General features: G+C 32.8%; 2 protein-coding genes across 3 annotated transcripts; both read left to right on the top strand.

Moving 5' to 3' along the window:
* Positions 1 to 699: 699 nt before the first annotated feature.
* Positions 700 to 1,640, top strand: LOC120083210 (protein LIGHT-DEPENDENT SHORT HYPOCOTYLS 6-like). Its single transcript, XM_039038863.2, has one exon. It carries the CDS (start codon positions 760 to 762, stop codon positions 1,291 to 1,293), a length of 534 nt encoding a protein of 177 aa, XP_038894791.1. The 5' UTR covers positions 700 to 759; the 3' UTR covers positions 1,294 to 1,640.
* Positions 1,641 to 29,303: 27,663 nt separating this feature from the next.
* Positions 29,304 to 52,732, top strand: EMB2279 (pentatricopeptide (PPR) repeat-containing protein). 2 transcript variants are annotated; one of them, XM_039038476.2, is made up of 9 exons: positions 29,304 to 31,012; positions 31,791 to 31,982; positions 39,499 to 39,580; positions 39,706 to 39,897; positions 40,827 to 40,940; positions 50,321 to 50,411; positions 50,481 to 50,638; positions 51,194 to 51,625; positions 52,212 to 52,732. In XM_039038476.2, the coding sequence occupies exons 1-9, from the start codon at positions 29,919 to 29,921 to the stop codon at positions 52,611 to 52,613; spliced, it is 2,757 nt and encodes a 918-aa protein (XP_038894404.2). In that variant the 5' UTR covers positions 29,304 to 29,918; the 3' UTR covers positions 52,614 to 52,732. The 2 variants fall into 2 exon arrangements, with proteins under 2 accessions (XP_038894404.2, XP_038894405.2); XM_039038477.2 differs by having other exon boundaries at positions 29,310 to 31,012; positions 39,537 to 39,580; positions 39,773 to 39,897.
* Positions 52,733 to 72,089: the final 19,357 nt, after the last annotated feature.

Here is a 72,089-nt window from a genome sequence, read left to right as displayed (position 1 = left end):
TATTATTTAAGTCTCTAATTTTCAAAGAAGGTGTGTTTTGATCTCCGAAATATTAAATGGTAACTTTTTAGTCCTTGTGCTTTTAAGAATATGTTTAAAAGGTTTTGAAGTAGTTTTTTTTACTACCTTAGATACCTATATGATATTTTAAATTATAAAAATTATCTCCTCCCTAAAATTATTTTCTAATTTAAAATATAATAAAAAAATTACTTTAGAGATATTTTAAATCTATATTTAAATATTTAAACATATTCTTACTGAAAATGTATATTTTGAAAATTTAAAGACAAAAAACTTACACTAAAAAAATAAGATAAAAAAATATTTTAATCAAATATACTTATTCATCAAAAACATGAAGAAAAAAAAATATATTGTTATTTTTCTTAGAAATAATATTATCTTTTTTTTTATTAATAGAAATATTAGATGGAAAAATTGGATGTGAGATGAATATTTTAATCCAAGGTTAGAAATTAGAATACGTAAAAGCAAGGCTAGTTATCCAAAAAGCCATAAGCAGAACAATATCATATGACGTGAAAGATACTTGAAATGGTCCTCAATGCCATGACGTGGCTGTCAATGCTGTGGCCCCCACTTTTTGTCTCCTCAAAAAATGGCCCCCACAATCTTTTTTACCATTTTGCCCTTCGTCTTCCTTCCCTTTATATTCTCTTCCATTTCTCTCCCTCTTTCCTCATTCTCTGTTTTCCCAATTTTCCTCTCTTCCAAAAAACCCCCCTGTTTCTTGCCATGTCAGCCGCCGTCGCAGCCGCCGCCGCTGCCGCCCTCAGCCGTCGGAGCTCCTCCACCACCACCACCACTTCCACCCGTTCCCCTTCCGAATCTTTCTACGCTCAATACTACCCGTCCGTGTCCGTGTCGGTCCGACCACCGCCATTGGCCAGCCGGTACGAGTGCTTGAAACGCCGTGACTGGAATAGATTCCGGCAGTACCTGAGAAACCGCTGCCCGACATTGAGCCTCGCCTGCTGCAGCGGAGCGAATGTCGTCGAGTTCCTCTGTTATCTCGACGAATTAGGGCAGACTAAAGTTCACACCGCCACCTGTCCTAATTTCGGCCACCTCTACCCGGTGGATCCTTACTGCAATTGCCCAACTCAACAGCCGTGGACTACTCTCGTCGCTCTCATCGGCCGCCTCCGTGTCGCCTTCGAGGAAAACGGCGGAAATCCGGTGACCAACCCATTTAACACCGTCGACGTCAAAATTTACCTCAACGATGTTAAGGATTCTCAAGATAGATCCCGAGGAATTGATCGGTAAGAAAAAAAATGGATGAAAATTGAATTTCTTCTGTTACATTCGACGCCGAGCTCGGTGGCTATGGCGGATTCCAACTTCAAATTGACTATGAAAAAACATTGAAGACCGGAGTTTTTGGATATTTGGCTTAAAGGATTATATTGACACTCCCAAGAAGAATTTGACTGATAAAATGTTTTTTTTTTTTTTGTACAAATTAAAGAATCTTTAGCTATGGATATGGACGGTTGGGATTGAGAATATTAGAGGAAGAGAGATTGGGTTTGTTGATTTTTCTTATTTGTTTGTATTAATTAATTAATGAATTGAAGTGGAAATTAAAATTTATGAGATGAGTTTTGTTCTAATTTGTGTAAAAACCAAAGGTGGTTTTTTTTTTTTTATTTTTTTTTTTATTTTTCATTTCAAATCGAGTATGGTTGAATTTATATTTAGAATGGGTTAGAAACCGTCTGTAGTGAGCTTTATTCAAGTGTGTTATAAATTACTTGATCAATGATAAATTTTATTTGAATATATTAAAAATCACCTAATTTGTTGTTTGAAGATTTTATCTTTCTATTCTTACTTAAAGAAAAAAAGTTTTTTTTTTAAAAAAAAAAAGTGATTACTTTTTTTTTAGGTCACGATGTGAATTCAAGTTGGGGATAAAGAATTCTTTTGAGAAAATGGTAAAATAAGTTGGTGGATTCCAGAATACTTTCTATCCAATATAGATTTGTCACTTTTTTTTTTTTTTTCTTTTTTTCATTTTATATTAAAAAGAAATTGATAACTTATCTCGTCACATTTTATCGATATTGAAAAAATTAAAGTTCCATCAAAACTAAAATAGCACGCATAATTACTGCAACGCTATACTATGTATAAAGTGGACTATAGAAGGGAATTTTTACACTTCCATTTTGTCCTTGCATCTTCTAACCATGTTTTCATTTTGTCTTTCATTACAATCATAGTATTAAATTTCCATCTACATGTCGATATTTCTACATTTTCATCGACTTGACGTCGACACGAGGAGTGAATCAATATTTTTATTATATCACAAACAAAAAAACGAAATATAAAAATAAACATCAAAATATCACTAATATAAATATGATAGACGTAATAGACATTTTATCTTGTTCGAAAACCATAAAATGTTTTTTTGTTAATTTAAATTTATTTTATTTTTATAAGTTTCTCAAAAATATTCATTGAAATCGATATTCTATCAATATTTTCATTGAAATTTTCATAAAATCAAGACATTGATATTTTCGTCAATATCGATATTTTAAACCTCGATCGCAACTATTTGAGTTGAAGTAATTATATAACAATTTAGTATATCTTCTTACGTATGCGTATAGTTTAGAGCATAAACATGAAATATCTCACGATCTAGCTATCGATATATGTTTAAACAAATATTTGTTTTATTATACCTCTTCATCTGAAAGTGGTTACACGACTACTCATCATGATCTAACTGCAAATATATGTTTGATCAGATATCTCGTATTTATTAAAATAAGCCCTACTCATAAAATAATGACCAATCCATTATTAATAATGAAATGAAAGGGTTTATGGTTAATATGTATTGGTTCGAAAAATATTAAACCACAAATGAGACCGTGGTAAGAAAATAATTTGAATTATAATATTTTAATATTATAAATTAAGAGAGATTATTAAAATTGTATAGATGACGCACGTTACACAAGTTAATAGGGATTAAGAGAATTTAATTTTGACTTTAGTTTTGCAAAATTTCTTATAAAATAATATCATAAGAATCTAATAGTGGATTGATTAATTTAGAATAATACAAATTACACAAGAATCTAAAGCTTTTGTCTTTGATTAAGCAAAACTTTGGACAAAGGAATAGATCAATTTGTTAATGATTCATTAATTAAGAAAAAAAATATTAAAATCCTATTTTCATTTTTTAGGTTCTAAATATATCCTTTGTTTTTACACTTAAAACGTTTGATTCCCATTCATAAAAATTTTACATGACATCATAAGACGTGTAATCCAAGTTATGCCAAACAAATTTATATTTAATTAATAATTAATTCAAATTAAGAACAAGTAAACTTTTACAAATTAAAACAAGATTATATATGCATACATACACATATCCAATACAATTAACTTTCTTTTTTTTTAAAGAAAATATCATTTTGGTCCTGTATTTTTAAGTTTGTTCAATTTTAGTTAGTGTACTTTTAAAAAAAAACTAAAATTTAGTCTTTATTGTTGATTTTTTCCCAAATTATTTGTTATTTATTAGTATTTTCACTCTAAATTTTGAAAATATATTCAAATACCATATTTCAGATGTACTTTGAATGCATTTCAAGTGTTTAATTTAAAAAAATAAATCATTTTAGAAAAAAAATGAAGTGTTTGACAACCAGTCAAAATAGCTTTTGAAGAGTATTTTCAATAATTTTTGTCAAAAATGTTTAAATAAAAATGATTTTTTTGAAAAATATATTTTTTCTCAAATCAATCCAAACGTATCCATTGTATAAAAATTATTATTATTATTTAAGATAAAAAAAATAATTTTAATAGACTAAATTTAAGATATATTGAAATTACAAGGTTTGAAATCGCACATTCGAAACTTTATGAACTAAAATTGGACAGATTTCAAAATACGAGATGATATTTCAATTTTTTTTTTTCAAGAATATCTTCTTTTCTCCACCTTCTCTCTCCTTTTTTTTTTTTTTTTCTCTCTCTCCTCTTGACTTGTTAATTTGCTTAGAGTATCTTTCCCCCACATGTCCAAGCAAAAGCAAGAGAGTACCCTATAGTACACATAACAATTTGACAAGAAATTTCAAAGTTGTATCCAAAAGAGGAATGGAAATTATAGAAGTACTCATTGTTGTTATTGTTTAAAAATAATCTAATAAATAATAATTCAACCCATTTTTTAGTTTAAATATTAATTATAGGCTTCAAGTTTTTTAAAGTTAATTTTGTAGCCACATAAAGTTGTAGGCCACATCATAGATATTTAACACCTCATTCACTTTCACATTTCCCCCATTTTTCTCCCCAAATAAATGGTGGGAAAAAAAAAGCTGACTTTTATTGACCTTTTAAAAAAGAATGACCTAACTTTGCTTTGTCACATTTAAATAATCAATTTTATATAAAGAGATAAGCACTTGAGGAAATAAGTAGTCTTGCATCATCTTTTTGTCTTCTTGTCCTTTTTCTTTCCTCTTTTGTAATGATGATTATGATCTTGGACTTTAATTAAATTCTTGTTTTATTATACTTGTTTGATAACTCATTAATAAAGATTTATTTTTTAGAAATTCTTATAAATGGAAAAATTCAAAAAAATATTAACAATGAGTTTCAATACTACTTTGTATTTTTTTGAACTTTGGACTATAAAGCCTAAATAATTTTTAATATTTTTTTATATTTAAAAAGATCCCTTTATTTTATAACCATTTTAATCTTAAATTTTTTATGTAAAAATTTAGTTTTTATGGTGAAAATTTAGCATTAATATTTAATGAAATTTTTTGCATAAATAAATCTATAAACTAACTAGAGACTAAATATTTTTATAAAATACAAACTCTACATCATAAAATAATTAAAATTGACATCTAATTTTGATAAAAATAAAAATAAACAAATAAATACACGTCAGAGACTAAATTATTACAAAATTGAAAGTACAGAGACTATATTGTTATAAAATTAAAAGTATATGGATTAAAGTATTACAAACCAAAGTTTAAAGACTAAATGGGGACCAAAAGTATTTTTTAACCAAGATTTTCTTTTATAATAAGAATATGAAGATTTGAACTACAGACCTTTTAACCATTTATTTATATATAGGTTGAGTTGTACATGTTTTTGACTATATGAAACTTAATTACACGATTTTTTTTTTTTTTTTTTGCCTTTTAGTTTAATGGTGATTTAACAACATGACGTTAGAGTAAAGATATTATGTCCAAACTCTTACAATATCATATATTTCTTCAATAATATTTCGACGATAAAATATTTTGTTTTAAGCCCATAAATAAGAGTTTCTTGAGCTTTCATGTAAATTTTTAAGCCCATGACTAAAATGAGAGTTCTCGTTCGGTAGAACAAATGTGAAATGGAGATTTAAACACTTGATCAGAAAAGATAAATAGATGTTTTGATAACATTATTGTGTTACAAAGTAAATAAATTGTAGATGAAGAGGTGACAGACATGGCCTACTTAGAGACAAATGATTCATGAGGCTTCAACTTCAATAAGTTGGAAATTAGAAATTGAGTGATGGCCTTTTCAGAACCTCAAGATCCCACACAAAAAGATATAAAATACATATATTGAAATTAAAAGTTGTTGGTTGGGTTGCATTTAAAATGGGCCAACACATCAGGTTATCTTATCACTTATTTAATATTATCACAATTCCCTTCACTTTACTATTTCCAGAGTATTGATAATTATTTTTATTTGTAAAAATGAACCTTATTTTATCTACGTTTCTTATAAAAAAAAAAAAACATATTTCTTAAGTGTAATAGTTGAATTCTTAACCAAATTTTAAATACAAAACTATTTTTTGAAAGCTATTTTTTTCTCAAAATTTGGCTTGGTTTTTTAAACCATGAAAAGTAAATAATAAAGGAAGAAATTTGGAGGTGCAAGTAGTGTTCATAGGCTTAATTTTAAAAAACAAAAACAAAAAACAAAATGATTACCAAACGGGACCTAAATTATAAATTTAGTCCTATTGTGTAAGTATATACTTAAATAGATTACTAAAATTTTAAAAATGTTTTAATAACCTTCCAACTTAAAGACTAAAGGTGTAATTTAACCATTGAATTATAAGTGAAACTACCCGTGGTTAATTTGATAGATTTAGGTTATAATACAAATTAGTTCTTGAATTTTCAAGTTTATGACTAGTAAGTTTATGAACTTTAGAAAGTATATTTATTAACCTTTCATTATGTATTAAGTGGATTTGTGAACTTTAAATTTTTATATCTAATAGGTCTTTAACCTATTTGATGATTTTTTTTTAAATTTTAATTTTACACAAAATAAGAAACTTATGGTGTATTTGGGCTCAACTTCAAGTAGGTGCAACGGGTCTGATTATCGTAGTTGGGGCTCGATATAATAGTCCACTCTATGTTTGAGGCTCCAATTATAATAGTTGGTGTTTCCCAACTATGAAAACTTACAATTAACTACATTATTTCTAATCTTTTTTTGTTATAATGTTTACTATTTTCAACTCAGTTCTCTCTTTTCATATTTGTTACAATGCTTACTATTTTCTACTATACTAAAATAATCCCATCCCAAATAATTCATACTAAAATTGTATGCACCCCAAACACATATTATAATAACCAACTCAGCACCCATATAGCCCGTAGAGTTTTATTAGACAAAATTCAATTTCATGTCTAATAGATCTATTGATTTTTATAAAGAATGTCAAATAGGACAAAGGCTATTGAAAAAAAAAAAAAAAAAACTTAGGGTGTGTTTGGAACAAGTACTATCTCGAGACTATAATAACCACATTTTACTACATTAAATATTATTTTGTAGTCTCAAATTAGTTACAGTTAACACTAATTCAAAATTCTCATTTATTACAGTATTTACCATTTGCTACAATTATTTTATATTCATTATTTTTTTTATTCTTTGCTATTGTGTTTACTATTTCACTCTCAAACTAAAATAATTCACCTCAAACATATACTATTATAACTCAAACTAAAATAATCTACACCTCAAACACAAACTGTTATAACTCAAATATAATAATCTATGATTATAATAACCAACTATTTGTCCCAAATACTCCTTAAAGTTCAAAGACATATTTGATATTTTGAAAGTACAAAATTGATAGTTTATGAATTTATTATACCAAACCTTAAAAGTGTACTAACTGAGCTTATAAATTAACCTAGTTTTTTAAGGGTAAAAAAGAATATATAGTGCGAAGATAGAAGATGCCTTTTTAACATGTATAGTGTTGATTTTCTAAAAGGGCACTTTAGAATCATATTGAAATTTCAAACCTAAAAATATAGAAAAGACAAAAATATCATGAATATTATAATAATAAATAGATGCTCACTGTTTAGTATCCCAAAAGTCATGTGTCACCCTTCATATTGTCAATGTGCCTTGTAGTTATTCATGCTTGGTGTCCATGTAAGTCCACATTTTACTTGTCACTTTACCTATAAATAGTGGCATTTGGTGGAACTTAAGATCATACACCCATTAATAAGAAATCCACTTCAAATTTCACTAAATTTTGTATTGTCCAATTTTATAATTTTAGTTATTTTATGATTTTATTTTTTATTTTAAATTATATATATATTTTTATTATTATATTATATTTTCTCCATATCTGTGTTCCCGTTGTGCTCCACAATTTCACAACACGTTATCAACACGAGCTCATGTCGTTTTTCCCGCTAAAGGTAGGTCCTAAAGGTATGTCGGTTTTTCCCTCTTCATTATAATTAATAAATTTAATGTTATTTTGCATATTCAATATCTATTAAATTTCTAACATAAGTATAATATTTTATGATGGCGTTGCCATGACAAATATCACAAAATTAGAATTTGCCGCCCTTGATATTAATGTCAATAATTATTTGTCACGGGTACTTGATGCTGAAATCCACCTGGATGCTATGAATCTTGGGAAGACTATTAAAGAAGGAAATACGATATCCAGTCAGGACAAAGAAAAAGCTATGGTTTTCCTTCGTCATCATATCCACGAGGGATTGAAAATGAAGTATCTTACAATAAAAGATCCCTGTATCTTGTAGAAAAATTTGAAAGAGATGTATGATCATAAAAAAAAATAGTTATTCTTCCTAAAGCTCGTTATGAGTGGATGCATTTGAGGCTAAAAGATTTCAAATCAGTGAGTGATTATAACTCCGCATTATTTAAAATCAGTTTGAAATTATTATTATGCGGAGAGAAAATTACTGATCTTGATAGTTAGAGAAGACTTTTCAACATTTCATGTCTTGAATATTCTCATGCAGTAGCAATATCGATAGAAAAGTTTTAAACAGTATTCTAAATTAATTTCATGGCTTCTCATGGCCGAACAAAATAATGAGTTATTGATGAAAAATTATGAATCTCGACCAACCAGAATGACTTCATTCCCTGAAGTGAATGCTGTGAATTTTAATAATAATCGTGATTGAGGTCGTGGTCACGGTCGAGGTGTGACTACGACAGAGGAAGAAATAATTATTATTTTTGTAGTGGTCATTCTAATCATTTAAATTTCAAAAGAACCACACAAAATGAAGATCACAAAGGAAAAGCTTCACAAGATAAAAGTTCAAAGAGTGTTGAAAATAAATGCTTCTGATGCGGAATGACTGGGAATTAGTCACATACCTGTCGTACGTTAAAACACTTAGTTGACCTCTATCAAGCCTCCCTAAAGAAAAAAGAGAAAAATGTGGAAGCGAATTTTGCATACCAGGATAATGACATATTTGACCCATCCCACATGACAAATTTGGATGTGGCGGACTTCTTTGAATCTCCTGAAGAGAAGATTGGCATAGTTGGTGGAACATCAAGTGTTTCTTTTGACTTTAAGAATATCTAGACTTAATGTTCTTGTTTTTCTTTTATCTATCTTCATATTTTTTTTTTTAGTAATTTTGTATATTTTAAGTGTTGCTTTTCTTATATAATTATTTTCATTTAATGAAGAAACATGGATCATTTTTATATGTTGGGCGACTCAAAAATAAGTAACAAGATCTATGTCTGGCAGACAGTACAACTACATATACAATACTTATAAATAAAAAGTACTTTTCCAAATTGACAATGTTGAAAGCAATAGTAAATACAATATCAAGTTTTGCAAACTTGATCGAAGGTCTTGGAAAAACAAATATTATTTTGCCTAGAGGAACAAAATTCACAATTGACAATGCATTGTTCTCTAGTTAATCAAAGAAAAATCTTCTAAGTTTTAAGATATACGTTGCAATGGTTATCATATTGAGACTGATAGTAAGAATAATGTGGAATATATATATATATATATATATATATATATATATATATTGTTGGGATTGGTGTCCTAATTCTCCCGGAGTCTCGTTGTTTTATAAAGATACACATTGTTTAATGAATAAAATAAGTGTTATTTAATTCTGGCATTTACTCATATCCAATAAACAAAGCTCCTTGGTTATCTTATGTGAACTTAAGCATGTATATGTGATATACAAGTGAATAATGCCTTAAGTGATAACCTAAATAGGTCTGTAGTATAAGTATTAAGGTGAGATACCTGATCCTGGTGACACTACGGATATGACCCGTTTTGTAGAGGTTTACAAGTGTTGTAAACTACTACAGATGGTAGATCCTGACCATTCATGTAGAGATGTGCGAGTGGGGATGTCCTATACAAAGAGTTTGTATAAGACCTGGACCACGAGATGACTAGACTCTGTATATAACGCCGTTGATACTAGAGACTTGCATCTCACTTCAACGACCATAAGTGACACGACCTCAATCCTGAGTGTTTTGGGAACTCCTCTCTTTGAGGGCGGTCCTTTGATTAGTATGGGTGAGAATGACCAGATTGTCAACTCAACATGCCTACCTTTTTGGGGACTTGTCTGATCTGAGAGCTGGGAACTCAATTCACAAAATGGAATTCACTCCTTTCCCGAAGTAGGGATAAATAGAGAGATTGCTCCCTTAAGGGCTGGTTCCGATGCTTGAACATAGTGGCCACAACTTCTCTTTAGAAGAGAAGACTCAGTCATAGTAGAACTATGACTTATGTTCATTAGAGGGATCAGTGGTACTTAAGGAGACAGATGTAACTACAAGGGCATAACGGTTATTGGCTCAGTTTTACTGTGAAGGGTTGTCGCACTGCTGATTGGTTAAGATGGACACATAATATATCTGTAGTAAGGAGAGTTCAGCTGTCGGTCTTTAGTGGAGTGCCTGGCAGTTAACGGATGGTGGATCCCATATCTAAAGAGTTTAATAAGTTATTCAGGTACCGTTGGAGTTTCGAGCTACAGGTTCATAAGGTCCCCTTGGTAGCTCAATGGATTCAATTGAAGATCAGTTCTTGGTGTTGATTTGAAATGTTCAAATTGCCAAGAGGTATTTTGATTATATATGATATAATCGGTATAATGTATGAGATACATCTAGTGGAGGATTGATGTAAATGAGATTTACATTAAGTACCATGGAATAGAAAAAGAACTATGGTTTATATGTTTTCATAAGATGAAATATTAAAACTACAGGTTATAAATATAGTATGATAAGTTGGTTATCATTTATATTTATAATAATATTAATTATTGGATAATTAATTCTTTTTCTTTAATAATCAATTGAGTGGGTGGTTATTGGTGATTTATGGTAACCGTGAAATAAAAGGAAAATGGTTTTCCTAATTTTAGTAAGTTTTTTCATAAAAGTTTTGGAGATTTCTCTCTCGGCAAAATGGATCTCATGGAGTTGTCAAGTAAATACAGATTTACTAAACGAAAGCTTGGGCGAGCTAAACGATCGTGCAATGGCGAGCGAAACGATCGTACACTAGTTAGTAAACAATCACATAGCTTTTGCTAGACGATTGCTTTCCCAAAGTAAACGATCGTGTAGTGTTTATAGGCGACAGACACTGAGCTAAATGATCGCATAGCTTTTGCTAGATGATCACATAGCTTTAGCTAAATGATTGGGCATCGACCTATACGATAGGTCTCCGCCACCTCCCACTTGCCCAGTCATGTACACGATCGGTGTTTCCTCTTTCGTCTGCCTCATACCAAGTCCAAACAAAGCCCACCCTCTGGATTCTCACACCGAGAATACCAAGGTAGCCTTGTTGGTGATGTCTTACTCAACTCGACACCGTCGAGCTTTTGTAGAGGTCGTTCGTGTTGCTGAGGAGGTCATGACCGAGGCGATCGATGAGTTCAAGCGCGAAGTGTTCGTGTTGTGTTCATTTCTATGTTGCGGTCGTGTAGATCGAGCATTCGAGGTTGCTGTTGTTCGAGCGGTCATGCGCAAAGGAGCGTGAAGACGCATCTTCAAATGTTCGTAGAGTTTTCTCTTTGTTCATTTGAGTTTTCATGCTGTAATTTCTATATTAATTGTATAACCGCATGTTTTGTAGATGACTGTAATATGTGATGTTCATTCATGATTGTGATTTGAAATGTTCTTATTTCCGCTGCTCATGGAAATCTCGGATTCGATTTCCTTCAATTGGTATCAGAGCCAGGTTCTCTGATATTCCAAATTACAACTCTGAATTGAAATCATTTTATAGTCGTGGTGGGTTTCTGCATTTGTAGCTAACCGTTTTCTGCATTTGTGGTTGCGTTGATGAAAGTTTAGGGTTTGATTGTCTTTTTGTTAAAGCTTTCGGTATTACAAAGTGTTAATTGTAAAGGCCCTTGTGTTTTTGGGCGAAATTAACTTTGCAATCGAGTCTATAATTCAAAAAGTTTGAGTTCGTCGAGTCGTTCGTGATGAAGCTTCAGTGCATGGAGATGCGGTTCTCAACGAAGAAGAAGACCAAGCGTTGGTTGGATCGTGTAGCCTCAGGTAAATGATCATATAGTATTTGCTAAACGATCGTTTAGCTAATGCTAAGCGATGAGGTAAATCGTTTACCATATTACGTAGCGTTGGTTGCCCGATCGCATAGGCGCTGGAGGTAGACGATCGTAGTGGGAGCATGTGATGCTCGTCGTTTAGTAGGAGGCACGCGCTAGACGATTGTGTAGTTAGCAAGCTTCATCGCTTAGTTACTACCTATGCGATCGCGCGTATGTAATACGGAGGCACTAGCTAAGCGATCACTTAGACGATGGTGCTTCGTGACATCGTAGTTGTTTAGACGATCGCGGAAGGTGGTCGTTGTGCGCAGCGCATTAAGCGATCGTGTACTTCAGGCTTTATCGCTTAGTAAAGGTACACGATCGTGTAGTAACAGCTAAACGATTGTTTAGATTTTTCTAGACGATCGTATAGTAAATGCTAAACGATCGTTTAGCTCTGGGAGTGCTGGTAAACGATAGAGCAAAGTATTTGTTTTATCGTGTAACGATCGCGGGGTGCTTAGAACACGATGGTTGGAGAAGCGATGCTTTGCTCGAGTGGTTCAAGACTCGGTTCGCCCATTTGAAACGGAGACTTCTTGTCTTTGTAATAGTTGGCTTTATTTTTGTGATTTGAAGGAAATTTTACCCGGTTCCTCAATATTGGTTGTTTATACATGTGATGTATGGTACTTATATGCCAAAGTGTTTGTTATATAGTTAAAACTCACCTTAGGTTGTGCAATTATTCATGCATCATGTATTATAAATGTTATAATATTGCATGAAGAAATTACTTGAAAGCATAAGCATGCATCATGAAATATAAGAGTTATATTTTGCATGCAGTGAGCATTATCATGCATCATCCTTTTATTATAAATGTTATAGTCTAAGGGTGAATGGAAGCATGTTTTGCTTGTTTCATTACAGTTTTGTATAAGTGTTATATAAAAGAAGTAGAATGAATGGGCAATGTATTGAACATGACACTTAGGCTGTTTATAATCGTTATGAATGCCTTGCATGTGTTAGCTTCGCATTGTGGTTGGTTTTCGTTTATAAGTGTTATAAAGAAAATTAGACCTAAAATTAATAATTCAAAGTTATATGCAGACTTAGGGTGAACTCAAGTTTTTAAAAGGGTTTTAAAATTGGATTGAGATAGACCTAAGTTCACATGGTTCTAAAGAGTTTAGTAACCTAGATTAATCTTTTAAAATTGGTTTAATATGATTAAATTGGTTGAATAAAAGACTAAATTTATTGTAAACCTATCTATAAGGGACCTTTTGTCTAAGGCGGGTTCTGGCTAGGCTGTGGTTCTTAAGTTGACGAAAACGTAACATCCCTACCTGGGAACCTACCTGGAAAGGTGAATTAGATAGATTTTCAACAAGCATGCAATGTTTTGGTCAAAGATTCCATTAAAAAGTTTAATGGATGATGATCAAAAGTTGTTTAACTATCCAAGGTAAATGTTACTCTTGAGAAAACCTAAAAATCACTTAGTTAAAATCCTTAGCCGTGTTTTTTCTAAGAAAGCTAAACCCTAGGTTATAAAATACTCAATGAGATGAAGAGATGTATCTAATACGTCTATGATTCCACTCACGTTTCTCCCTGTGTGTTCACACCATGAGATTCATGCTTGGCCTCGTGGTGCACTGGGAGCATCCCCCTTCGGATGGTGTTTGCATGAGTCAATATCAAGATGAACGGAGAGAGTGTTTATAGTAAGTGGGTGAAGGGTGTGTGTCAACACGTCTTATGGTCTCTATCATTGGTTCACACCATGAGATCATTCTATACTCCCTCGTGGTGTCCTGGGAGCGTACCTCTTCGGATGAGTTTTGTGCAGTTGGTCAAGATCAAGGTGAACTCCAGAAATGGATAAGGTCGCTTTAGGTTTTGCCCCAATTGGATTTTTTCCCTTTGAATTGGCTTTTTGGGGCGAACCTCTAGGGCCTAAAATGACGAGTCACACTTACGAGAGATTGTTAAGTAAGTTAATGATCTCTTGGCCAAATCAATGATGGCTAGTCGTTATAGGAGCAAGAGTTGTTCTGGTATTAATGACTGGTTGAGAACTTCTCAATTCAGAGGAGGGATAACTGACCTCCCTTCTGTGGCTTTTATCCTAAACCTTTGAAGCATAATTGTGAAACTAGATATCACACGGGGTTCATGTTAGTTTTGCTAAAACCTTATTGGATGTTGTTTTGTTTTACAACGGGTATTTGCTTAAAACCTAATGTAGGTCAATGTGTTTTTCTTTTCAGCAACTCGTTAGTATTTCTGTTTAAAGCTTTTAAAATGACTGATTACTTACAGTGGAAAGAATCGTGTGAAACGAGTTTCATGGCAAACGACCTCGATACCACTACTCTCCAAAAGAGAAGACAAGACAATAAATATGATTTATTGGTCTTAAGGACGTGTCTAGTAGAGAATGATGATTTTGCCTGGATCCTCGATTCAGGTGCTACCAATCATGTTAGTTCCTCTTACCAAGGATTTAGTTCTTGGCAATTGTTGCCACAGGGAGAGATGACTCTTCGAGTCGGTATTGGTGAGGTTGTTTCAACTGTTTTTGTAGGCAGACTAAAGTTATTTGTTGACAAGAAACGTTATCTGCTACTAAATAATGTTTTTATAGTTCCTCATATTAAGAAGAACTTAATCTCTATTTCTTGTCTCATTGAACAAGGCTACACCGTCTTCTTTTCTGAGAATAAAGTATTTCTTTTCAAGAATGGCATGGAAATAGTCATGGTTCAATGGAAAATAACTTATATGTACTAAGGTCGTTAGTCATAAAAGCCTTGTTTAACACTGAAATGTTCAGTACGACAATAACAGCTAAAAGACCAAAGGTTTCTCCAAAGGAAAATGCCCATCTTTGGCATCTTAGGTTAGGTCACATCAACCTCAATAGGATTGAGAAGTTGGTGAAAAGTGGACTTCTAAAGAGTTTAGAAGAAAACTCCTAGCCGGTATGTGAATCATACCTCGAAGTAAAAATGACCAAACGACCTTTTACTGGAAAAGGTTATAGAGCCAAGGAAACCTTGGAGCTTGTACATTCAGACTTCTGTGGTCTGATGAATGTTAGAGCTCGGGATGGGTATGAATATTTCATCTCTTTTATAGATGATTATTCATGGTTTGGGTATCTCTTCCTAATGCAACGTAAGTCTGAAGTCCTTAACAAGTTCAAGGAGTATAAGGCTGAAATTGAAAACTTGTTAGGTAAGAAGATAAAAACACTACGATCTAATCGTGGTGGAGAGTATATGGACCTTCAATTCCATAACTATATGATAAAACATGGGATCGTGTCCCAATTCTCGATCCCTGGTACACCTCAGCAGAATGGTGTATCAGAAAGGAGAAACAGAACCTTGTTAGACATGGTTCGGTCTATGATGATTTATGCTCATCTTCTAGACTCGTTTTGGGGTTATGCAGTGCAGACTACATGTTATATCCTGAACAACATTCCCTCGAAAAGTGTTTCTGAAACACCTTTTAAGTTATAGAGAGGCCGTAAAGGTAGTTTATGCCACTTCAGGATTTGGGGTTGTCCAACACATGTGCTAGCGACTAACCCAAAGAAGTTAGAACCGCATTCGAAGGTTTGCCTCTTTGTAGGCTACCCCAAGGAAATGAGAGGAGGATACTTCTATGATCCGAGTAAGAACAAAGTGTTTGTTTCCACAAATGCTATCTTATTGGAAGAAGATCACATGAGGTATCATAAGCCACGAAGTAAGCTCGTTTTACGTGAGATCTCTAGTGAGACTAAGACTGTTGAGGGTTCAACAAGAGTTGTGAATAGGCCGACAGATCAACAAGAGTTGTTGAGGTCGAGACGTCTAGTCGACCAGCTCAAATGTTGTAAACTACTACAGATGGTAGATCCTGACCATTCATGTGGAGACGTGCGAGCGGGGGTCTCCTATACAAAGAGTTTGTATAAGACCTAGACCAAAAGATGAATAAACTCTGTTTATAATGTCGTTGATACTAGAGACTTGCATTTCACCTAAACAACCGTAGGTGACACGACCTCAATGTTTTGGGAACTCCTGCCTTTGAGGGTGGTCTTTTGATTAGTATGGGTGAGAGTGGCCAGATTGCCAACACAACATGTCTACCTTTTTGGGGACTTGTCTGATCTGGGAGCTGGGAACTCAATCCACAAGATGAAATTCACTTCTTTCCTGAAGCAGGGATAAGTAGAGAGATTGCTCATTTAAGGGCTGATTCTAGGGCTTGAACATAGTGGCCACAACTTCTCTTTGGAAGAGAAGACTCAGTTATAGTAGGATTATGGCTTATGTTCATTAGAGGGATCAGTGGTACTTAAGAAGACAGATGTAACTACAAGGGCATAACAGTTATTGGCCCAGCTGTACTTTGAAGGGTTGTTACACTGTTGATTGGTTAAGATGGACATAAAATATATCTGTAGTAAGGAGAGTTCAGCTGTCAGTCTTTAGTGGAGTGTCTGGCAGTTAACGGATGGTGGATCCCGTGGCTAAAGTGTTTAGTAAGTTATTTAGGTACCATGGAAGCTTCGAGCTACAGGTCCATAAAGTCCCCTTGGTAGCTCAATGAATTCAGTTGAGGATCAGTTCTTGGTGTTGATTTGAAATGTTCAAATTGACAAGAGGTATTTTGATTATATATTATATAATCGGTATAATGTATGAGATACATCTAGTGGAGGATTGATGTAAATAAGATTTACATTAAGTACCATGGAATAGACAAAGAACTATAGTTTATATGTTTCATGAGATGAAATATTAAAACTATAAGTTATAAATATAGTATGATAAGTTGGTTATCATTTATATTTATAATAATATTAATTATTGGATAATTAATTCTTTTTCTTTAATAGCCAATTGAGTGAGTGGTTATTGGTGATTCATGGTAACCGTGGGATAAAAGGAAAATGGTTTTCCTAATTTTAGTAAGTTTTTTCATAAAAGTTTTTCATAAAAACTTTTGGAGATTTCTCTTTCGGCAAAAAGTATCTGACGAAGTTGTTAAGTAAATACAGATTTACTAAACGAAAGCTTGGGCGAGCTAAACGATCGTGCAATGGCGAGCTAAACGATCATACATTATTTAGTAAACGATCGCATAGCTTTTGCTAGATGATCGCTTGCCCAAAGTAAACGATCGTGTAATGTTTGTAGGCGACAGACACTGAGCTAAACGATCGCATAGCTTTTGCTAGACGATCGCATAGTTTTAGCTAAACGATTGGGCATCGACCTATACGATAGGTCTCCGCCATCTCCCACTTGCCCATTCGTGTACACGATCGGTGTATTCTCCTTCATCTGCCTCATACCAAGTCCAAACAGGGCATACCCTCTGGATTCTCACACTGAGAATACCAAGGTAGACTTGTTGGTGGTGTCTTACTCAACTCGACATCGTCGAGGTTCTGTGGAGGTCGTTCGTGTTGCTGAGGAGGTCGTGGCTGAGGCGATCACTAAGTTCGAACGCGAAGTGTTCATGCTGTGTTCATTTCTGTGTTGTAGTTGTGTAAATCGAGCGTTCAAGGTGGTTGTTGTTTGAGCGGTCGTGCGCAAAGAAGCGTGGAAACGCATCTTCAAATGTTTGTAGAGTTTGTCTTTGTTCATTTGAGTTTTCATGCTGTAATTTATGTACTAATTGTATAACCGCTTATTTTGTAGACGACTGTAATATGTGATGTTCATTCATGATTGTGATTTGGAATGTTCTTATTTCCGCTGCTCATGGAAATCTCGGATCCGATTTCCTTCAATATATATCATATCCATTGTCTCAAATGAAAAACGTATATTGGAAAAGTTGCCTACTTTATCTTTTGGATTGTATTATACTCATATACGAGTAATTGAAACATATGCAACAATGAACCTGGAGTTCATGAATCCAAACATATTTACAATTTGGCATGACTAATTGGGTCATCCATGATCTATAATGATGAGGAGAATTATTGAGAATTCAAATGGACACCCATTGAAGAACCGAAAGATTCTTCAATCTAATGAATTATCATGTGATGTCTGCTCTCAAGGAAAATTGATAATTAAACCATCACCAGCTAAAGTGGGGACTGAATCACCTGCATTTTTAGAACGAATTCATGGTGATATATATGGACCTATTAACCCACCAAGTGAACCATTTAGATATTTTATAGTATTAATAGATGCATCTAGTAGATGGTCACACATGTGCTTATTATCAAGTAAAAATCTTGCATTTGCAAGATTACTTGCTCAAATAATTAAGTTAAGAGCACACTTTCCTGATTATATAATTAAGACCATCCGTCTTGATAATGCTGGTGAATTTACATCCTAAGCTTTTGATAATTATTGTATGTCAATTGGGATAAGTGTTGAACATCCTGTAGTTCATGTTCAAACACAAAATGGTTTAGCATAATCATTTATAAAACATTTGCAATTAATTGCAAGACCATTACTTATGAGAGCTAAGCTTCCTACATCTGTATAGGGGCATGTTGTTTTGCATGTAGCATCACTTGTACGCATTAGGCCAGTAACTTATTATAAGTACTCGTCGTTACAATTTGCTTATGATCATAAGCCAAATATTTCCCATCTAAGAATTTTTGGATGTGTAATATATGTTCCAATTGCTCCACCACAACGCACTAAGATGGATTCTCAAAGGAGTTTAGGAATATATGTTGGATATGATTCCCCATCAATTATTTAATATCTTGAACCCCTAACGGGTGATGTATTTACTGCACGATTTATTGATTTTCATTTTAGTGAGACAAATTTTCTAACATTAGGGGGAGGAATTAAGAAGTTGGAAAAACAAATTACATGGAATGCATCGTTATTGTCTCATTTAGATCCCCGTACAGATCAATGTGAACTTGAAATTAAAAAATAATTCATTTATAAAATATAGCAAATCAATTACCAGATGCATTTATAGATGCAAAGAAAGTAACTAGGTCACATATACCTGCTGCAAATGTTCCATAAAAAATTGATATCCCAACACAACAATTTTTCACTAATGAGTCTGGAAGCTAGGAACCCCCTTGTCAAAGCACCACACTACGCTATGTGTAGCGTAGCATCATTTTGACACGCGTGTGGTACGCTAGAAGTGTGGTAGACCAGTGGGTTCCATAGATAAAAATCCTCGAAAATGAAAAATAATTAATAGTAAAAAAGACTTGGTTGAGGATGTAAATACCTATGAAGAAGTCCTTTACATGACTAGTAAGGAAGGTGAAATACCTAAAGATAATAATGAGATTTCAATAAACTATGTCATGACAAGAAAAAGATGGAATCGAACTAATATAATTATTGACAACGTTTTTCCGTATAATGTTGCTATTGATATTATATCTGAAAATGAGGATCCTGAACCAAAATCTGTTGAAGAATGTTGACATAGAAAAGATTGACTTTAGTGGAAATAAGCAATCCGGGTAGAATTAAACTCACATTTAAAACGTCAGGTTTTTGGACCAGTAGTCCGAACATCATAAGGTGCTAAACTTGTGGGATAAAAATAGGTATTTATGAGGAAAAGAAATGAAAATAATGAGGTCACAAGATATAAAGCAAGACTAGTTGCACAAAGTTTTTCATAAAGACCTGATATTTATTTTAAGGAGATGTATTCTCCGATGGTGGATGCAATTATACTAAGATATTTAATTGTCTTGACTATGTATGAAAGTTTGGATATGCATCTTATGAATGTAGTCACAATATTTTTATATGGGTCTCTTGATAATGATATTTATATGAAAATCCCATAAGGATTTAAAGTACCTGAAACATATACATCAGATTTCCGAGAATGGTATTCAATAAAGTTACAGAGATCACTATATGGATTGAAACAATCAGGACAGATGTGGTACAGTTGCCTAAGTGGATATTTATTGAAAGACGGATATCAAAATAATCCAATATGTTCGTGTATTTTTATAAAGAAATCACAATCAGGATTTGTTATTATAATTGTATATGTTGATGACTTGAATATAATTGGAACTCCGGAAGAGTTTTCAAAGGCAATAGAATATCTTAAGAAAGAATTTGATGAAAGATCTCATAATTTTTTTTTTTTTTTGCCTTGGTTTGAAAATTGAGCATTTAACATATGAAATATTTATTCATCAGTTAACTTATATAGAAATTTTTTTTAAAAGGTTTTATATGGAAAAAACGCATCCATTAAATATTTCAATGGAAGTCCGTTCATTGGATAAGAAGAAAGATATATTTCGACCTCGATAAGATAATGAAGACCTTCTTGGTCCTAAAGTACCATGTCTTAGTGAAATTGATGCACTAATGTATCTCGCTAATAATACAATACCATATATTGCATTTTCAGTAAATTAATTAGCAAGATATAGTTCTTTTCCAGCAAAAAGACATTGGAATGGAATTAAGCATATACTCTGTTATCTTCGAGGAACAATCAACATGGATTTGTTTTATTTAAATAAATCAAATTTTGATATAGTTAGTTATGTAGATTCTGGATATTTATCCGAACCACACAAAGCTATATCTCAAACAGGTTATCTGTTCACATGTGGAGGAGTTGCTATATCATGGCGATCGGTAAAATAGACCATAACGGCCACTTCCTCAAATCATGCTGAAATTTTTGCAATTCATGAGGCTAGTCAAGAATTTGTATGGCTAAGATCAATGACTCAGCACATTCATGAAACATGTGGCTTGTCTTCTAATAAAAACCCTCAAACAATATTATACGAAGACAACAAAGCTTGGATAGCCAAAATCAAAGGAGGATATGTTAAAGGAGATAGAACAAAACATATTTCACCGAAACTTATCTACACGCATGATCTTGAAGAAAATGACAACATTATTGTACAAAAAATTTGTTTGAAGGATAACAAGGTAGCATTATTTACAAAGGTATTACCAATCGCAATTTTTAAAAAATTGGTGTACAACATTAGAATGCGGCGACTTAGAGATCTTAAGTGATGTTTTCATGAGGGGGAGTAAATATATTGCAATCTTTTAGGAGTATATATTATATGAAATATGTACTCTTTTTCCTTCACTAGCTTTTTTTCCCATTGGATTTTTCCCAGTAAGGTTTTAACGAGACTTAATCCATTTATATATGAGCATCTAAGGGGGAATATTATGAATATTATAATAATAAATAAATGTCCATTGTTTAGTGTCCCAAAAGTCATGTGTCACCCTTCATATATTGTCCATGTGCCTTGTAGTTATTCATACTTGGTGTCCATGTAAGTCTACATTCTACTTGCCACTTTACCTATAAATAGTGGCATTTGGTGGAGCTTAAGATCACACACCTATTGGTAAGAAATCAACTTCAAATTTCCACTAAATTTTCTATTATCCAATTTTATAATTTTAGTTATTTTATGATTTTAGTTATTTTTTAATTTTAAATTATATTTTATTTTCTCTATATCCGTGTTCCCGTTGTGCTCCTCAATTTCACAACAAAAAAAGAATTGTTGGTTTGATACTTTGAATAATTCTAAACTTTTAAGATTGAATTTATGTTTAGACTTTCAAAAGTTTCATTTTTTAATTTTGAACTTTAAATTTGTTTTAAAATAACTTTTCTATCATTTTTTTTGTTAAAATGATGCGATGGGGTGTAACATGTAAAATAGTTATACACATGGTATAAAATTATAGATCAGAGAGAAGTATTTTAGTTTAGTAGACAAAAAAAAAAAGATAGTGCGCGATAGTATTTGAATTCATAAGACTAATTTTATAATACAATAATCCACATGAACTCATTTTTTAACTAATGAATTCTATTTTTAATGAAACTATTATTTGTTGTGAATTTGAAGAGCACAACGACGCACAACGAGGACACGGATATAGAAAAAATATAATATAATAATCATATATAATAAAATAAATACATATTAAAATAAATTAAACATAATATGTAAATAAACAAAAGAAAATAAATTAACAAAGTATAAAATAAGAAATTTCTCTAAATTCTCCACGTTCTCCAATTTTTATGGACTTTGCCCAATGTGTATATCTTCTAAAATCCACAAAATGCCACTATTTATAGATAATTTGACAAGTAAGAGGTGGATTACATGGACACTAATAGTATGTAATCTTGAAACACATGGACAATACATGGGGTAATGGATAAGTGACACATGACCAATGACACTAATAATGGGCATCTACATTACACTTAATTTAACATATTTATAATACTCCCTCTTAGATACCCATTATATATGAAATATGCCTCGTTAAAACCTTATTAGGAAAAAAAACCATCGGAAAAAATCCTAGTGAAGAAAAAAAAAGTACATATTTCATATAATTTGATAGACTAATACTCTTAAAAATATATAGTATATTTACTCCACCTTATGGAAACATCACTTAAGTTCTCTGAGTCGCCCATTCTAATGTTGTGCACTAGTTTTTCAAAGGTTGCGGTAGGTAATGCTTTTGTAAACAAGTATGTCAGGTTATCTTTCGAACAAATTTGTTATTTAGTGATGTCGTCATTTTCTTCAATATCATGAGTGTAGAAAAGCTTCGGTGAAATATGTTTTATGAGTGGATCATGTTTAAGTAATAACCTAAATGGTCTGTAGTAGATGAATAAGGCTGAGTACTTTGTTCTGGTTGAAGGAACTCACTGAGGGAGAGATCCTTGAGCGGAAACAATATCGACCCAATTTCCATTTTTCATTGAATTTAAGTTTTACAATAAAACAAGAACAAGATATGCATTTATATAAATTACAGCATGCAATAATAAATGAAAAACTAAGAGTTTCAGAAACCTTTACCTTTGAAGAAAACTTTCTTCAAGAATCCCTCGAACAACTCACGAATTGATCTACTTCTCCACGCGGAACACCACCACTCGAGAACCCTTTGTATTCTCTTGGAACAAAGGCTTCAAGCAAGAGTTGTGGGCTTTGCTTTAATCCTTGGAAGAGGGAAGGGAGATGGAGAGGAGGAGATGGAGTTTTTGGAGAACTTTTCTCTTCTATGTGATACTTTTCAGAAAGAACTCTTCTCTCAGTAAAATCCAAGGAAGAAAGATGAATCCTATCACCATCCATCTATAACCTCACGTACATGGCTAAGAGAAATTAGGGGGAGAGAGTTAACTCCCTCCCTTTAATTAATTAATAATTTAATAAAATTAAATTAATAATAGTTATACATATAATAACAACATGTATATGTTATATCCCATATAACACATAATCTATAGTTACATATTATATCAAATATAATATAACCTATAATGTATTTTCTCTCTCAACCATACATAGCATTTAATATAAATCACATTTATATTAAAATTCACTTATATGAATCTCATTCATATAATTAATATTTGAATCATATTCAAATATTTAGTTTATCTCAACTTATTTATGGTATTTAATATAAATCATATTTATATTAAATTTAATTACATGAATCTCATTCATATAATTAGTATTTGAATCATATTCAAATTCCTCTCATATTACTTTATATTATGATGTATCAATACATTATATTAATTATATCTTATATATAATTAATTTAATTAATTATACCATATACAATATAAATTATAGTTTATTTTCTCTATTTTATGGCATTTAATATATATCATATTTATATTAAATTTAATAACCATGAATCACATTCATAAAAAATATATTTGAATCTCATTCAAATATTTATTTCCTCTAATTAAACTATAATGTATCAAATACATTATAACAATTATATCATATATAATCGAATCAATGTAATTATATCATATATAATTAAATCTTTCTTATTAATTTGAACAATTTAAATTAACCAAAAAACTGATTCTCGACTAAATCCTTTTGAGCTACCAAGGGGACCTTATGGACCTGTAGCTTGAAGCTCTAGTGGTACATGAATAATTAATTAAACTCTTTAATTACATTATTAACTATCTGTTAACTGTCGGGCACTCCACTAAAGACTGATAGCTGCATTATTTGCACTACAAATATATTTTTGTGTCCATTGGATATAACCAATCAACAGTACAATGACCCTTTCACAAATTGCTCGTAAGTACAGCAAGGCCAAATTACCGTTTTGCCCCTGTAGTTACATCTAACTCCTTAAGTACCACTAATCCATCTAATAAACAATAGATCATAGTCCTACTATGACTAAACCCCTATTGGACCAGGAGAAGGTGTGGTGCCACATTGTTCAAGACCCGGAATCAGCCCTTAAGGGAGTAATTTATCTACTTACCCCTACTTCGAGGAAAGAGTGAATTCCATCTTATGTAACTGTGTTCCCAGCTTCCCAATCAGACGAATCCCTAAAATGATAGGCTTGTTGAGTCGGTGATATGGTCAGTCTCTCCCATACAAATCAAAGGATCGCCCTCATAGGCAGGAGTTCACAACTCACTCAGGATTCAGGTCATGTTATCTATGGTCATCCTGGTGAAATGAAAGTCTCTAATATGAACGGTGTTATATAATGAGACTAAACATTTCGTGGTCCAGTCTTACATAAACTCCTTTGTATAGAATATCCTTGCTCGCATGTCTAATACATGAATGATCAGGATTAGATCATTTGTAGCATTTTACAACAATTGTAACACCTACAAAGCGGGCCTTACTCGTAGTGTCACCAAGATAAGGTACCCATCCTTATCCATATACTACAGACCATTTAGGTTATCACTTAAACATGATCCACCTGTATGTCTCCACATACATGTTTAAGTTTCAACGATAACCTTGGATGTTAGTTTATTGGTTTATGGTTAATGCAACTAAAATACCACATATTTTATAGATAAAGTAAATAAAATATCATATATTATCTTGTGTAGCTGTATTCCCTTAATAGTTGATTCCGATTCTTGAACATTAAGGCCTTAATCTCTCACTGGCCCGAGAGGTGTTAGTTTATAGTTGGACTATAAATTGTTTGTTCATTAAAGGAATCAGTGGTACTTAAGGAGTTAGATATAACTATAGGGGTAAAATGGTAATTTGACCCAACTGTAGATATGAGCGATTTGTGAAGGGTCAACTCACTGTTGATTGGTTATATCTGTGGCATAAAAATATATCTATAGTACGAGAGTGCAACTATCAATATTTAGTAGAGTACCCGATAGTTAATAAATATTGATTAATTTAATTAAAGAGTTTATTAATTAATCTCATATCATTGAAGCTTCTAATTTGTAGGTCCATAAGGTCCCCTCGATAGCTCACTAAAGGAAAGACAAGAAGAATGATTTGAATTGGTCAAATCAAATGATGAAATAGCATATTAATGAGATTAATATGATATGGTTAATTATAGATTTGATCTATAATTAAGAGAGAAATATTTGAAAAGGATTCAAATAATGAGTTCTTATGAATTAGATTCATAAAAAATTAGTTAATTAATTTTGAGAGGTGGAGGCAAATAAACATATGATGTTTATTTTAACTATTTACATTAAATTAGATTTAATATACATAGTTATTTATCAGGTTTGCTAATTAATCAAATAAATGTTATTTGATTAATTGACTCCTAAAGGCAAATATGGAAATACTTGGAAAAGGGGTTCTCCATATAAATTGTTTATTTTTCCCAAATTAGGATAATCATTCATTTGAGAAAACCTAGCCTCCAAATCCTCCCAAATTCTCTTAACAATTTCTCCTCTCCACCCTTCTCTATTCGTCCTCCTCCTCCAAGGGTTAGAGACCACTCCTTTACCCTTGGATTCCAAGAGAATATTGAAGTCTCTCTTACGGTGGTGTTCATTGTTTGTTGGAGATTCGTTGCCGAGAAAAAACATGAGATTTTCGTGAAGATAAAAGGAATCTATAAAGGTAATAAATTGTACTTCCTTCTCTTCTATTCTCTTCAAAAGCATGTCAAATTAAATATATTTATCCTCTGTTTTATTATGCTTGCTGCTGTATTTTGTTTCATTAATCCAAAAAATTGAAATACAAGGTGTTCATATACTTCCACTCAGGATTTGATCCCTTCAACGGGATTAGTCAAATATGTCATTATCCCGGTATGCAAAATTTGCTTCCACGTTTTTCTCCTTTTCCTCCAAGGATGCTTGATAGAGATCAACTAAGTGTTTTAACGTACGACAGATACGTGACCAATGCCCAATCATTCCACATCGAAAGCATTCAAGTTACTTTTTAATAATAATAACAAAAAAAAAAAAGAAAAAAAAAGAAAAAAAAATAACATTTCAAATGCCATAAAAATAACATCTGATAAAATGGTATAGAAAAAAAATATATATATTAAAAAAAAAGGAGAACTACCACCATGAAAATAATAATTATTTCATCATCTACCACGGTCGCAACCTCGACCACGACCACGATTATTATTAAAATTCACAACATTCACTTCAAGGAATGATGTCATTCTAGTTAGTCGAGATTCATGATTTTCATTAATAACTCATTATTTTGTTCGGCCATAAGAAGACATGAAATTAGTTCAGAATATTGTTTAAAACTTTTCTCTCGGTATTGCTGTTTCATGAGCATATTCGAGACATAAAATGTAGAAAATGTCTTCTCTAACATATCAACATCAATAATTTTCTCTCAACATAACAACAATTTCGAATTGATTTTAAATAACGCGGAGTTGTGATCACTTGATTTGAAATATTATAGCCTCAAGTGCATTCACTCATAATGAGCTTTAGGAAGAATAACTATTTTTTTTTATGATCATATCTCTCTTTCAAATTTTTCTACAAGATACATGGATCTTTTATTGTAAGATACTCCATTTTCAATGCCCCGTGGAAATGACGATGAAGAAAATCATAGTTTTTGCTTTGTTGACTGGATGTTGTATTTTCTTCTTTAATAATCTCTCTAAGATTCATAGTATCCAGGTGAATTTCGACATCAAACACCCATGACAAATTATTGTTGTCGTTAATATCAAGGGAGACAAATTCTAATTTTGTGAGATTTGTTATGGCAACACTATTATAAAATATTGTAATTATATTATAAATTTAATAGATATACCTTTAGATCTATCTTTAGTGGGAAAAATAATAGGAGCTGGTGCTGATAACGTGTTGTGAATTTGAGGAGTACAATAGCGCACAACGAGAACACAAATATAGAGAAAATAAAATATAATAATAATATATAATACAATAAATAAATATTAAAATAAATTAAACACAATATATAGATAAATAAAATAAAATAAGATAAATTAACAAAATATAAAATAATAGTGTGTAAACTTGAGACACATAGAATACATGGGATAATGATAAATAACACATGACCAATGGACACTAATAATAGACATCTACATTACACCTAAGTTGACATAATAATAGTAATAATAATAATAATATCATCATCATCATCATCATCATCATCATCATCGATTTGCAGTTTTTGGTTTTTGTTTTTAAAAATTAAGCCTATGAATACTATTTTCACTTCCAATTTTTTCATTTTTTATCTTCTTTTCATCAATGTTTAAAAAACCAAGCCAAATTTTGAAAATTAAAAAAATATAACTTTCAAAAAGTTGTTTTTGTTTTTTAAATTTGACTAAAAATTTAACCATTGTACTTAAGATACAAATCATCGTAAGAAATATGGATGATATAAATTTAATTTTAAAAAATAAAAACAAAAAACCAGATAATTATCAAACGGAGTGCTAATACGAGAACAAACTCATATGCCATAACTTGAAATAAGCTAAACATACATACTAGTTTGACTTAAAAAAAAAAAAAAAAAAAAAAAAGAAAGCTCAAACTATTCAAATTCAATTGATCTACAAATTACACTTCGAAATATAGACTACATTAAAAAATTAGACTTCTCAAAACTAGGCTTCATAATAACTTTGAACTAAATATCTACTAAAGATGTTAGAAATCCTAATTTATTTGTTTCTTAAATTTCAACACCCCAATATTTAAAAATATTGGGCCTTGGTCCTTTTAGTCAACTTTTTGTGTATTCTACTCAATAGGAATCTTTGACTCAATTTGATAGTAAATTAGATGCATTTAGTTTAGAAAACAATTACCACTTTTTTGGGGAAAATTTTAGTTAAACCTCAATTTAACAAAAATGGATATATAAATGAATCGAGACCATATTTGAATAAGTGAGGATCTCGAAGAAATAAAAACATAATATAGGCTTAAAAGAATTTATAGTAACTATTTAGACCAACAAAGTACACATTTTCTTATGTGGCTCAATCACAATAATTTTGAAGTTGAGTGTTTTTAGCTTGCTGAAAAAAATGTATGTTGATTCGTGGGAATAGTCATCACTTTTAAAAGTAATTCAAGACAAGTAACGAAGATATTATCCGATCTTAAGCGATACTAAAAATGTCGGGATCATCCCGTATCAAATTCTAATTTGTTAGATAATTGAATTACTCAACTCTCCTCATTTCAAAAAAAAAAAAATAAATAAAAAATCCTCAATTCCCCTATAGTTAAAATTAAAAAGATGTAAATGAAAATCTTAAAATAACTACACTAAAACAAAATCCAGTTTTAGTACATAATCCATCGATTAATTTCATAATTTTTCTTTTCTTTGGAGAAATATTTCATAATTTTTTGAACTAACAAAAGAAAAAAAAATACAAATCACTTTTTTCCTAAACTTTGGTTGATTACAGTTAAGTCAATTTAGTTCTTCAACTTTAATAGATAATAATTTAATAATTATATTTTAAAAATGGTAACAATTTAATCCTTATTATGAAAAATCTCTTTAAAATTAAATGTTGAATTTTATTATGTGACGATCTAATCTTTATATTCTATAAAAAATTTGATTTTTGATCAATTTAACAATCTACATATGTAAGAAATGTCATTAAATCTTAAGAATATTTTCACATTAAGAACAAATTCTTGTAAAATATAGAAACCAAAATGTTATTTATTAAAGTTTAAGAACTAAATCGCTACACATTTGAAAGTACAAGAAATAAATCATTACTAACATGCTAAATTATTACTTTAATAAAAGTTAAGGGATTAAAAATAAGACAAAATAATTTTTATCTAAAAAACTAAATTCATAAATTGGAACTGAATAAACAAAATTGTTGTAATTTAAATTCAACACTAACAAAAAGAAAAAAGTTAAAATTTATTTTTAAATATAGCAAAATAAATCAAAATATTTATAAAATAAGGTGAAATTTTAGAATCCGACCAAAAATTGGATTGAAGGTCTCCTTATCTTTTTCGTGGACTTTGTACGGAGGATGAATTTTATCCGAATCGTCTTTTCTCTTTCAGTTGTAAAGAAGAAACTCGCTTTCCTCTCTCCGTTGGAGCGCCGCCGTTAACCGGAGAAGGTGTAGAAGGTTCTATACAATAACGGCACGGAATTGCTCAGGTAAAGTATTGACCGAATTTTCCAAGGTTCCTTTGGTCGGTGAGAGAACCTAAAAATGCCTTCTGGAGCCGCCGATTGCCGGAGAAAGTGTGAACGGCTCTATACAATCACGGCACGGAATTGCAGACGTTAAGTATTATATGAGTTTTCCGCGGTGAATTAGGTCGGTGCAACATGCTAAAATGCGTTCTGAGCCGCAGATAGAACAGGCATAGCCGAGAATATTGATGTAATCGTGTCGCGAGACTCAGGGAGATGTTGCTCCGCCGTCAGTCTGACAAATACTTCTACTGGTGACGTACAAACAGCAGTTAGTTTTTTTTTCTTGCTTTTACTTTTGTGTTTCGATATCTACTCTGTATTTCTACTTAGTGCCTGAGAGTTCGTTTGGAGTGTATTGGAGTTATTCTTGAAATAGGAGTAATTCTGAAATGGTGGGAGTAATAATGGCGAATGTAAACTTGTGCATCCCTAGTTGTGAAAGAAATGGATTTCCGGCACTGCATTGTACCCAGAATTCCCATAACTTTTTCGGGTTTTCGTTCTTTCCTAGTTCAGTTTCTGGACCTGACTTAAATTTTGGGGATGCAAAGCATAGAGTTTTAAGACATAGGGTACATAAATGTGGATCTATTAAGGCTTCGTCAAATGGAGAATCTGATATTCGATTGCCAAGTGAGAATCTCCTCGAAAACGATTTTCAATTTAAGCCGTCATTCGATGAATACGTGAGGGTCATGGAGACTGTTAGAACTAGAAGGTACAAGAGGCAGTCGGACGATCCTAATAAACTAACGATGAAGGAAAATGCGAGTGTAAAGAGTGCTGAGATCACTTCCATTTCTAAAATAGATAATGGAAAAAACAAAGTGACTGATGTTCAAGGTAATGTGGATGTAAAGAACATGTTTAAACGTGTTGATCGAAAAGATTTGTTCAATAATACAGAGAGAATTACTCGTGAAAGAGATTTGTTAGGAAATAAATTTGATAGCAAAAGGAAAGGAATTTCAAGATCAAATGATGAGGTTAAGGGCAAGGTGACCCCTTTTGACTCACAGGTTAATGATAAACAACATGAAGAGAAAAGGAACATAAACAGGTCGAATTACACTGAGCCAAAAGTACCAAGGTTGTACAATGAGAAACGAATTAATTTTAAGGCTAATACATTGGATATCAAAAGAGAAAGCCACCGTGCATCTAATGGAAGTTCCATGAGAATATCGGGAAAGATTTGGGCCAATGATGACACTAAACCAGCTAAGGATATTCTTAATGCTGTGAAATATAGTGTTCAGCTTGAAAGAAACTATATTTCAGGCGACAAGGTTGGTAGAAAAAAAACTGAGCAATCCTACAGAGAGTCATCCAAAAGTGGTAAGCGGTTTCTTGAATTTACTGAAGATAGTAGCTTGGAGGTAGAGCATGCAGCCTTCAACAATTTTGATGCATTAGACATAATGGATAAACCAAGAGTTTCAAAGATGGAAATGGAAGAGAGAATCCAGATGCTTTGTAAGAGGTTTGCTGTTCCTTGCTCACTTCTCTGTCTTGCTGAAAGTTTAAATTTGACTTGGTACAAGTTTGAGATGAGAACTAACTCCTTATTCGATATGTCTTCTTTGTTTGGGCGGGGGCTTGTGAAACTAATAATCTTAAGTAGTTAAATTTCGAATTTTTATAAACATTTTTACTAGCATTATTATGGGTGGACGAGGTTGGGTACTAGTTTCTCTGGTTGTGTTAAATATTTGCCTAGTCTGGTCAGGAAGTCTTGATGCTTTTCTTCAGGGTTGAGTTTAAGTATTTCTGTGGCTTGATTTTTAGTGTTACGTTGATTGATCTTCAAGTCTTCAAGTAATTTATATTTTTAATTTAGTTTGAGGAGTTCTAACGTCAGCTGCAACACTTATTCAATTTTAGATTTTAGAGTTCAATCTAAGAACTTAGAAGTTCACTAAGCTAAATATTTGAGGGGTAAATATGAAATTTAGAAGTCTACTTGGATTGAGATAGTATATGTTAATGCGTTCAAATGATGGCTATGAACTGTTACTAGCCTATTGTTTTATATTTTATTTTTATCGCTCACACACATATTGCGGGTTATTCATTGTATGGAGACTTTCATAATCATCTCCAATATCTTTTTTATGATTTGAAATTTAATTACTAATCTGCACTCAACTGTACTATGAGGGGATCCCGAGAATACTAATCAATTATTGATTATTTGAACTTTGAGGATTATCAATTAGTCTCTCCATATTGATTCCATTGAAGGTCTTCCTTGTTAACAGATTGAATGGTGCAGACATTGATATGCCTGAGTGGATGTTCTCTCAAATGATGAGGAGTGCAAAGATTAGATATTCAGATCACTCAATATTAAGGGTTATTCAAGTGTTGGGTAAGCTAGGAAATTGGAGGCGAGTGCTACAAGTCATCGAATGGCTTCAAATGCGTGAACGGTTTAAGTCACATAAGCTGAGGTTTTTCCCTATTTCTCACCTTTACTACTTGATTAATGTAGTGAAAGTTATAGAAAAGTTCTTGGCCATGATGTTTTAAAAGACTATGAGTGGCCTATGATGCCTTTCCGCTGTCTAGAAGTGCAATTTTGATTTTAAAAAAATCGTTAACAATGCATTACTAAAATCATGATTTTATAGCTGTGCAAAACATTTCAAAATAAAAAATAAAAACAATAAAATGGAAAACAGATAAATTAATTACTTTCTTAAATAATTTATAATATCATTCTTAACATCATAGTTGTTATCTATAATAGGATCAACTACTTTCAATTTTTGCTTGTGGTATTTCTTAATCCTTAGTGGTCAAGTGGTGAAGGGCCAAGTTAGCACTCACTTATCTTTTTAATAATCCCCTTGGGTTAAATTGTTACCATAAATGCACATTGGAAATTCCATTTTCATTTCCTTGGTAGAAAAGTTGCGTACCTTGTTCAAAAAGAAAATTATGTTTCATGTAACAACCATAAGTGTGCTCTTTGGTTGTCATATAAACGACAACCGAAATACAAAATAAACCAAGTGGTCGAGGTACTTGGACCCTCCCACTCTTAAGATAATTCTCAAGCCCTAATTTATATACCAAATATTGCTTATGTTCTCCATTCCCCTCTCCCTCTATTTATAACCAACAAATATAACTAACTCCCTATCTAATTACTATTGTGCCCTTAATACCCTAATAACCCCCTAATACCGATCCTATCATTACTGGCTCCTAAAACACACCTTGTCCTCAAGGTGTGGGTAAACAACAAAAAAATGTAATTAGATAAGGAATTAGTTATATTTGTTGGTTATTGTTGAATTTCTGAATTTTCTCAATTTACTTTCTCATTCTTTACAAGAGGGTGTATCCCTCATATATACAATAATAATTGCCAAATATGGCAAAGACACTTAACGGTAAAAAGAATGGAAATAAGGAAAGAATAATAAAAAAAAGAATGAATACTAATTGCAAGAAATAACATTCCAAATGGTTAAGGGGAAGGAGAAGATTTTCCAATGTTGATCGAGTCCAGCTTGCCTTTTAAGACTTCAAACACGTTCTTGAATAGGGTTTTGTAAGAATGTTAGCAATCTGCCTCTTGGTAGACATGTAATTGAGTGAGATACTTTTGTTTTCAATTTTCTCCTTAATAAAGTGTCGATCAATATCCACATGTTTTATGCGATTGTGATGGACCGGGTCTTTGGCGATGCTTATAGTAGCTTGATTATCATAGCGTACCTCCATCGTTTCTTCTGATTTGATTTTAAATTCAGATAGGATGCTTTTGAGCCACATTCCTTCACATATTCCTTGAGCTAGCACTCTTAGTTCAGCTTTGACACTATTCCTGGATATTACTGATTGTTTCTTGCTTCGCCAAGTGACTAAGTTTCCCCAAACAAAGGTACAATATCTAGTAGTTGATCTTCTGTCTATTTTTGAGCTTGCCCAATTGGCATCTGTGAAGATTTCAATGTTTCTTTTCTTAGATTTCTTGAAGTACAATCCTTCTCCTGGAGTTCCTTTCAAGTACCTTAGTATTCTGTACAGCTTGCATATTGTCTTTTGTTGGACTATTCATAAACTGACTTACAAAGCTAACTGCAAAACAGATATTAGGTCTAGTGTGAGTTAGGAAAATCAATTTTCCAACTAGCCTTTGATACCGATCTTTGTTAATCACTGTGTTTTCTTTGATTATGTGATGATTTGTGTCAATGGGATATTAGCAGGCTTATATCCAAGCATATCTGTTTCTTTTAAAATATCAAGGACATATTTTCTTTGAGAAATGCTCAAACCTGTTTTGGAGCGGGCCACTTACATCCCTAGGAAGTATTTAAGGTTGCCTAAGTCTTTTACTTCAAATTCTTTGGCTAAGAGTAGCTTAAGATTTCTTATTTCTTCTTCATGATCTCTTGTAAGGATAATGTCATCTACATAGACAATGATAATTGCTATTTTACCCTTGTAAAGATGTTTGACAAAAAGGGTATGGTCAGATTGACATTGCAAGTACCCGTTTTTCTTTACCACTTTTGAAAATTTGTCAAATCAAGCCCTATAGGATTGTTTTAGGCCATAAAGGGATTTCTTGAGTTTGCATACCTTATTCATGGTTTTAGTTGATTCTATATCGGTAGGTATATCTATATACACTTCTTCTTCTAAGTTTCCATTAAGGAAGGTATTTTTTTATATCTAATTAGTGAAGTATCCAATCATTATTCATTGTTAAGGAAAAAAGGACACGGATAGTATTTAATTTTGCTACCAGGGCAAATATTTCTTGGTAGTCAATGCCGTAAGACTGGATGAATCCTTTGTCAACGAGTCTAGCTTTGAGCCTATCTATTTCTCCATTAGCTTTGTATTTGATGGTGAACATCCATTTGCATCCTACTGTTTTCTTCCCTAGAGGTAGGTCTGTTATTTCCCATGTGTTGTTCTTTTCCAAGGCCTTTATTTCGTCTAATATAGCTTGCTTCCAATTGATGTCTTTGAGGGCTTCCTGGACATTGTTCGGAATGTGTATTTTGTATAGTGTAGTTGTGAGTGCTTTGAACTTGGGAGAGAGATGTTTGTAGGACAGGTAGTTTTGAATGGATGCATCGTACAAGTTCTTACCCCTTTCTATTTTGCAATGGGAAGATCAATGTCTTCGGTGAGTGTTTCCGTTGTGGAGTTGGAGACATGGTTTTCCTGTTTTTCGGTTGGGTTTTGACTGAGTACTGGTTCATGTCCAATGGTTTTTTTTCTTCGAGTATAGACTAGGATCTTTCCTGCATTCAAGTGTGTTTTGATTGGAAACATCAGTTTCATGTAGAAATGGAGCACTCTTTTCAATGAAATCTGTTTCTGGGGTTCCTTCATTTTCAAGGAGAGTGGAAGGTTCAATGGTACCTTGCTTTTGAAAATAAAGTTGAGTTTCAAAGAAAGTTACATCCATGGTGGTATAGAACTTTTTAATGGTTGGTGAATAGCATTTGTATCTTTTTTGGCTTGGAGCATAACCGAGAAAGATGCATTTGATTGCCTTAGGATCTAATTTACTCATATTAGGTCGATTCTCTTGAACGAAGACTGTACAACCAAATATTTTTAAGGGAACTTGAGAAAATAATCTATTATGTGGAAATACTTCCTTAAGTTTTTGTAAGGGAGTTTTGAAGCCTAATGTCCGATAGGGCATTCTATTAATAAGGTATGTGGCTGTCAGACCAGCTTCTCCCCAAAATTGATGGGGGTGTTAGCGAAAAGCATCAAAACTCTAGAAACTTCTAAGAGATGTCTGTTCTTTCTCTCCGCAATTCCATTTGGCTGGGGAGTGTTAGGACATGTACTTAAGTGGGCAATACCTTTGTCTTTCAGAAAGTTTCTTAAGGAAGTGTTAAAATAATCCTTAGCATTAATCAATGTGAAATATATGGATTTTAGTGTTAAAGAGATTGAGAATCATGACATACGTGTTTTGAAATATGGTAGTGACCTTAAATTTTTCTTTCATTAAAAATACCCAAGTAAGTCTAGTGTGATCATTAATAAAGGAAACAAACTATTTAGCTCCTGTTACATTCTGAACTCTACTAGGCTCCCAAACATCACTATGCATCACAGAAAAAGGATAAGAGGGTTTACAAGTACTTACCGGACTTGAAGATTCGCATTGAAAACCCTAAGAACCTTTATTAAAAATATCTAGAAAAATTTGTTTCAAAAATAAAAAATTGGGATGTCCTAAACGATTATGCCATAACATTATTTGTACTATCATAATTGTCTTTAGAAACAACAAAAGTAGATTTACTATCGTAATTGTCTTTAGAAATAACAAAAGTAGATTTGCTAAGACCTAACTCCTTGACTTGAGACTTAAGAGCATTCAGTATGTAGAGACTCGAGGATTCCTTAGCGTTGCCAATCATCCTCCCCGAATTCAAATCTTGAAATATGAAATTATGTGAGTAGAAAGTTGCACTGCACTTTTTCATAAGAGTTAATTTGCTTATGGAAAGGAGATTGCATCTAAGGTTTGGGACATGCAACATATTTTCTAAAACAAGATCTTTAGATATAAAAACATTGCGAGTTCCCCCATTACTTTAGAATAAGTACCATCAACAATTTTTACAGTAGTTTGACTGCGTCTGCTACAGTGTGTGTAATTAGTTACAAGTGAGATATCACCTGTCATGTGATATGATGCTCCGGAATCAATAATCGAAGTATTGCAATTTTCTTTGGTTGCATTAAGAGCACAAAGGAAGTTACCTAATTGTGCAACTGTTGCTACACTGGTTTCTGATGTTTTTTGAGCAGATTTGGGTTGACCAAAGAGTTTTTGAGAAGGACCAACTACTCTTTAGTAAACACATTATGTTCAGGATTGAAGTTACCTTCAGTTGTTGTACTTGCTTGGTAGGCCTTTCCACGTCTATCTCTTGTACCTTTGTTTGGCTTCCAATCTGGAGGTTTACCATGAATATCCCAACACACTTCTTTAGTGTGCCTTGGTTTTCTACGGTGTTCACAGCATGGTCTTGGTTTTCGTTGTCGATTATCAGTTCCTGTGTAGTTCTGATTTCGATTGTAATGGTTATCATGAGTATTTATACGTACCTCATTACCAAGGTTTCGAGCAATTAAAGACGATCCTTCAGATGCAGAGCTTGCAGTCACTCCTAACACTAATTTCTTCCTACTTTCTTCTCTTCTTACTTCTGCAAAAACTTCTCTAATGTTAGGTAAGGGTTTAATAGCTAAGATTCTACCACGTACCTCATCTAGTTCTTTATTAAGGCCAATAAGAAATTTGAACACTCGTTTCTTCTCAACTATCTTTCTGTATGTGGCTCCATCTGCAGTGCATTCCCACTTGTGACTTTTAAATACATCAAGTTGTTGCCAAAGATGAGACAATTGAGTGAAATAATGAGTAACTTGCATATCCCCTTGTCGTAGCTCGTGAATTTTACCTTCAATTTCAAATGATTTCGCTGTATTTTCTTGGTCAGAATATGTTTCAGGAGCTACTTTTCAGATTTTGCTTGCAGTTGAAAAGAGCAGAAATCCTTCACCAATCTATGTCGTCATGGAGTTGAGCCATGACACAACCATATTATTTTTCACTTTCCATGTCTTGTATTTTTGATCAGCTTGGTTTGGGATAGGATTTTTGCTTGACAGATAATCTTCCTTTTTCTTTTCCACATATAAACATCATAACAGATTGTGACCAATAGAGATAATTCATTCCATTTAATTTGTGATTAGTAATTAGAAGTATGGTCCCTTTTGTATTTTTAGAATTTATGGATGCCATAAAGAATCAAGGAAGAATAAAGAAAAAAAAGTAGTCGGATAATTGATAATTGGCAAGACAAAAAGAAAGGGAAAAGGAAAAGACAGAACCTCCCAGACTCGAATAGAAGCAAGCTGTCCTCCTAGATCCGGTTGATAATCCTCCTAGACTCGGTTAATATTCTGACCTGATTGAACCCCCCCCCCAAAAAAAAAAAAAAAAATGATAATCGAACACGACTTAATGAAAGAAGGCATGACTTCGATACTCGATTGAAACTGCTCGACTGATACCATGATTGAAAAAATCGAACAACCTCGAGACTGATATTGGTACGTCTCATAATCGAACGACCTCAACTGATTTCAACCGACGGCTTTGACCTCGACTGATATGGAAAATGATAATCGGCAAGAGAGCACAACCTCGACCTTGACTGATATCAACCCACGAACTTGACTGATGTGCTTCGAGCACGAATTTGAGTATAGATTTGTATGTACTCGAAGAACACGAAAAGACTGGTGTGAGCACAACTATGAAGCACGACTTTGCTTCGGACGTGAAGCTCCAAGTTATGGATGGTGGTTTTTTGATGCACAACTTCAAACAAATTGGTATGTTGTTTGAAATTTCAATGCTTTGTTTTGCTTTGCTAGGGTTTCAGACGTGAAACCTATGAAGATGATTCAGAGAGACAACTCTGATACCATGTTGAATTTTTGAATTTTCTCAATTTACTTTCTCATTCTTTACAAGGGGGTGTATCCCTCATATATACAATAATAATTGCCAAATATGAAGACACTTAACGGTAAAAAGAATGGAAATAAGGAAAGAATAATACAGAAAACGAATGAATACTAATTGCAAGAAATAACATTCCAAATGGGTAAGGGGAAGAAGAAGACTTTCCATATTTAACAGTTATAAATAGAGGGAGAGGGGAATTGAGAACATAAGCAATATTTGGTATATGAATTAGGGCTCGAGAGTTATCTCAAGATTGGGAGGATCCAAATATCTCGAACACTTGGTTTATTTTGTATTTCGGTTATCGTTTATCTTTCAATATATCCGGGTTCTATCAGCCGCATCCAGGAGTTAAAATGTGAACGATAGTGTGAGGGAAAACAAAACTTGTTCTAATTTCATTTAGATGTAAAACACCCGAAGGAAGTTTAATAGGTCAAGAAAGGATAAAAAGGAAATATGAAGAGGCGTGAGGGGGGAATATGCTCATCGGATTTTATATTTAATTCACTCTTAGAAATATGAAGTATGGGGCTGTTTGGTAACTTTGGGAGAGTTGGTTTAGGTGGGCAAAAAAACCCCAGCCAGTGTTTGGCCCACTGATAAAACAAAAACGATGAGTTTTTAACAAAGCACCATTTTACTCCCTCTCAACGCGCTCTAAGCTTTTAAGTATAACCCATCAACTTACATTTTTAGATAGATTTGATTTTTTTCCTCATAAAGTAACTACCTTCATTGAGGGGAAAAAACAAGAAAACAATACAAGGACATACAAAAAAACGGAGTCCCCAAAAAGGGAACCCACTAAAGAAAATGGATCCAATCAAGCAAAATAGTGCCTATAGAATATTTACCCAAAAAAAAAAAACTACAAATTCGAAACCCAACATGAAACATGAAACATATTAAGGGCACAAGTATTGTTAAGCTCCTTTTTCAACCCTCTAATCACTCTATTAGAGTAGAATTAGATATATTTGTGATTTAACGTGGTATTAAAGTAGGAAATTCCCCCATTAAAACTCCTAAAATATAATTTCCTCTTCAATTCATATTGATTTCTGCTTGATGGGCCTTTCCAAATTTTCAAGTCCACAAATGAAGGGGAGTGTTGAAGTATTAATATAATTAAATTTACCATAACCCATGAACTTATGCTTTTTGAGTGGTTGGTGATTTAATAAAAAGTCTTTGGTCCTAACATTTCTTAAAGAATCTTGCACCCACTAAAAGATTTACTTAGAGAGAATTCGAATCTTAGTCTAATAATTTATATGGTAATCATTAATCAATTGAATTGGAAAGTGACAATACGCTGAAAAATAACTCAAATATAATAGAAAACATAAAAATTTTAAAATGGAAAAGATATTTACTTTCTTGCATTGCCCTGTCACCAAGAATGTTCTCTGACTAACCAGATTTATATACACCACTGCCCTTGATGTACTTGGAAAAGCGAGGAGACCTGTGGAGGCACTCAATTTATTCCATGCAATGCAGGTAGGCAGATAACTACCTACCTTCATTAGGATTTGCAGTCTTGGTTTGTGCATGTTTACGTAAATAGATGCTGAAATTGATAGAATTATACTAACCCTGGTTGTATCATCTCTGTTTCCCTTCAGCAACACTTTACCTCATATCCTGACTTAGTAGCATATCATAGTATTGCTGTCACTCTTGGACAAGCAGGATATATGAAGGAACTCTTTGATGTGATTGATAGCATGCGGTCTCCTCCAAAGAAGAAGTTTAAAACAGGGGTACTTGAGAAGTGGGACCCACGGTTGGAACCTGATATAGTTATCTATAATGCGGTGAGCCATAATCAATAGATTATTTTATATCTTACAGGCAATTTTGTGGAAAGAATGTTAAAGAGCAATATAATCTTGTTATGAATAGTTTTGCTGTTTTGCTCATAACATATTTATTTTTAGATCGGGAAATTTAATTATGATAATAATCTAGATTGTAGTGAATATTTTATTGTGATGGTTCCATGATTGAGTAAAGATTTAGATTTTGTATACATGGTTGGGTTTGTATTTACACATCTTTCTTTTTTCCCCTCCTTTTGGATAAAAGCACCACTTTTATCATGACAAATGAAAGAAATATAAGAAGAGGCCATAGGAAAAAATAGGCTCTACAACAAAAGTGGGCAACCAAAAACGAGAGAAATATACACGAAAACACTAATTCATCAAAAAAGGGAGAAAAATCCCAAAACAAGTTGCAAAAACCTAAAAGGGTCTAGTGAAGGTGAGAGTTAGCGGCCATCTAAAATTTGGGTTCCAGAGGTTTTTATTATTATTACTATCATTTTGTTAATATATATTTTTTTTTTTGATAGGAAAAGTTAACATTTTATTTAGATGGTATGAAATGACATAGTTGAGTCTTCGAAGCATTGTTGATTTTCTTCATGTTTTCATTTTCCATCCTACATACTCTTGCTATTTCCCTTTCTATTTTTTTCGTAATTTTAAATTACTCAGTCATTAAGGTAAGGCTCCATCATGCTTCCTTCATTTGGTGCAAGTACATGTTTTTTTCAAAAGTAATATTTTTTCAATCTCTCTTCAAATTTATAACTTAACTCATTGTTATATTTGTTCATTATTATTGTTATGAAATGCTAATAGAAACAAAAGGATTTCTGAATTCTTTATTTAAATATATCTTGCATGGGGTTTCTTACGAGTTGTTCATTTGTAGTAGCCTTTTTATTTCTTTCTTTCAGGTTTTAAATGCTTGTGTTAAACGAAAAAACTTGGAAGGAGCATTCTGGGTCTTGCAGGAATTGAAGAAACAAGGTCTACAGCCTTCCACCTCAACATATGGATTGGTCATGGAGGTAGTTGGTCCTTTGATTTCTTTCTATTGTTCATGTGGTTTGCAAGTCTATTTTGAAATTCAGAATGATTTTTCTAATGCTTTGAGATGCTGTGAATGAAAAATGCTTGATTTTGTGCACCCAAGAAGGGATGTTCACTCATTAAGTTGCGTTGGATCCATTCAGATGTTAGTGTTAAATATTATTCTTACTTTTTGATTAGAGAAAGTAAATGGTTTTGGGTATTGCATGGACATGGATGGATATATTGGGTTCTGAGTCTTGGAAGAGGGTTAGTCCTACTTGTAAAAGGTTACTGTGAATTAAGGCACTGAATGGTAAGCTTAGAAAGAAAGAAGACTGAGACTATTCTTTTTGAGACGAATAGAAATAAAGGATGCCAATATTTCGTGCAGTTCGGCTTAGCCTTTCTCACTCAGTCTCATATGAGTAAGTGCACGCTTGGACTTGGTCAAGGATGCATTTTCTGGTTAGATGATGCCTTCACTTATCAGAAGCAGCATTTGAAGGATTACTTTCGTCTATCCTTCACAAGGGTATTAATAAGCTATTTGTTGAAGGTTGAGTTCATGTGTACTTAAAATTATTGTTCACAGGTTCATGATTGTTTAAATGAAAATTTTAGTTCATGCACTGTTGAGAATGAATTAAGGTAACCCAATTTCCAAAACCAGTTACCTAATTATTTCACAAGTTTCTTTTTTCCTTATAAAACAAAAAGTCAGTTCTTTAAGTCAACTCTTATAGATTTTGGTAGGCCTTAGCCTCAATTTTATTTATCAACAACGGGGGAAGTATTCAAGAGCTTCCCTATCTCTCCCAAATTTTCCACAGAAAACAATTACAGAATGATAAGCCAAAAAGATACCTCTCCACATACACTCACTCTATATTTATAACAGAAACCTCACCCATAATAAACAATATTGCCGGGCCCACTTGCTACCTGAACTAACTACCTCATGTATTTCCTTCCTCTCTTATGCTTATGTATATACACTTTAATCCCTGGAGGCCTATCATTATTCACCCGCCAAAGAGCCAACTTGTCCTCAAGTGGAAATTTGGAAACTGAGATGTGATCAAGTCGGCTTGTTCCCACGTAGCATCTTCAGGTAAGCTGTTTGCCCATTGAATCAACCTAAACTAACTACCTCATGTATTTCCCTCCTCTCTTATGCTATACACTTTAATCCCGGGAGGCCTATCATTATTCTACCGCCAAAGAGCCACCTTGTCCTCAAGGTGGAAATTCGGAAACAGAGATGTGATCAAGTCAGCTTGTTCTCACGTAGCATCTTCAGGTAAGCTGTTTGAATTGCAACTCAATAGCTGTTGCTAGCTTAACAACAAGTGACCCAAGAAAAGAAAACTATATGTCAAGGAGGTAGTCTGGAAAAGAACTAGAAGTAAGGTGCCCCTGGAGCTGGGCAAGTTCAAGTCGGACGTCTGGTGTGACGTCGGACGTATTACATATCCTACTCGGAAGACCATGGTAATACGAGTAGGGTGTTACCTGCGTAGGGAGAACACTGGGACATACAGCCTTCCTTACAGGGAGAGATATAAAGAGAAGACCGTTTCGTGCTTTCTGCCCATTGAATCAACATTTCCAGCACACCCTCCTTCGTGGGAGACTGCCTTAAGCCGAGAACTGGTTCAGGTGTAATAGCCTTTGATAAGTCAGGTGCTAATGATGGTATAGGGAAAATTGGTAAATTGGTGCCCACTACTTTCCTGAATACTGACACATGGAAAATGGGATGGATGCCAGAGTTTGGAGGCAAAGCAAGGCAATAGGCCATAGGTCCTACACGAGCGATGATCTGAAAAGGGCCAACAAAACGCGGAGCAAGCTTTGGATGAGTATGTTTACTAATGGACGATTAACGATACGGTCGAAGCTTGAGATAAGCCCCATCATTGACATCATATTGCACGTCCCTTCGTTTATCATTGGCTGATTTGGTCATCTGTTGCTGTGCTTTCAAAAGTGATGCCTTCAAGTTCTTTCACATAACATCCTGGTCCTGTAACAAAAGATCGATTTCGTGTACCATGCTAGACCCCTTAGCATATGGCGGCAAAGGGGGTGAAGGGCATTCATAAACCACCTCAAAGGGTGTAACCCGTGTAGATGTGTGGGTAGTCACATTGTAACTAAATTCAGCCCACCACAACTATTTAGACCACTGTTTGGGCCCATGGTGAAACAATGCAAGTATGTCTCCGCACCATGATTGACCACCTCTGTTTGACCGTCGGTCTGTGGATGGTATGCGGTACTCCTTTGTAATTGTGTTCCTAATAAACGCATAAGTTCTTCCCAAAACAAACTTGTGAATATCTTATCGCGATCAGAAATAATGCTTCGAGGACAACCATGTAAACACAATTTCTCGCACAAATACAGCAGCAACAAAAATGGCAGTAAAAGGGTGTTTGAGGGCAACAAAGTGAGCATACTTGGAAAGCCAATCAACGACTAGTAAAATTGTGTCAAAACCTTTCGATTTGGACAACCCTTCAATGAAATCCATGCTTATATCGTCCCAGATTTGCTCGGGAATGGTAAGAACTTGAAGAAGACCGACTGGGAATAAAGTTAAATACTTTGCTTGCTGACATACAACACATTCCGCCGTGAATGCACGGACTTGAGCTTTCATTCCTGCCTAATACACCTCATGGGATGGACGTTGATTAGTCTTCAATGCTCCTTGATGCCCTCCTACTGGGCTATTATGAAATTCAGCTAACAGTAATGGAATCGTTGGTGAATTGGCAGGGAGAACCAATAGGCCACGATATGTTAATAACTTCCCATTGAGAGCATAACCCGCGGGAGTTGGATGATTATGAAGCAAAGCCTGCAAAATTCCATTAAGAGTGTCGTCTTCTTGGATCTAACTAACAAACACTGATGTATTAATTCCATCAACCACACTAAAAAATTCAAATACCATGGCTGGTGGTAATCTGGATAGAGCATCTGCTGCTGAATTTTCCTTCCCTTTCTTGTATTCAACAGTGAAATCATATCCCATCAACTTGGCTATCCACTGTTGATATTCCCCAGCAATTACTCTTTGTTCAAGTAAAAACTTAAGGCTGCACTGATCAGTTCGCACCACAAATCATTGTCCCAAAAGATATGCCCGCCATTTCTAAATAGCAAATACAATTGCCATCAATTCCCGTTCATACACTACCTTATAACAATGAGCTGGAGGTAGTGGTTGGCTAAAATATGCGAGCGGTCGTTGGTTTTGCATCAACACAGCACCCACACCTACTCCAAATGCATCCATTTCAACTACAAATGATTGAGAAAAATCAGGTATACCCAACACCGGAACCGACATCATTGCTGATTTTAGGCGTTGAAATGCCTCCTTGGCCTCGGGGCCCCATGTGAAGCCACCTTTCTTCAACAATTGAGTCAATGGTAAGGCAATTCTTATAAATAAAAAAAATGGTAAGGAAATTCTTATTAAAAAAAATGGTAAGGCAATGAACCCATAATTAGCAACAAACTTACGATAATATCCGGTAAGGCCCAAAAACCCTCATAACTCCTTGACATTCTTTAAGGCTGGCCAACTAAAATAATATGACCCAAGTACTCAATGCTTGCGACTGCAAACTGACGTTTTTTGAAATTTGCCACCAATTGATTCTCCCATAGCAAGCCCTACACTATTTCCAAATGTGCGAGATGATCCTCCATGGAAGAGCTATAAACCAGAGTGTCATCAAAGAAAACCAACACAAATTTCCTCAAATATGGTTGGAGAATATCATTCATAATTGATTGGAATGTGGGGGAATTTTTTAATCCGAATGGCATGACCAAGTATTCGTAATGGTCTTCATGTGTTCGAAAGGCTGTTTTGTGCACATCGGATGGTCTCACCCTAATTTGATGATATCCTGCCTTTAGATCAATCTTAGAAAAAATCACAACCCCAAATAATTCATCAAGTAACTCATCAACAATAGGAATTGGGTACTTCTCTGGAATAGTAACGTCATTCAATGCACGGTAATCCACACAGAAGCGCCAACTGCGGTCTTTCTTTCTGACCAGCAGTATAGGGCTTGAAAATGGACTCCGGCTAGGTTGAATTAGTCTTGCCAACAGCATGTCCTGAACCAATCTTTCGATTTTATCCTTTTGGAATTATGGGTACCTACGACTTTACATTGACGGGCCCAATCCTTGGTTGAAGTTCGATGGTGTGGTCGTATTGATGTGCTGGAGACAATGCACCTAATGGCTCAAACACTACCGAAAACTTCTGCACTAACTCTTGAATTGCACTTGGGAATGTATTCAATTCTCTAGGTCCGTTCTCTTCTCTATCAGTGTTGGCCGTCTATTCCAAGACACTAAGCTCAATCAGCATCCCCTAATCTTCCTTTGCTAAAGACTTCATCATCGATTTGAGGGAAATCTGTGATTTAACCAAACTCCAATCGTTGTACAAATGCACTTGCCATTCCCCAATCCAGAAATCCATCTCTGACAAGTGGTAATCAAATTGGATCTTCCCTAAAGTTTCCAACCAAGTAACTCCCAATATTGTTCGTCATCACTGCTAAGAGGTAAGGGTAGAAAATCATGTATAATTGATAATTTAGAAATAGTTAAGAGCACACCTCTACAAATTCTGCGGTTCGGACGGTCCCCCTGTTCCAAGCACCTCGCCATACCCTTCGGAAGGTGACACCAACAACTTCAACTCAGCCACTACTTCTTTCGATGTAAAACTATGCGTCACACCGCCGTTGATTAATATGACCACTTCCCTTCCATGAATTTTTTCCCTTTTATCTTCACAGTTTTCGAAGAATCAAAACCAGCCAACGAATTCAATGATGATGTTGCTATTTCCGCTTCTGGAGAGTTTGCAACCTTCCCCTCATACATTGTCCCTTCTGATTCCTCTAGGTAATCAGTCAAATCTTCACCTTTTGTATGACAAACACGTTCAATTCCTCTTTAGGGCATTGATGTCCAGTACTAAATTTTCCATTGCACTTAAAGCATAGCCCCTTATCCTTCTTAATTTGCATCTCGATATTAGTCAATCGGTGTTAAGGATCTATCGGTGGCATGGGCTTACCTCCAGACGACCACGTTGGTGTTATCGAAGTCGAAGACGTTGTTGAGCTTCGATGAGGACTGATGGTAATTGTGCGAGCCAAATTACCCATATTTGCATTCATGTTAGCGCTCGTATTGGGCCCATTTGAACTTGACGAGCTAAATGTGGTTGACCCAGTTGGCCCATTTTTTGTTGAAGCATTTGGGCTACCCAACACTCCTTGGATCTGCTTAAGTTCAATCGCCAAATCGTCTTATATTACTTGGGCCATTTCCATTTTGGTCGTAAGGCCCATTGGATCCAACTTTCTCATTTCACTTTGTATATCCTCCTTAAGCCCACACACAATTTTACTTTCTAGGGCTGCATCACTCATGTCCTTCAGGCCAGCCGAAAATTGTTTGAATCGCCGACGATATTCTTGGACGGTGGTTTCTTGCTGCAGTTTCATCAACCTCTCGTGTTTATCTCCCTGATCGGTTGGTTTGAATCGCCTCCATAACAATTGTCGAAATTCCGTCCGGCTACCTATTTTGACTTGATCATTTATGAGGCCCCAATTATAAATACATATAAACGTAGGGGTAAGAAAGTAGGAGAGGGGAAAAAAGTTTTGGTAAGAACTGGGCAAGCTTAGCTTGTAGGAGATAAATTCCAACCCTCTTGAATGTGCTAGAGTTTAAGGATCTTTTTCTTGTTTCTTTATTAAGTACTTTCCTTTTTGGACTGTAATTTCCCTTGAAGTTTATAAATAAAATTGTCCAGAGCATTGCTCTGTTCTTGGGAACTTTGTTATGCTTTTGGTGCAGGCGAAGGAATCCTAACGCATTGGTATCAGAGCCAACAAACTTCAAACTTGGGAAAAATGAGGGCAAAGAAGAAATGAGTGATGGAGGAGAAGATTGACAACCATACCAAAGGGAGCTACAACAACCTTCAACACTCTTAAGCAAGCCATGGTCACCCTCCCTTTTCTAACCCTCCCTAACTTTGAACTACCGTTTGTTATAGAAATCGATGCATCCAGATCCGGATTGGGAGCTGTCCTTATGCAGGAGCACAAACCAATTGCGTACTTCAGCTAAGGTTTGTGAGCAAGGGCCCAAGGGAAATCTATTTACGAAAGGGAGCTAATGGCAGTGGTTTTATCCGTACAAAAGTGGAGACCATATTTATTGGGGCGCAAGTTCACAGTCATCTTGGACCAAAAAGTCCTCAAATTCTTATTAGAACAAAGGGAGGTCCAAATCAGAGGTGGCTGATCAAATTACTCGAATATGATTTTGAGATTCTTTATCGATTAGGACTCAACAAGAAGGCTGCCAATACTCTGTCTCGAAGGCCACAAACAGTAGAACTGATGACATTGGTAGCCCCCTTGCTACCAAATAATACAACAAGAAGTAAAGGCATACATGGAATTACAACAAATAATTAAGAAGATTAAGGAGGACCCCATGAGTGTTGCCAAGTTCACCATTGAACAAGGAGTGTTGTTGTAGAAGGGAAGACTGGTCATATCGAAGAACTCCGTATTCATCCCCACCCTGTTGACGACCTTCCACGATTCCATTTTGGGGGGACATTTCGGATATTTACGCACATATAAAAGACCGGCAGAAGAGCTTTACTGGCATGACATGAAAAATGATGTCAAGAAGCATGTGGCCGAGTGTATGATATGCCAACGGAACAAGCATGAGTTATTAGCTCCGGTAGGGTTGTTGCAACCATTACCCATTCCTTATCGTGTATGGGAAGATATATCAATGGATTTCATGGAAGGGCTACCCAAATCCCATGGGAAAGACTCCTTGATGGTAGTAGTGGACCAATTGAGCAAATATGCCCACTTCATCCCATTGAGCCATCCATTCACGATAAAGAAGGTAGCCGACGTTTTTATCTGGGAAGTAGCACGCCATCACGGGTTCCCTCGCTCCATTGTATTAGATCGTGACAAAATCTTCGTGAGCAGCTTTTGGATGGAGTTGTGTGCAGCCCATGGAGTGGCGCTCAAGTGGAGTACGGCTTTTCACCCCCAAACGGATGGTCAAATGGAGAGAGTCAACCATTGTGTGGAAACATATCTCAGGTGCTTTTGCAACGAACAACCCAAACAGTGGTACAACTCCATTCCTTGGGCCGAGTATTGGTACAACATGACATTCCACGCGTCCATCAATACCACTCCTTACACAGTGGTTTTTGGGAGACTCATTCCTCCCCTAATATCCTACAAGTATAGGAAGACAATGAACGACACGTTAGAACAACAATTGTTAGAACGAGACCGGGGGTTGGTGGCACTCAAGGAACATTTGGCCTTGGCTCAAGAAAGAATGAGACATTATGCAGAAAAACATCGTAGGGAAATTCAATTTTGAGGTTGGCAACCTTGTATTTCTTAAACTACGACCGTATAGACAGCACACGTTGGCCGAACAGAGGTGTGAAAAGTTAGCCTCATGTTTTTATGGACCTTATAAGGTGGTGGACAGAGTGGGAACAGTGGCCTATAAATTAGAGCTACCCAACGATGCGAGGATACATGATGTCTTTCACGTTTCTCAGCTAAAAAAATGTTTGGGGAAGGCGGCCCAGATTCAGAATCGGCCTCCAGATTTGTTCGATGATTTTAAACTGCAAATGACATCGGGAACCATTTTGGGAGTCTGTTGGAACACTACCTTACTCTAGGAAGAATGGCCGGTTAAATGAAGACATTAACCAGGAAGTGAAGCTACATGGGAAGGAATGATTGGAATGAAGCAGCAGTATCCTCAATTTCACCTTGAGGAATACATATAAATGGCGGGGGGAAGTATTGGACAAGCTTAGTTTGTTGGAGAGGAATTCCAACCCTCTTGAATGTACTGGAGTTTAGGGATATTTTTCTTGTTTCTTTATTGAGTACTTCTCTTTTCGGACTGTAATTTCCCTTGAGGTTCATAAATAAAATTGTCCAGAGTATTGCTTTGTTCTTGGGAACTTCGTTAGGCTTTTGGTGCAGGTGAAGGAATCCGAACATCATCTTGCCATTGGTACCAGTCGAAGGCTTCTCCTTCCAAACACAACTCCACAGTGTCGAGTTTATCCTTCTCCGTCAAACGATTCACAATGAAGTATCTTTCGACCTGATGAAGCCAACCATCAACGTTTTCTCCTACTTCACCTTTAAAAATTGGGACCTCTAGCTTGCGTAGATGCATATCAAACTGGGGAACTTCACGGTTATTTGGAGCGCACAGAGCACTAATTCCATTGTGATTCACCAGGTTAGTGCTCTGATCACTCTTCATCCCTTGCACCGAATCTTCTTCCATTGGTTTTTCCCTTTAGTAGTGATCGTCCGTTCCGTTGAGGCTGTTTCTTTCAATCCGCTGCCCACGTGTCCATCCGTTGCATAATTATCTCCAAGTTCTCGATTCTTAGCTCTGCCTTTACCCGATTCGCTTCGACCTCTGCAAATCGAGACTCAAACTTCCCTTCCAATTCCCCTACCTTATTATATAGTCTGGTCATCTTCTCTTCCAACTCTACTACTCTTGTTTCCATTTTTCCACCATTCCAGAAACAACCGCTCCGATACCAAAACTGGTAGGCTTTAGCCTCAATTTTATTTATCAACAACATGGGAAGTATTCAAGAGCTTCCCCTATCTCTCCCAAGTTTTCCATGGAAAACAATTACAGAATGATAAAGCCAAAAAGATACCTCTCCTCACACACTCGCTCTATATTTATAACAGAAACCGGACCCATAACAAACGATATTCCCGGGCCCACTTGCTAACCAAACTAACTACCTCATGTATTTCCCCCTCTCTTATGCCTACGTATATACACTTTAATCCCTAGAGGCCTATCACATTTTCAATTTAGGTGAAGACAAATAATTTAATCGGTTTGTACCTCCACTATTAAAATTTGACAGTCATTCTACCATGACGTGAAGGATTTGGGAAGCATTTGATGAGACTCGGCCACTAGCTTCTGATTTTTGCATCTCGTGACTTGTTTTTGATGGCTTGTGTATTTTGTGGTGTACTTCCAAAATTTTAACGTTGAAAATTGATATCTCCTTGGTCATATTTTATTAATATGTTTCCTGGTGTGATTTTGCTTGGCACTTTGGTCTATATTCTTTCTCTTGTAGTGTCTTGAACACATTTTAGTAAAGCTCAACTTAGTTTATTTGTTTGTGCTGAATTTCCATTTTCATGTGCAATTTTATTTACTGAACGAAACATTTTTCATTGAATGATAGGTGATGCTTGAATGTGGGAAGTACAACTTGGTTCATGAGTTCTTCAGAAAAGTGCAGAAATCTTCCATTCCTAATGCTTTGACATATAAAGGTAGTCGCAGTGTGCTTATTTGTTTCTAGTTATATATTTGCTTAATGCTTTAGCTTGTCAAACTTCCAGTTCTTGTCAATACACTTTGGAAAGAAGGAAAAACAGATGAGGCTGTGCTGGCCATTGAGAACATGGAAAGACGAGGGATAGTAGGGTCTGCAGCTCTTTATTACGACTTTGCTCGTTGTCTTTGCAGTGCTGGTAGATGCAAAGAAGCCCTGATGCAGGTATTTCATAGTAAATTTTTGTCGTTTCTTTCAGCCTTAAATTTTGAAAAGGTTTATTTTGGTTTTTTCTTGTGTGGATATTTTATATATTATTATTGATTATTTCGAGTTGGTTCAAAATGTTATCTCCCGACTTTGAGGTCTATCTCCTAAGAAGGGAGAAGGAGAAGTGGTTTAGTATTGAAGAAGAAATTAGTCAACCTGACTCAATGATAAGTCAAACGATATGAGGATTTGGTTTTTCTGTTTATTACTCCCTCTTTTTTGTTTAAGAAATATTGAAGTTGAGGTTAACTAATCACGATATCTTAAAAATTCTTGAAACCTTTGAACCTTCCTTAATCTTGCCTACAATTTCGTGATTATCTTTATTGTCAATTGTAATGTTTTGGCCTTAGACATCTCTTTCTGAGTGAAGTGCTGGCACCTTAATATTCTTAGCCTCTCCTCTGGGAGGTCAATTTTACTTCATAATTCAAACTGAGTTTGCACTTCCTGGTTGCAGTATGATTACAAGAATGATAATTAGTAACTAGACCTTGTTATTGTTTACAGATGGAGAAGATATGTAAAGTTGCTACTAAGCCTCTTGTAGTGACTTACACCGGTTTGATTCAAGCTTGTTTGGACTCAAAAGACATAAGAAGTGCAGTCTATATATTCAACCACATGAAGACCTTTTGCTCCCCCAATCTTGTTACTTATAATATGTTGTTGAAAGGTTACTTGGAACATGGGATGTTTGAAGAGGCTAGAGAGCTGTTTCAAAATTTGTCAGAGCACGGACGAAACATCAGCACTGTATCTGACTATAGGGATCGAGTATTACCAGATATCTATATGTTCAACACCATGCTAGATGCATCTTTTGCAGAAAAAAGATGGGATGATTTTGGCTATTTCTATGACCAGATGCTTCTTTATGGGTATCACTTCAACCCGAAACGTCATCTGCGGATGATATTGGAGGCTGCTAGGGCTGGAAAGGTGGACCTTTTAAATTCAACTTCTTCTGCTTTCCTTATTTCTCCCTCGTTTATAGGTTTTTTTGAAGTTTATCCCACCACTAGCCCATTTAAATTTGGACAGTTCATTACTCAGCGTGTATAATTTAAGGTAGCCCTAGGAAAGTTGTTTCTAATTGACGATAATCTTAAATATTCTGCATATGTTAACGGAATGTAATGGTAATAAGAGATAATATCATGAAAGTAATTGGAAGCAGAATTCGACCATTTTCCCCTGATATTTAACTTCGTAGGAATATCAAACATTGATCATTTGTTGAAGTATTGAATGTAATCTATCATGAATTTCAAGATTGAATGGTATGTTGGCCACTTCTACTGAAGACATATGTATATCATGGGGTTCACGTTCATGCCTGGAAGTCGAGTTCTGCTTCTGTTTGTTTACCCAGAAATTATACTGAGAATTGAAACTAGATTTCTTTATGTTCTGTATTTGATTTGGTGTCAATTTCTGCTCTACCAAAGGAGTAAACCAATATAAGTCAATTGCTTAAACTTGTTACAGTTTTGCTTTCAATTAACCACGGACTTCTGTTAAACAGGATGAGCTACTGGAAACAACATGGAAGCACCTTGCTCAGGCTGACCGGACTCCGCCACCGCCGCTCCTCAAAGAAAGGTTTTGCATGAAGCTGGCTAGAGGTGACTACTCTGAAGCTCTCTCTTGCATTTCCAATCACGATAGTAGCGATGTACATCATTTCTCTGAGTCGGGTTGGCTAAATTTGCTGAAAGAGAAAAGATTTCCTAAAGATACTGTTATTCAGTTAATTAATAAGGTTAGCATGCTTCTTACTAGAAATGACTTACCAAATCCGGTGTTTAAGAATCTGCTATTGAGTTGTAAAGAATTTTGTAGAACTAGAATTAGTGTAGCTGACCATAGACTTGAAGAAACTGTGTGTACAAATGAAACCCAATCTGCTGCCGTCGTGCGTATTTAGCATAATTTTGAGAGGAAATAATTTTCTTTTGCTCATTCTCTTGTCCTAAAGGAACTAGAAAATGGAAATCAGTATTTGTACAACTTATTCTTTATTTAAGGAATTGAGTTTCAACTTTAGTGTGTCGTTGGTCAAAATGACTTGAGGGGTTTAATATCCGGTACCGTGCAAGCTGGCTCAGACCCTCGTAGATATAAAAAAAAGTCTTGAGGATTGTTGATAATGGTAGTTCATATTTATACGGCTAAGAATTGATATATTGATTTTTTTAGGAGTTTTTTAATAGGAAAAATACCTCTTTTTGGTCTTTGTAGTTTTTATTTGATTCATAGGTTTCAAAATGTTATATTTTTACTTGGGTTGTGTTTTCGTTTAGTCATTGGGCCTCAAAATGTTCTATTTTTACCATTAAATTTTGGATTTTGTTTTTGCTTTTGCTTTGTCCAAAGGTTTTAAGAACTATACTTTTACATTTAGTTTTTCACTAAATACTAACTTTAATTTCTTTCTTTCATTAATCTCAGACTTTGACATTAATAGTATGAGTTCACGCCAGTTGAATTATATTTAGTGTTAATTTTACTATTTTTTTGTCGCATTTAAAATTAATTAAAAAAATTCGCATCGTAATTATTTAATTAATTAACAAAAAGTGAGCATTATTAAAAATTGATGAAAGTGTAAACTATTGAAATTTAAGAATCAAATGAAAACTAAAGGCTCAAGAGTAAAAGCGTGATATTTTGATTTTAAAATTTAGAGATAGAAATAATGTAACGTTTGGAATTTAGAGACTAAATAAAAACCGGATTAAATTTAGGAATCAAATGGATATTTCTTCCATGTTTAATATGAGAAAAATAGTTGATTCGGGGATAAGAATCAAACTCAGAATTAATATAAAAGTTTGACCCATAAATATAGTGTTCTTAGTTGAGTAGGGGTTTACCAACCTTTACATAAATCAATGTCATAAATATTTGAGTAGTCTTTCATACTTAGTAAAGTCTATTTAATAATATATATAGAATTTGAATTTCTCATTACTCCTTTCACTGTTAAAAGAAAAGGAACAAAATAGACTGCACGTGGGAAGGATCTCAGCAGGCTTCTTGTGATTGAAAGGGAAAAGTTTAGGGTTTTAATGTTTGTGATAGCAATTGCTCCTTAAGGATTCTGCCCTTTACATAAATCACTGATGGGATGGACAGCTATAAATTTGGTCCCTCTTCTTTGCCTTTGTTTGACCATCCTCATGTTGAAAGGCCCTCCAACTATATTAAGTCGTCTCTCAAAGTTTTTACTTCACAATTCAACAAATTAAAAGAAAGATATTCCGCTCGAACCTACAACCTCTAAAAAACGTCATTAATATCTTAATCTGTTAAGACATAATAGTATGAGAAGTTAATTAGAAGAGTTCTGCTCATGGTTTAAGTCGGGCATGAGTTTGTGAAAACTTGAGGTTGGGAAATTTAGTATAAGTCAAGTTTCAATTATGCAAAGACATAAGTGTCTTTGCTTTTAAGTGGAAGTTTGAACCGTTGACTTCTTGGTCGAAGAAATAATGTTTTATAGTTCAACAATTGTAAAGGTGAGAGATTGAATCATCAACTTTTGAAAAGATAATTGATATCTTATCCACTGAACTATACTCATATTAATTTGTAGATTCGAGTCTATAAATATAATATGAGTATGCAACCAATGTGGTTATTAAATCTACTAAGAACAATGATTAGATGTAGCTTAGATTGCACCTAATCCACACTCTTTTTTCCTTTATACACAAAAAAATAAATTTTTTATTAAAAAATTACCAAAGACAATATTTTATTGAACAATTGTTTGGACTACACAAAGATAATCCAATCTAAGTAGCACATAAGTATTTAAGCAAATTCACATACAAAATATAAATTCAGTTTTTTTTGAACCCATAAACTTAATTGATGAGCTAAACAAAGATCCCTACAAACAAAACTTGAATTTATTTTGCCTCTCTCTCTCTCCACCAACTTTTCTCATATGCATTGGTTGACAAATCATGTTATGTCCTTTTTGCATGCACCTTCCATCATGTGAACAAAAGACCTTCCCATTGGACAAACATGGGAGCAAATGTGTTGGCATAATTTTTAGAGTTTTTTTTTTTAAAAAATAAATAAAATAAAATAAACCACTTAAAAAGTGAAAAGTTAATTTATCATTTCAATAAAAAGAGAGAAATTGAAATGAATTGTAATGGTCCAATAAGACCAAAAGTAGGACAGCCTAACAACAAGAGGAAGAATATTTGCAAAAATAAAATAAAAAAACAACTTGGCAAATGGCATATTGGCAATTGTCATTATAATCCTTAAATAGACATACACAACTGTTTGGTTGGTAAGGATTTTTAATTTATGGGATTTTTAAGAAAATCTTCTTTCTTTTTCTCATTTATTGATTTCTAATAATAACAGGAAAAAAAAAAAAAAAAAAAAAAAAAAAAAAAAAAAAACTTCTTATATTCCTATATTTCATTTTCATAAAATTGGATCTACCAAACACATAGTTTTGTTTTCTATGTTTTTAGAAAAACTCAGCTATCAAACATAGTTGTCAAATTTCTAAATTCAGTAGGATTATGGCCACACCTTATTAAAATAGACATTATATATCTTGAAATTGACTTTTGTCAAATTCTCTCACCTTTTGTTTATTATGATGGGTAGTCATTTAGGATAATATTTTGGTTAGATTACAAGTTTAGTTTTTAATTTTTAATTTTATGTTTGTTTGGTCTATAAATTTTAAAAAGTGTCTAATAAGTTCATGAACTTTTAGCGTTGTGTCCAATAAATTCAAGAACGTTAAAAAATGTATGTTAGATTCCTTAATATTCTATATTTTGTCGAATAGATTTCTAAATTTTTAATTATGTGTTTAAATTTTTAGAAATTATTTGATCTATTAAATATAAATTCGGATTTTATATCTAATGGAACACGTTAATTTAGAATTTTGAAAAAAATTAGAAGTTCAATGACTAAATTTACAATTTTGGATATTTAAGGGCCAAATAGACAAAATATTCAAAGTTAAGGGACTAAATTGTACAAAATTAAATTTTTTATCTATTACATCAATTAATTTCTAATATATCAAATATTTATTGAATACAAAATTGAAAGTTGAAAGTTCAAGAAACTATTTAGTTCAACATTGAAAATTTTGGAATTTATTAGACATTTAAAAAAAATTAAAAATCAAATAAACAAACTTAAAAATTGAGGAATTAAATTTATAATTTAACCTTTTTGTTATTTATTACAAAATTTAAGCCTTGTTTCATGGATCTAACTTCTAACTTTTGAACTCTATATGTTGTCAAATTAAGGAGATGCAATAAATAAAATACATATTTTTCTAGTTGATGTTTTATTTTGACACCCTTTTTTCCTAAACTAACCAAAAATATATTTGACAATCAATTGGGACTTTTTTCCTTCAAAATCATTAGTTTCTTAAATTCTACCTTTAACCTCTTACAAAAAGTATGAGTCTCATGTTTGGTATCAAATATTAGAAAATAATAATGACCATGGACCTAACTTAATTTACAATAAAGTTCTTTATAAAACTAAAGTCCCTTGGTAACTATGTCGTTTTTTATTTTTGATTTTTAAAAATTAAATCTATTTGATCTCAATTTCTTACAAGGATTTACATCTTTCTTAAGTATAATAATTGAATTGTTAGCAAATTCTAAAAATAAAAACAATTTTTTTGAAACTACTTTTTTTTAGTTTTCAAATTTTGGTTTAGTTTTTTAAAATATTGATTTAAGGATGATATGAGTGTTTATAGATTTAATTTTCAAAAATTAAAAACAAAAAATCAAATAGTTATCAAATGAGACATAACATTTTCTCATAGTTACATGTACTACTTTTTTTAGGGTGCTGGTTAAAATCTCCATGTCCCATTTGTTGTATTTAATTAAAAAGAAAAAAAATTTTATCAAGCTTACTTTGAAATTTATATCCATATTTAATTATGATATTAACAAATAAAATCATTCATACAAAAGTTTAGAGTTTGAATTGGGATACCTAGGACTAAAAATTGATTTTTACTTGCTCTTTTTTCACCATATGCAAAATTTATTTATTTATTTTGGAAATTTCTTGATTTCCCCCTAAGTAGGGTTTTTACATTTCAACTAAATTCATCATGTATATTATTTCATGGTTTTAATCCAACAAAATTTACCGGCAAACTTGTCAAAGTTGAATCAAATCAAATCGTTGCCATAAAATTAATGGACTAATATTCATTTTATCTTATATGAAATCAAATTATCCAATATATGTTATTGAAGCTTCCTAAATTCATTAAGTTGTAAGGATTTATTCCTTCCAAATTTATTTTGGTACTAAATGCCACTAAATTATTTCTTAAATTGAATAAGGGTGGTTTTTTTTTTTTTTTTTTTTTTAAATTATTTTTACTATCTGATTCCACATTTGGATAAGAGTTGTTTTCAAATATAGAAAAGTGAGACAAATTATTTATAAATATAGCAAAATGTCACTATCTATCAGTGATAGACAATGATAGACATTACTGATAAACATTTATTTGTGTCAGTGATAGGCATTGATAGATGTGATAGATAATGATATTTTGTTATATTTATAAAAATTTCTAGTGGTTTTTTCATTTAAAGTAATTATCCTTTGGATAAAATAAATTTTGATTTAAATTAAAATAGGTATTTCATGTTTATTGTTTATTTTCAAAAGTGATTTTAAAATCACCACCTCACTTAAAAAAAAAAAGCATTAGATTTAGAAGAACAAAAAATAGAGGGTGGCAAACAAGTGTAAAAATTATGAGGAAACTAAAAATTTAAGAGAGAAAAATAGAGAGCTAAAAAAAGAGTTTCAAAAGAAAGGTTAAAGATAGGAGAGACAATTTTTGTTTAAAGTGGGGTAAAAAAAATTAGACAATTTTTGTTTAAAGTGGGGTAAAAAAATTAAGGAGATAAGATATCTATAAATATTTTAGAGAGAAAAACTTGAGAAAAATGGTTATGAGGGAGGCACAACAAAGTTTTGAGATAATTTTTTTTTTTTTTTTAAAAAAGTTAGAAATATATAGAATCAAAGGTAAAAAGAAAAGGTTAAAAGAAATATAAAAGTTGTAGAAAAAAATGTAGTGATAAAAAGTTTATAAAGGTTTTAGAAATATTGGAGAGAAAAAGAAGTGAGAAAAAATGGATAAAATTTTAAAAGAGAGATTAAAGTTAAAAATAGATAGTATAAAAATTTCATAAAATAGCAAGAAAAATGGTAGAAAAAGAATGAGGAAGAGGCAAAACTTAACCCATAAAAAATTAAGTGTACACATAATTTTAAACTAATAAAGGGAAATATAGTAACTATCTCAATTGTTTTCAACATTTTTTTTCCATCTATAAACACCTGTTTAAATACTTAAAAAATCAATCTAAACACATCCAAAATTTCTCACGATAGATCACTTGAAAATCAATTTAGAAGTGTGATTGAATGGATTTGGAGTCACTTATGCCCTCTTTGAGAATGAAAATTATTAGTAAAATAGAAGAATAATGAATCAATGATTGGAATCAACCACTAATTTAAGATTTTCTAAGTATCATAGTTTAAAATTTTGAATTTTGATAGACTCAAGATTTCGGTAGGGAGAGAATTTCGATTTTTCCCAATTTTTTAAAATTTCAAAATTTTCATCGATATTTGATACTTCCATCAAAATTTGGAATCTCAATTTTTTTATTCTTATTCTTATTATTTTTTTAATTTTTAGTTATGCTAGTTCAAGGAAAAATTTTCTCTTTTACCATCCGAAATCTTTATTTTCAGGAAATCATATTATTATTTAAATATTTTCAATTGAATTTTCACATCATACCACCTCAAACTTGAATTAACGTGAGTTATCTAATGTTCTTCCAATTTTCTCTCAAGCTCGATCTACTTGTAGAGTTTTTTTTTCTTCTTTCTTTTCAATTATGTTGTGTTATGTTTAATTTAATCTTATGCTTTTTGTATCTCACTTATGTTTAATGTTATGGTTTTTTATTCTTGTATAAATTTCATTTTATAATAAACAATTTACAATTATTTTATATGCAAATATTTAATGTCCTTTAATTTTATAATTAATTTTTAATATTTGATATTGTCTTATAATTATTATTATTTTTTTTTTTAAATTATGCTCTCGTATCGACATTTACACAGATATTTTATAATATATATCTAAATATCGTCTTACTTTATAAAAAAGATGATTAAAAATAGTCATTTATGGTCTAATTCAACCACAATCAATGTTTTATTAACTAATGATAACAATTTCTATTAATTTTCATAAATTTTCATAAAGTTTCCTATAATTTCTATCAATATTGATATTTCCTTAAAATCGAGATCTCAATATTTCCATTGACATCGATATTTTGAACCTGCTAAATACCCTATAGAAAATGTATTTTTTCTTTCTTTCTTTTTTCTTAGAAACTATAGAACAAGTAATCTTATTTCTTTCCTAAACTTTTATCAATCTCATACTAGTTTCTTATTTTGTGACAAATATGAGCATAATTCAACTAACATACAAATTATACTATCGACTTTGAGGTTAGAGGTTCAGTTTCTCCATTTTACATATTGCAAACATAAGTATTCTAAAATCCATTGTTTTTTGTTTTTGAAAATTAAGCATACTTTTTCCACATTTTTTACAATAATTTGCATATTTCTTAAGTACCATGGTTAAATTCTTAAGCAAATTCTAAAAATAAAAACAAACTTTTAAAAGTTATTTTTTTTTTTAGTTTTAAATGGTTTGATTTTTTAAAGCATTAGTAAAAAAATAAATAACAAAAGAAGAAATTTGGAGGTGAAAGTAGTGTTTATAGACTTAATTTTAGAAAACCGAAAACAAAAAAAACGAAATGATTATCAAACAATTAACTTAAATCTGGTATGAAACATATGGAATACAAAATTGAAAGTTTATAGATATGTTAGCCATTTAAGGCACAAAATTAAAATTTTAGAGATTTATAAGACACGATTTTAAAATTTTATAAACTAAACTAGTAATTTAATATTTATATAAATATAAAACACATTGATGTAACATCTAAATCATGTAGCAGTAGTTAAAAAATTATAATAAACTCTTATAAAATTATCCAGCAAAATATTTAAGTAAATAATGAAATTTAAAATATTTATTAAAATTTCTTAAAATAAATCTAAGTTAAAAAAATTATTTTTTTTAAAAAAAGTTATTAAAGACTAAATAATATTTCTATATTTGTATTTGTAGTTATATGTGATAAAAATTAAAAATATAATTAATTTTTTGAACGATGTTTCAAATATAAAAAAATGAACAAAAATATTTAAAAAATATAGCAAAATTTCAAAATCTATTAATGATAGACACTAATAGAAATCTATCCGTGTCTATCAATATCTATCATTGATAGATTTTGAAAATTTGCTATATTTTATAAATATTTTTAACAATTTTATCATTTAAAATAATTTCTTAAAAACAATATATATGCACTAAAAGAAATGAGTGAAGTTGCAAATTGAAAAAATTGATATTACAAGACTATATAAATTAGAACTAAAAACAAAGGAATAAAAAATGGGTTTTTTAAATATAAAAAATATTTAAAAATATTTATACTTTATAGTAAAAAGCTTCTAAAATACAAAATACTTGAAATTTTTTTGCTATGAAATGTAAATATTTTTTTTGATTTTTCTATTTATAAAAATTTTACAGTTGATCGAGACTCAAACAAAAGAGGAGGGCATAATCTCTATGTTTCCACAACCCAATTACCACTCCACCATTCATACATTAGAACAATTGAATAAGTATATAAATATAAATAATCTTAATCCATGGAGAAGTTTTAGAGATGTCTACTTTCTTCATAAGAAATCGGGTCTCACGAAGATCTCGCCTTAATGGAACGAGAAATGAGGGAAGTAGTATAAAAAAGATTTCCCAAAAGCTAAATGAGGACGGAGAATCCATCCCGGTCCCATTAATCTCTTTTCTTATATTTATTACAATAAATTTATGTTATGTTATTTGTTGTTATTATATAAATATTATATTTAACTTTCAAGCTTTTTTAATAGTCAAGAAAATGAATATAGGGGCCTTTTAAATATAAAAATATTTAAAAATATTTACACTTTATAGCAAAAAGTTCTAAAAGTACAAAGTACTTTTGAGACTTTTTGCTATATAGTCTAAATATTTTTTGAATTTTTCTATTTATAAAAATTTTTCATGAGTATATTTGAATTAGTGTAGAAAAATAGATATATTTATCTAAATTTAGATTGTATATTATGAATAATTTGATAGATAATTCTTTTTTTCTACTAAAAAATTTGAGTAACTTCTCTTTAAATTCTAATCATTCATGTGAAATTAACCATATAAAAAAATTAGTAAAAATTTAATTAATTAATTAATTTTTTAAAAAAAATTAAATGGGAGAAAATTTCTTGCGAGGAACCCAATTCTCACGAATCTCTGGTAAGAAACCTTTGCTTCGATCTTTATGGAAAATTTCGTAAGAACAAAAAATGAAATAAGGAATAAGAACGGGGACGAAAAAGTCAACCTTAACTCCTCTCCACCCGTAGACATCTTTAAAAAGATACGATCTACTCCTATCACAAAATTGAAGGTTGGATCTCTGTCAACCATACTAAACAAAATAAATAAAACGTAAAGATGAAAGATTTTGGAAAAGAATGTGTAGGAATTTATGAGATTTGAATATCTAGAAAGTGAAAAATTAATGAACAAAAAGAGAAAGGGCCCACAAAAGAAAAGAGCAATAGGCATTGAAATTGAAAAACCTACAACCGTGAGAATGCTGATATGGTTGCCAAGTGTCACTTTTCTACTTGACTGTTCCGTACTCTATAGCACAGCGGCCAGCGCCAATGTGCCTTGCCAGCACATCTCATTATGACATGATTTTCAATGCCTTTTCTACTCAAAATTTCCCATATGGACACACTATTACTATTTTTTTTATTATTATTTTGTTGAACAACAATACAACCTGAAAATAAAAGTAACCAAAAAGAAGGATAAAAAGAAGTCACTCCTTTAAGAATCAACACCAAGTTGAACGTTTGTAAGTCTATTTGACATCAATTGTTGTTCATGTCCATAAGTTCACTAGATCTCTTTTTAAAACATCGTCTATGTGAATCAACAATGCTTTTGTTTTCAACATCCATTGAACTGCTTTATGAACTAATTGATTAGTTTGATGTCAATTGACAGATGAGATAGAGGATGTCGTAGATCTCTCTTTGTCAATCAAATAATATTTATATTTCACTAATCAAGAACTTCATCTAACTAGTAGTATCAGTAGAACCGGGTCGAATCATAAAGGGCCTAAGATAGAATCTCTCTAAACTAAATTGGTCTATGAAAAGAAGTAAAAAGGGGAGGTTTTTGGTTTGACGACGGGAAAGAAAAGTGCAGAAAGTAAGATATGTTGAGAGAGAGCGTGATACACGAGATTATCTTTGTCGATTAAGAGACTGTTGGGCTATCTATGGATTAATTCATTGATTTATGGTGCAATTGTGTATGGGTTATCTACTTCTCAAGCCTAATCGAATGTACGAAAATCCAGTCAAACTCCCTAGGAAAAACCAACACGTTATTGATTCTTAAATTAACTAAGTATTGTCATGTAAGCCTATTTACGGAGTTAACTTCATTAAGCTTTTGGATTGATTAGAGCATTAAGTTAATAAGGTTAAATTTAACCTAATGTATTTTCATTCCTTAGGTTTTGCTATCTTTCACTACTGGGTGGTCCTAAAATCCTAGTAATTGAACTATAGCTATAACTAAAACCTATTGTTACTCGAATTAGACACATAAATACAATTACAGTTACCTACAACATGCATAGCGTGGGCGAATGAACCTACGAGTATTAACAATTAAGTTGTCAATTGTAATATACTTATATGCTCATTCTAGACATTCAAACAAGGACTGAAAAATAAGAAGAAATAGAAAATCCCAAGAACATACATCAAAATCTCATAAAATCTATAGGAAATGCCCAATAAACCTCAAAACCGATATTGGGCCTCCAATTATTCATCAAGACTTGAATCCCAATCCCAACATATACAAATAAATCTAAAAATCTAACGAATGGCCAAAATTGAGCCCAGAACTCTTAAAATCGGCTAATCTCTCCTCCTCCTTACCTAAACATGAAAGAAGATATTTGTAAATACTGTGTCGCTGCACTATAGCCCTTGAGGGCCTCCTTGTCGAAGTGTAGTGCTGCGGTGCTACCATCACTTTTTCCAAATCAATCTCTCGGGAAGAAATGCCAAGCATGGTGCCACTACACTATGCTCCCAGGGGTATTTTGGCCATTTTTGCTCCTTTGAAGTCTGGTTGCTATTTTTAGCTCCTAATTGCTCCAAATTAACCCCGAATGACTTGTAATGATCAATTCTATCTCTTAGATGTTCGATACCTATAAAATCATTAAATAAACACATATAACCGAATAACGACCTTGAATTAAGTGGAGTAAGATAGCACAATTTCAATGCTATCATTAGTGATGGTGAAAAATATCAGTATGAAAATGGTGAGCTTACATATTCGCTTCATTTAAGGACCATCCCCATCTCTGAGATTTCACGATTTCCTTATTCTATAATAGAGTAGCAACACACAAGGACTCATTTTCCACCTCCAAGTCGAGGAAACTCACTTTAACTGCCACAAACAAACCCTTCCATTAGTATCCTTTTGAAAATAATTGGTTTTTACTTTAGCATCTTTTCTAAAATCGGGTTGGGGTTTGTACCATTAAAACATATTATTTATGAAGACAAAATTATAATGTGAACTAAGATAGTATCATACTTACTAGAAAATTTCCCCTTCCACTATTTCCAAAATTTATATATATATTTTTAAGATTATTATAATGAATTAAAATTTTTTATCATTCGATCTATTTAAATTCTTTTAAATTTTAAATGAAATTATTTTTTTAACAGAGCATAATTGGTTAATGTATACATCATGAATCAAGAGTTGAAAGTTTTGAATCTTCTCCCTTCACAAGTTGTTGAAGTTTCGTTTTTCTTGTTCTTCTCTATTCTTCTGAAAACTAAATGATGATGTGCACTACTACAAAGACAGTTTACTTGACGTTTGTAACTTTAAATTACTTGACGTTTTTATGAAAAAGTGTCAAGGAATAGGTAATTTTAAAAAAAAAATCAAGAAAATGTAAAAAAATCAAATGTTGGCAGAATTTTTTTGGTTTTTCTTCACTCTAACACAATTCTTGATATTGAGAAAACGTCAAGTGTAATTGTTGTTTTCCTATTATTTTTAAAACGTCAAGTATAATTTGTTTTAATTATTAGGCATTGGCTTCATTTTGTTTCTTTTTAGTTTTCATTTTTCCTCCCATGTGCGCTTCTTCCCCCTCTACGGAATTGTGAAAGACACAAAACCCTACGAAATTGCTCTCTTCTTCTTCCCTCTATGAAATTACTCTTTTCTTCCCGTGTGATTGTACCAAAACTTAGGGTTTGATACAATTGATGCCTCTTCTGTTGGTGTATATTAGCATGCAGCGGAAGCAACAAGGATCAATAAGTACTCTAATTCATTAATTTTGATAGAAATTAAAACATGTTCAACTAACATAAGAGGGTTTGAAGTTATACCTTTGTAGAACTCTTCAAGATCTTGATTCTTAGCTACAATTTTTTCCGAAATTTGTTGTGAACCACCTCAAGATCTTTCCCACTATACTCTTGGAGCTTTAGAATGAGTTGTGGGACTCAAGAACAACATGAACAACTAGAAACAAGGAGAGTAGCTCACTACTATAACCCACTTTGAAGAATAATTCTTCAACTTGAATTTTTCTGAAAAAACTCTTTGAATGCATGCCCCAATTTCACTCTAATCTTTTTTATTTATTGCAGGCTATCATGCAAAGAAGAATGCTGCATGGGATGTAGCTCATACTTGGAGTTATTGAAGCCAAGGTAAATGGGTTTTAAGTGAGCTAGTTTGAAGATGATAATGGAAAATCTCATTTTTCCATTTTGTGTAGATTTTGTAATTTTCCAAAAAACTAAATGATTTCAAAATCAATTTGATTTTAAAATTGAAAATATTATTAATTTTATAAAATTAATTTCATAAATTAATTTTCTAATAAAATTAATAATTAATTATTTAAATAATTCAATTAAATCTAATTAATTTAATGTCAAATATTAAATTAATTTTTACACAAATCCATCTTTATGTATTTAAATATAAATTCTCCTATTCCGTTTAATTCTAATTTTAACGTTTCAAATTAACTTATCATGCTACTCTAAAGCTTATCCATTTACGAGCTAGTAGGGGGGCCTCGCTAACCTACAGATCATGGGCTCCAACGATCCGAGATTAATTGGCTAAACTCACTATGCTGAATTAACCCCCATTCGTTAACTAATGGGTCACTCCACTAAAGCCCATAGTTGAACTCCCCTCACTGTAGATATATTATGTCCACTTGATATAACCATAATCAGTAAGTTGATTCTTCATAGGTTGTTCGTAATCACAGCTGTGTCGAGATCATCATTTTACCTCTATGAATACATCTTATTCCTTAAGTTCTTACAGACCATCTAATGAACAATTTTTAATTCATAATACCTATGAATCAAGTCCTTTCTCTATCATGAGAAGGTAGGGCCCCGATTGTTCAAGACCTGGAATCAGTACTTAAGAGAACAACCTATCTGCTAACCCTAAATCGGGTAGGAGTGAATTTTATCTTGCAGGACTATGTCCTCAGCTATTCATCCAGTCTTATCCCCAAAGTGGAAGGCTTATTGAGCAGTGCTGTTGGACTACTCTCACCCATGCAGATCAAAGGATAATCCCAAACAAATAGGAGTTCATAGCTAGCTTAGGATTAAGATCGAGTTAACCTAGGTTACTTAATAATGAAATAGTCAGTTTTAACAGTAAACGGTCAAAAGTGACTATTTTCATGGTCCAGTCTATATGCAAATTATTGCTAGGATGCCCCCACTCACATGTCTCGATCTGTGGATCACATCGTCGCATCCAATAGTGTTACCAGGATGATATATCCAATTTCATCCATATACTTATTAGACCATTTAGGCTATATACTATTAATTTGATCTTGTTTATATCACCACATAAAGTTAAAGTATTGAGACTATAGCCATGGATATGTTTATTGGATTTTCATAATAGAATGCAAAATCAACAACTTTATTGAATAAGTTACTCAGTAATATTTTATTGATAAATAAAATGTTTAACATGAACTGTGAGTTCTAGAACATTCCCAACATCTTTATGCTGTCGAGAAAGGATTTCACGTTGTCGGTGGTTTCACGCTACCGCTGATGGATTCTGTGTGCAATTTTTGGGCTGTTTTGATCCATTCTTTAGGTATACCATTTTGCTGCCGCCGGTGCCTCTATTCATGTCTCAACTTTGCAACTACTTTCTTTTTAATTCAATTTTTTTTTTTAACTATTTGTTAATTTAGTTCCTTAGATTAACTAGTTTTCTTCTCTTTAATTTGAACATAAACTTAATTCTTCATCATTTCTCACTTTTATTTTACTATTTCAATTATGTTGCTTCAATTAAATTTTGTCGTCTGAATTCTTCCACCTTGCAACTATCTGATTGCTTTAATCAGAGACATTCTCATTGAATTGGAGGGTTACTCAGTTTGAAATGTTTGTTTGGTGTCGATTGATTATCGTTTTAATTTGTATTTGTGCCTTTTACTACTGTCTTTGATTGTTGCCCTTTAATATTTTCATGTTTCTCGCATTCTGGTTGAGAGTGTTTGGATTGTATATACATTGTCACTCTTGCTGCTGCAATTCTATAGCTTTATGATATTTTTCCCAAGTTTAGGAAATGTTTGACCTTGTTTTGAAGAAGCACGAAGATGGAGAGACTAATAACACCAAAAATGTGCTATCTTTCTTTTCTTAATTCAGGATCATTAGGCTATTTAATGAGTTTAATTGATGTTTTTGTAGGTCTCGATTGTACAAAAGATTGAATGAAGTGTTCGGTGCGAAAAATACAATAAAACGGTCAAGTTGGGAGCTAAATTGCACAAAAAGGGAAAGAAGGTAGAAGAATCACAAGTTTGTCCTCAACCGAAGAGTTGCAACGCTCAAAAGGAGCATCGCGCAACACTTGGAGATAGAAGCTTCATATTTCTCGTGGAAATAGGGCAACATTGCAATGCTATGAACACTAGATGGAAGCACGCGTGTTGGCTTACGCAGCGTTGAAATGCTGTGATGCCTGCTTTATATTTCGTTTTCTGTCCAAAACGTAGGTTATTACGCTATTTGCCATTTTGAGCTTGTTTTTCCTCTCCTCTCAATCAAATACTGTAACTTCTTGCCATTCTTATCATCTTAGAGCTGGATTATTGATTTTAGAAGATGATTTGTAGCTAAGAGGTAAGTACTTAGCTTAGGTTTTGTAGTTTATTTCCATTCTTTCTTCATTCTTGAGACTTGGACTGTAATATTGCCAAGATTGTTATGAATTTTAGAGATTTCATCTTGATTTTTTTCTTCAATCTATCTTGCATGGGATAATCTAAAAAATTAGTTGTGTTAGTATGATTGATTGTTTTGATTTGTCCTAATTTGTAATTATTAGGTAGTTAATTAGAAGTAAGGATTAAGTAAGTTTGTGAAGTCAAATTTGGATTCCATTCGATAAGCATTACTTTCTGATTTAGATAAATCTAACTTGAATAGTTGGTTAAATGATAGAAATCAATTATTCGACTTAGCATTGCCCTTTTCTTGCTCATTCTATAAATTAACTTGATCTTAAAGACTACCGGTTAGGATTCTAAGCGAGTAGCTTAAGTTCTAATTGGAAAATCTCACACTAATCTTATGATTAAGTCCATGATAGAACTAAAAGGAAATGAGATAAATTAGACCGACCCAAGCTAACTGTTTTGTTTCGATTGATAACTTTCACACAGAAATTCACTCAATTCACTCTGTGCATTTAATTTACTCCGCACCATTTTAATTTCCATGCAATTTACGTTAATCAACTTCACAACCCCCCGCCCCCCTTTGGTTACATTCTATAAGTTTCAAGACTAAGAAATCTAAATCGGCTCTTTATGGATCGACCTCGACAATGGGATAGAATATAATATCCGAACATTTCTATTTTGCCACATGTTACAAAGATGCTATGGTTAACACAAATTATGTTAAAGTTTAGACTTGAAAAAGGGAATGCTACTTTCTAGGATGGTCCGAAGATCATTCAAAGGAATAAAGTGTACCACTAAGTAAAATAACTAATTTTCCTATAAAATAGCTCAAATATTAATCCCCAAATAGGCCATATGTAGTTCATTGCGTTTCTTCCTTTTCTTTTAATCTATCTAGAGTATACATCTTTAACCTATTTTTAAAAATGTATTTTTTCCCTTTGGGGAGTGCAATGTATTTTTTATCTTTGGGAGGATGGTATGAGTGGTATACTTCTGGATACTATTGACTATTTCATGTGTCATCTTTATTATTCAACAATTTCAGACATGCTTTTTTATGGATAGATTCGAGAAGAATACTAAATCTATATTAGTGATTGTGTGTGTTTTGTTTATATGATTCTTAAGAACCTTTTTAATTTTTACTGATAATTGTTACATTTGTAGAGAAAAAAAGAAGCATTCAACCAGAGTGTCGATCTAAGAATAAGTATAACCATCGACTTTCAAGAAAAGGTTATACTAATCTTAGTGCAGAAATGGTAAGAATATATTAGTATAAAATTTCATGTATCTTAAAGGTTATGTTAATATAACTTTTTGTATGTTGAAATGTAGAAAAAAATATCTTCACATGAAGGTGATTTTGACCCAACTAACATGTGGAAGAAAACTCGATTAGATAAGAATAAAGAATACAATAATGAATACGTCTAAGAAGTTGTCAACCGAATCGTAAGACACACATTACATTTTACATTCACGAAAATTTTATATATACATTTATGAAATTATAATCGAATTTACATTTCTTCTTAGGACGAAATCTCAAAGGCTTCTTGATGATAATATAATGGGTGTTTCAGATGAGGAACCTAAGCTAACTGAAGAAGACAAGCTTTCTTTGAATGAAGCCATTGACATGACTTGGTTGAATGACGAATTTGATCCCCTTCTAGAATTGGTTACTTCTAGAATCAGTTTAATTTCCTTATTCTTCTTTGGTTGGATTGTACAAGAGTTCTTTTGATGGGAAATTGGCCTCTCTCTGTTTGTCGTGGTTTTAAATTTCATTAACATTTTCATATATTTATGGGTTCAATATCAGCACAAGGAAACATTTTGAATGTATTATAATCTCTTCAAGTTTTACATTTCATCTTTGTAAAAATTGAATATTTTTGTGTTATCTTTTAGCAAGTTTTTAGTCTTCTTGGAGAATATTATGGCTTCATAACTAAGATGCTCCCCAGGGGCACTAGGGTTTACTTGGTTCTCACTTTCTTTGAGTTGGTTTATTTCAAACCGGTTTTGAAATTTTTGTGGCGTTGAGTTCTTTGAAGCTTGTTTATTTTAGGGTTTTTTTATCCAATTCTCCATGTTTTTTTTTTTTTAACATTTTGGTACTTTTTGGCATTTACTAACACTACTCTATCTACCTCAGTAAACTTTTATATGAACTCGACGTGCTATGTTTATATGCATGAAATATTTGGGTTGGGTCTGGATGATTTTGATGAATGAAGAGCAAGAGAAATAGTACAACTATCTTGTAAAGAATGACAAAGTAAATGTTCGTAGGTTACAATGTAATTTATGACAACTTTTTTTTTCTAATTTTGTTTTTGTTTTTGTTTTTTACTTTTGTAGTACATGTTGCTAAGCTAACACTTTTTTCTTTTTGCTCATTTTCCTTTACCCATCACCTTCGGTTTATGTTGATGAAAGCATTTGTTTGGACATTCTGCAAAATTAGTGGAGCCCAATCTATGATGTAGCAACTTACCTCTATTTAGGTACCTGAAGGAAATCAGACATGATGATTTCCATGAGCAGCGGAAGGATTGTTCCAAATTTCAATTGTATACGAACAACACAATGACAATCACAAACGGAAACATACAGTCATGCACAAAAAGAAATTACAACATGTTTTACTACAATATCAAAGGAAGGGATTAATATATCTTTGAAGACACATCTTCAATACCCTTGATCACGAATGCTCGTTCACAACAACACTACAACACTCGAATGCTCGTATACCACGACCACTACACTGCACGATCACAACGAACTTGAATACCGCGATCACCCGGATCACGAACGCAACGAACAACCTCCACAAAACCTCGACTAGTGTCGAGTTGAGTATGACACCACCACAAAGGTTACCTTGGTATTCTTGGTGTGAGAATTCAGAGTGTGGACTCTGTGTGGACTTGGTTAGAGGATGAGACCAGAGGAGAATAATCGTATAAACGATTGAGTAAGTGGGAGATATCAAAGCCTATCATATAGGACGATGCCCAATCGTTTAACAAAAGCTATGCGATTGTTTAGCTAATCGGCCAGCTGAATGTCTATCATATAGAAACACTCTACGTTCGTCTAGTCTTTCCAAGCTTTCGTTTAGTAAATCTTATTTACTTGACAGCCTTTCCGTGAGAACTTTTCGAGAATGAAAATCTCAATTCAACAACTTACCAAAATTAGGAAAACATTTTTTCTTTTATCTCACAGTTACCATAAAACCACCAATAACCTCCCACTCAATTGGTTATTAGAGAAAAAGAGATAATTATCCAATAATTAATATTATTATAAATATATATATAATAATCAACTTACCATACTATATTATAACCTATAGTTTTAATATTTCATCTCATGAAACATATAAACCATAGCTCTTTTTCTATTCCATGGCACTTAATGTAAATCTCATTTACATTAATCCCCCATTTGATGTATCTCATATCGATCATATCATATACAATCGAATTACCTCTTGTCAATTTGAATATTTCAAATCAACACCAAGAATTGATCCTCAACTTGAATCCATTGAGCTACCAAAGGGTCCTTATGGACCTGTAGCTCGAAGCTCCAACAGGACGTGAATAACTGACTAAACTCTTTAGTCACGGGATCCACCATTCGTTAATTGCAGGACACTCCACTAAAGATCGACAATTGAACTCTCCTTACTACAAATATATTATGTATCCATCTTCACCAATCAACAGTGTGATAACCCTTCACAGATCGCTCGTAAGTACAACTCGGCCAATAACCATTATGCCCTTGTAGTTATATCTAACTCCTTAAGTATCACTGATTCCTCTAATGAACATAAGTCCTCTCTTCAAAAGAGAAGGTATGACCACTATGTTCAAGCCTCAGAATCAGTTCTTAATGGAGTAATCTATCTACTTACCCCTGTTCGGGGAAGGAGTGAATTCCATCTTATGTAATTGAATTCCCAGCTCCCAAATCAAACAAATCTAAAAAAAGATAAGCATGTTGAGTTGACAAGCTGCCCACTCTCACCCATATTAATCAAAGGACCATGCTCAAAGACAGGAGTTCCCAAAACACTCAAGATTGAAGTCATATCACCTATGGTTGTTTAGGTGAGATGTAAGTCTCCAGTATCAACGGTGTTATATACAGAGATGAATCATCTTGTGGTCCGGTCTTATACAAACTCTTTGTATAGGACAACCCCGCTCGTATGTCTCCACATGAATGGTCAGGATCTACCATCTGTAGTAGTTAACAAAACTTGCAAACCTCTACAAGACATGATCCACTTTTATATCTCATATACATGCTTAAGTTTACATACAATAACCATGGAGCTTTATTTGTTGGATATGAGTCATATTTATTCATAACAATGTATATAATTACAAACAATCCTAAATAACTCTTATTTTATTCATAACAATGTGTATAATTACAAATAAAATAAAATAATTACAAATAGTTATAATTACAAATAAAGGACTCTTATTTTTTATTCATAACAATGTGTATAATTACAAACAACGAGACTCCGAGAGAATTAGGACACCAATCCCAATAGTATCATTTAACTATTTTGGCCTTTATATATGTGAAGGCTAATATTTTTTTTTATTGTTGTATGATTAATAGCTCATTTTAGCATTATATGGGTACAAATGAAAAGCATGTAATCATGTTTAGATGCACCTAGAGAACATATGATTTAGTTGTCGTAGGTGAACATATTCAAGAAATTGTAA

The sequence above is a fragment of the Benincasa hispida genome, chromosome 8 (assembly GCF_027475165.1).
Source record: "Benincasa hispida cultivar pf3 chromosome 8, pf3_genome.v1.1, whole genome shotgun sequence".
Taxonomy (NCBI): domain Eukaryota; kingdom Viridiplantae; phylum Streptophyta; class Magnoliopsida; order Cucurbitales; family Cucurbitaceae; genus Benincasa; species Benincasa hispida.
The sequence above is the reverse complement of the archived record's forward strand: the minus strand, read 5'-3'. Positions and strand labels throughout refer to the sequence as shown.

Excerpts from the sequence above, each read along its gene's own strand:
- EMB2279 (XM_039038476.2), top strand. The coding sequence starts at position 29,919 with ATGGTGGGAGTAATAATGGCGAATGTAAACTTGTGCATCCCTAGTTGT. Across the intron at positions 31,983-39,498 it reads TTTAAGTCACATAAGCTGAG|ATTTATATACACCACTGCCC; the intron begins GTTTTTCCCTAT and ends CTGACTAACCAG. Across the intron at positions 50,412-50,480 it reads TAATGCTTTGACATATAAAG|TTCTTGTCAATACACTTTGG; the intron begins GTAGTCGCAGTG and ends TCAAACTTCCAG.
- LOC120083210 (XM_039038863.2), top strand. The coding sequence starts at position 760 with ATGTCAGCCGCCGTCGCAGCCGCCGCCGCTGCCGCCCTCAGCCGTCGG.